At 40.0% G+C, this 72089-nt stretch overlaps 3 protein-coding genes across 3 annotated transcripts; all 3 read left to right on the forward strand.

Moving 5' to 3' along the window:
- Positions 1-17785: 17785 nt before the first annotated feature.
- LOC138858003 (uncharacterized) lies at positions 17786-19981 on the forward strand. Its single transcript, XM_070112392.1, has 2 exons — positions 17786-19675; positions 19740-19981. The coding sequence occupies exon 1, from the start codon at positions 18084-18086 to the stop codon at positions 19518-19520; it is 1437 nt and encodes a 478-aa protein (XP_069968493.1). The 5' UTR covers positions 17786-18083; the 3' UTR covers positions 19521-19675; positions 19740-19981.
- A 5912-nt stretch (positions 19982-25893) lies between these two features.
- Positions 25894-26682, forward strand: LOC138858071 (uncharacterized). The gene has a single exon (XM_070112538.1). It carries the CDS (start codon positions 25894-25896, stop codon positions 26680-26682), a length of 789 nt encoding a protein of 262 aa, XP_069968639.1.
- A 36-nt stretch (positions 26683-26718) lies between these two features.
- Positions 26719-29292, forward strand: LOC138858072 (uncharacterized). The gene is made up of 4 exons (XM_070112539.1): positions 26719-26802; positions 26876-27206; positions 27267-27958; positions 29263-29292. Exons 1-4 carry the CDS (start codon positions 26719-26721, stop codon positions 29290-29292), a joined length of 1137 nt encoding a protein of 378 aa, XP_069968640.1.
- The last annotated feature ends 42797 nt before the right edge of the window (positions 29293-72089 follow it).

Consider the following 72089-nt stretch of genomic DNA (forward strand, 5'->3'; position numbering starts at 1 on the left):
GTTTGCCACCTCTAATTGTATGGTTGGCATTTTCGCCTTCTTTTGTTGATCCAGCAGCAAAACAACGTGTGCCGGGTCAGCTAGTGTTATAATATGATAGGAAAACAAACTGGCAGGTGCCCATGACGAAGCTAAAAATTAATTCCTATGATTCCCCCATTACAACTTCAGAACAAGAAGGACCTAGGCATCCTCATTAAATGATTCATGAAATCTTACTGACAAGCATTAAAGGTTGTTTGTCCAATAACACGAAGTAAACGAAGAATTCGACACACATGGTGGTCTCCGGAAATTAAAAATTTACAGAAGGATTGTAGGAAGCAATTTGATGTAGCTAAACTATCTCAAGATGAAGATAATTGGAAAAGTAATTCAGACATTCTAAAGTCACACAAAAAAGAGATAAGAAAGCAAAAATAAACTCTTGGAAATCTTTCTGTAAGGATATCGAGACTACAGCAGAAAAGTCTCGGCTTAGAAAAATTATAGCATAGTTGGTGCATCACGTTTGGTACCTTCAGAAGCCAGACCACTGCTGGATGGTAACCAGTGAAGATTCCTAACTACTATTACCTACTAATGTAGCAGGCACCTCTGAAAACCATACGGTTGAGTTAACACCAGACAGTTAAGTAGTGACAGTTTCCATTCCTATAGTTATGGTGCCAGAAAGCAATGTATATTGGGCGATAAGCAGATTCAAGCCCTTCAAACCGCCGGGACCTAATGGTTTATTTCCGGCTCAATTACAGCAGTTTCAGAACTACATGAAAGTCTGGTTGTTAACCATTCCTAACCGGCGCTATAATTAAACTAATGGAGGAAAGTCGAAGTAATATACTAACTACATATATATATTGTATATTAAAAGCGGGCTAAAACTCATATATATATAATATATGAAAGTTTATAGTAAATTATGATAGTATGTTATGTACGGTATATAGTATATATTTATATATATACAATATTTAAAAAGTAGGTCTTATTTTAACACTTACTACAAATATTTCTTTGAAATAGTATATTTTAATTAAAATGTAATCAATTATTTTATTTTATTATCAATTATTTTTATTTATTATTTATTTAATTCTTTCTTAGTTTTGTATATTAACTACTTCCAGTACAGTATCATTCAATATGAAAGAGAATTATGAAATTTCAGGTTAGGATAGTTATGTAGGTCAGGAAAATTTCATTAAGAATCATGTAAAATATGTACTTCAAACCAGTAACAAATTTCAAAATAAATATTTTTAAGTAATATCCGTAAGAAGAAAGTAATGTATGTACCAAATAGGAACAAATGTGTTCAGCCGAACTATCCTTTATGAATCTTCATTCAATATAGAGTAGCATAGCAGTATAAATGTGTAGACCCTATACACCGTACACATGTCTATATGTAGTCTTCATAGTTTAAACTATACTTATGTTATCGCAGAATCTGATCTCAACGCCATCTACCAGTCTCAAATATACTTTTGAATATCTGACACGCAGTCTGCCGGAATTCTATCTAAAACGTTCTAATATCAACAACTATTTACAAATAAATAAAATAAATGTTAAAACATTATCTTGTTGATCGAATTGTGAATCTAAAACATTCCCAAGGCCCCTTGAATACACAGACAAACTTTTAACAGAATTGGTCCAGCCGTTTAGAAGGAGTTCAATTACAAACACACACAGAAGATTTTTATATATATTTGTAAAGATACACGGATTGTTCTCGAGTTTACAAGTTACTGTCTTTGCGTTTTTTGTTTGTTTATTGAATCGGTTATTAATTACGTTTTCGGGAATTGTATCGGTTTATCGTTAATCACTTGCATTGTCGTTATTATCTGCGGTAGAAAGCACAGCTTCACGAGCGGTCTGGTCAGCGTTCCGCTTTGCGTACGGAGATCAACGACTCGTATATGACCGTCGAAACTGTAATGTAGCTTTTCTATGCGACCAAGCCGCCATTCGGTAGGGGGTAGACAATCATCATGTATGATGACACAATCTCCAAGTTTTGGCGCTTGTTCAGGAGTCTTCCAACGGTATCTTTGATGAAGATCCTTTATGTACTCTTCTTTCCATCAGCGGCTGAAATCATGATTAAGAATTTGAATTCTTTCCCATCTATTTTGTAGCAATGCCTGGCTCAGATATGGCCGGAATGGGTCCTCCTTTGAGAAAGGGCCCTGAAATTAGGGCTGTGAGATCTGAGGGATCTTTCGAGAATGTCGTTAGTGGCCGTGAATTGAGAACGGCTTCAATGTGAATTAATAATCTTGTAAGTTCTTTATAATTAAATTTAAAATAAGTTTCCAACTACTTTTTTAAAGTAAGATTTGAAGCTTTTTACAGCTGATTCCCATAAACCACCCATATGAGGAGCGCTTGGAGGGATAAACTGCCAGTTAATACCTTGGGGAGCGTACTTTTGTATAATGTCTGGTGAGACTTATTTGATAAAATTCAGAAACTGTTTTTCTGTGGCTCTTTGTGAGCTTTTATAAATATTTTGCCATTGTCGCTCATGAATTTTGACGGAAAACCGCGTCATCCGACGAAGCGAGCAAATACCGCGAGAAAAGCCTCCTTTGTCAGACTCGAACATAGCTCGAAGTGCACCGCTTTTATCGTAAAACAGACAAAGGCAGCCACATAGCCTTCCATAGGGGGGGGGGGAGACCTTGAAATGGACGCCTTTATCTGAAAAGGCCCAGCAAAGTCGACACCTGTAATAGTGAACGGCAGAGCGAAGTTACAGCGTTCCGCTGAAAGTGCTGCCATAATCTGCGTTCGCATCTTCTACTTATGCATAGTGCAGATCTTGCACATGAAAATGCATTTCTTTATTTTGGGCTTGAGTCTTGGAATATAAAACTCTTGACGGAGGAGCTAATTTTGCTTTTGCTACCAGTAAGTGGCTTGTGGTCTTAATGTCGGTTTGTGACAACGTATATAGTGGCGCAATATGCGTTTTCTGAGGCGTCACAGAAGCCGTGTAATTCGACTTTGTGCTCTGGGGCATAATTTACCCACCGTGTGATTTGTATCTGTAAGATATCATTTAGATTGCTGGCAAACTGGGACCACTTTTCTAAACGAAGTGGTTTTAGTCCATCTAGCCATAATTCTTGCATTCGTCGGCTTGGATCATAATTGGCGAAAGCCATCCTGCGGGGTCGAAAAGTTTTGCCACAGAGGATAGAAAATGTCGATTTTTATGGCAGATAATGCAGATATTGACTCTGTAGTGTATAAAACTGGTCAGCTATCGCATTCCATTTGATCTCCAGAGTTTTTGTTGTACTTTCTTTTTCGAACTTAAGGAAATTAGTGTCTAAAAAATTTTTATTTGGTATATATTTTAAAATATTAGGGTAGTTCGCCGTTATCTTTTTCAACGGAACCCTGCGTTTTGCGAGCTTGTACCACTTCTGATATTGACTCGTATGTATATTTTAATGGTAGTCGTACGACGTACCAACCATTATCTGATCTAGTAGTTGTGGCTTTGTAAAAGTCTTCACAATACTGATTTTCTGGGGTTGTAATTCTAATGGGGGGAGTTCTTCTAACTCCCAAAATTTTCTGTGTTGTGATTTGAGCTATTCGTTTGAGATTTCCTCAACTTGAGTTGTCATGGTGGTAACTGGTTCCGTAACTAGTCTACTTAGTATCCAACCGAAAATAGTATTTTGTGCCAATAGTGTCTTTGAAATTTTCTGAACACCCTCGAGCATTATCTAAGGTAAGAGATTGTTGCCTAGTAGAATGTCTATTTGAGTGTTGCAGTGGCGATCTGCTAACTTGAGGTGTGAAGCCTTTTCCCAATGCTTGCTATTTATATGATAGCTTGGAAGCATATTTGTTAGTTGCGGTTAGACTATAGTTTCTGCTAGAATTCTCCTAGCCGATTGGGGGGAAATTAGGATAATGGGGCAGATTTTATTTGAGTTTTGAACTACTCTTCCGCCCATTTCCGTGATTTCAAAATTGGCTAGTTTTGTTTTCAGTTGTAACCTGTTTTGTGCCCTAGACGCTATAAATGATCGCGGTGATCATTGTTCTATTAATTAAGTCTTGAATGATATCGTTTATGACAATAATCGCAATTAATTTTGGTTTAGCACTCTTTAAGTGTATGCGCATTTGACAGGCAGGTTGTACAAAGTCTTTTTGTTTTTACAAAATTGGTTTGGTCGATAATAGTTAATTTTTTAAATCTCTTGCAAGATTTGAGCTTATGCCCCCTGTACATACTTCGCATGACGTTGCCACGTGTGGCATTTTATTCGTGATTAGAGCGATTTCTCCTATATATGTAATGGTTTTTCTTTTTCACTAATATCGATATTTGGTTATCGACCAATAATCTTTCGTTTTTGTATCTGGATTTAAGAGCTTTATAAGCCAAATTGAAATTATCATCATTTAGTGCGAACTGTTTTACATTAACGCCTGCTTGAACTTTTGTTTTGCATCGAAGGTGATACAATTTTTGTGTAATTGATATTTTTGGGTGGTTGATGTAAACATGTCCCGGAAGGACGGCCATTGTTCATAACCACCATGAAATATTTCTTTGAAATATATTTGAACTTTTCCGGTAGATCTGAGGCAGATCTTTCCGGCAGATTCTACGATTGCGTCATATGCAGCTTGTAGACGTGTCCAAAATTGTCAAGATTGTCTTTTTTGATTTCTAGATTACCGATTAAAAATTGTCTTTAATCGGCGAAGATGAAAATCGAGTGCAGTATCGTATTAGACTGTTAATCCCAGCAATGAATTTGGTGTATGAAATGTCTTTACCCCCTTTTTGTTTTGTAGCACCTTGCTTTGAGCGTGTTGCTTCTGCAGTCGTACATGGACTTTTATCATCTGAAATCCTCTTTGGTACTTTTAACAACTGAGATGTTTTTGATTATATTGAGTTTGTGCTCATTTAAAAAAGTATGTCGAAATAAATTAAAATATTTTCAGTGTAAGAAATATATATATTTGAAAATTCTTTTCAGAAAATAAGTATATATATATATTTTTTTTTTTTGAATAAAATGAATACGTTTTTAATCTTCGCATAAACTTGTATGTGTACTGAACTCTTTTAAGATAATAAGAGTTTTTAATTTGATTAAGTTGCAAATATTCGCGTATTTATTGTGATATGAGTACCGTTTAGTATTTGCTTGCGATATTTATTTTTTAATATAAATTTTTTTTAATATGTTGCGATTGCGTGTAATTTAATTACTAACCCGCACTTTTTATTTATTAATATTTTTTATGTCCTTATGTAGGGGTATATACTTGTGTTTTTCTTTTTGTTTTTTTTTAAGTAGGGGGAAGCCTCGAAAGCCGAAGTGCGGAGCTTTAATCCGCTAATCTGTTCCATACAAGTACGTCTTAGTTTTGTCATGGTTGAGGCTGCCATTTCGCTGACAGCTTTCTCCGGGAGGAAGATTTCGAAGTCTTTGATTGAGACGCTGGGAGAAGCATAACAGCTAACAAAATATATGCCACGTATATCCCATGTGAAATAATCATATTATATAAAGATATGTCTGTGGCCCATGTGCTTTCCGAACGCTGGGAGTATTGCTCGCTAAGTAAGGCGACATCAGTGTTTTGTTTTTCAAATATTGTTTGGTTAAGCAGATCATGTGCTGCAGCTCTATGGTTTAAATTCAGCTATCATATCCATATTTTCCTAACGCCTTCACTATTTCCAGGTACTTGGGGCAAGTCGTACTCAAAACTGTGTGTGCTCCTTTGCAAAGCATGCAGCTTGGATCGTTGGTGCATGACTTCGCTACATGTCCACCGGCACCACAACGTGTGCATAGGGACGACCTGTCTATTGAATTGTAGCATTTGCGCGCCATGTGCCCCAGGTGGAAGAACCTATAACAACGAGGAGTAGGGAAGTATTCCCGGAGGCAAATGGACCATCCTACCTTAATTTTGCCTACCTTAAGCGCAGCCTTGTATCCTTGCGCGCACAGGCATATTATAGCTATGGGTGCCGCTTCGGATCTTTCGCATACTTTTAATATTTATTTTCCGCTAATTTTGTATTCCGTACTCCTTTTGTAGTGCCTCGCATAACTTGTCGGGTGTAGTTACCTCATCTAAATCCTTGCACATAATCGAGACATTGTGGGTATCACAGCCATTTCACCGACACTCCCTCTAAGGCGCTTTGGAATGATTCTGCTCTCTTTTCTGCTTTACTCTTTAATTCTAACAGCAGATTTCTTTTTTTTAACATTTTCCTTATGTATGTGACACTTGAACCCAATTCTTATAATCCGCTGTCACTTTTTATTTTTCGGAGAATTTCAGCGTACGATACACAATCCATTTTAGTAAGTATGATGGCGTCTAGCCTCGATCTGATTTTCTTTTCGATCGGTCTTCTCTTCTCAACGCCGTGCACCCATGTTACGCCTCTGCCTGGTTTAATCGTGGTATCTCTAGCAATTAATTTCGCTGACTCGTTGTTGGTGGGCTGCGACGCTGTAATTGTATTTTTCGGCTTTTTTGTGGGTGGTAAAAAGCCTCAGGGTATTTACATCTTTACCCATAGGGGATACCTGAGATGCTTTTTCTAACATAGTTCTTTTGGGTAGGTTCGTACCTTTCTCAGCCTTGGCATGTAGTGTCACTATGCTGCTAACTAGGTCGCGCATTGCTTGGTTTATATGCCTTTGGCCAGACATCATGCTCTCCAGTTCCTTTATTTTTGGTAGTTCCTCAGAGAGTTTGCCACCTCTAATTGTATGGTTGGCATTTTCGCCTTCTTTTGTTGATCCAGCAGCGGTGGATAACTCATTTTTCCTATTAGTAGGAGTCCACATGATTTTTGAGTTCCTTCTATTTGGATTCTCTGGAGTGTACCCACTACTGTTCTCAGAGGCCATACCTCACTGCGAAAAATAGTTGGAAACTCCTGGCAGTATGTATGTTCAGTTAGTGCGCCTAAAACTTTGCGTATATTTTTGGTGGCAATGCCAAAACCAAAGGGGATCCGAAAGAGGAGAAACAAACAGGAGAACAGCTGAGTGATCAAAACAAAACGGTAGATTAAATTAAGAACTCGTTTTGTTTGAATTGCTGTTCAGGGGACAAATAATAAATGGTCAGCAAAAATTGCCACTGAGTATATGCAGGTAAGCGCAAATGGATTTTTATTTAAAAATACGAATTGTACTTATCTTTACGTATATATTTAGTGACCGTTTAGATAGTTGAGGCTTCCGAAAATCACCGGGAAGAAATGGAATTTATTTGGTGTGGAAAATTAGGAGTTTTAAGAAATACTCCAGGACCGCACTACTTCATTTGAATTTCGCACCGTAATACGCGGACTTGTTGGTATGTATTTCTGTACATGTGCAATTGAGAGCTCGCCGAAGATATCATTGCACTTCGTACCAATGTATGCACGAATAGTGTTTTTTTTTTGTTTTGTCGGAGGGGAATCTTACATAGATACTGATATTTATTAGTATGCAGTATGCACGATTCGTACTGGCCGCTAAGGGGCACACCACTTTCGGGACCACGCCTAGTCAGGATTATCGCCCCAAGTTTTACTTGCGGCGCAGTACGCCTACGTACTAAACCCTGAACTCCGTCACCTGCAACTTTGGTGAAAGACCCTGCGGTACCGCCGTTAGGTATTTCATCGCAGGGTCAGCTTAGCCTTTTGGCTCACGTCATTTGTTCGCTATTCGCGGTTCAAGCTTCACGGCTTCTCTGTCTTTCGGCTCTTCTCAGCTCTTGGATTATCAGAGCTGTCGTCTTTTCCATAATGCTGAATACATGTCTCGATTCCAACATATAAGGCACTATATTATCTGGAGTTATTTGGTCTGCCACTTCTTTTTCCAGATTCTGTCTTTCTTTTGAAAATTTTGGGCAGTGAAAAAAGATATGCATTGCATTTTCGTTGCTTATACCACAAAAGGAGCAAGCGACTCCATTGTCATGTCCGTACTTATGCAAGTACTCTCGAAAACACCCATGCTCTGTTAGGAACTGCGTCATATAGAAGTCAGTTTTTCCATGTTTTCTTTCCACCCATGCTTGTACATTACCAATTAATCGGTGCTTCCATCTCCTCTTGACTGATGCGTCTCAGCGATTCTGCCATTCTTGTGTGCTGGCTTGTCTTTCCTCTTTGCGTTCTGCCAATGTTAGCTTCCTGCCCAAACTCTTACTTTTATCGTAAATTCGTTTCAGTTCACAAGCCATTATATCTGGTGGCATTATTCCTGATATAATGCTAACAGCTTCATGTGACACCGTACGAAATGCACTGACGGTTCTGATGGCACTCAACCGGCATACCGTTTTTGCCATTCTGGCGTATGTTTTTTGTATTAACGCTGGTCCCCATACATGTACGGCATACATTATGATTGACTGGCTAACCTTAGCCAGGAGCGCTCTGCTGCTCTGTTTTGATCCTCCAATGTTGGCCATTATTCTGTTTAGGCGCGCATTCACACGGGCGGCTTTTTCGCAGACTTTCTCGATATGGACTGTATAACTTAGTCGTGCGTCTATCATTACCCCCAGATACTTCAAAGATGTTTGTGTCGAGATGTTATGCCCATCTATACTAAGAGAAATAGTCTCCAGTTTTTTTCTGCTTGTAATAAGCACTGCCTCAGTTTTTTGTTCCGCAAGTTGAAGTTTTGCGCTTGCTTGCCACTGCTTTATCTGTTGTACTGTATCACTAAATATATTTTGGATTTGGTGTAGTTCTTTAGCTACTATTGTCACTGCAATGTCGTCGGCATATCCGATTATCTTTACTTCTTTAGGCAACGGGAGACGAAGTATACCATCATACAGTACGTTCCACAGGATCGGACCCAATACGGAGCCTTGTGGTACCCCACCCGTGACTTTATATTTTTTTGGTCCTTCTTCTGTTTCATAGAGCAGCAGCCTGTCAGATAAATAGCTCTTTATGATTTTCAGCAGATAAGATGGTGTTCTCTTGTTTTCTAGTGCTTGCAGTATATGGGGCCAGCTGGCCGAATTAAACGCGTTTTTTACATCGAAAGTAATGACAGCGCAGTATTGCTTTTTGCCGTACATCCACCTATCTCCTTCAATAGCTTTTTCTGCTACCTCTGTCAGCTTCTTGATCAGCATCAACGGTTGAGCGTTTTCTGCGAAAACCATATTGGTTGTCGGATAGGCTGCAAGTTTCCTTTTCCAGGTGATCTTCTAAGCGGGCGCAGATTAGTCGCTTCAGGATTTTTCCCATTGTATCGATCATGCAGAGTGGTCGATAAGAGCTCGGTTCCCCTGGCGGTTTATTCGTCTTCTGCAGAAGTACGAGCCGTTGCGTTTTCCATATCTTTGGGAAGACACCTTCTCGAAGACATCGTGTATATAACGCCGTGAATGGATTTGTGTTAAGTTTTACTGCGAGTTTCAGAGCCCTGTTCGGAATACCATCCAGTCCTGGCGCTTTAGAATTTCCGAACCGCTCCACCGCTTGTAGTACTTCCATATCATTGACCTCTGGCGCATCTGTGGCTTCTGGCTCTTCAAGGCTTAGAGCTCTACTTTCTTGGTTTTGTGTAGGAAACAGTGTTTCAACTACCTTTTGGAGTAATGAGGGACAGGTAGGTGCTTGTCCTTTGCCCCCTCCAAACCTTGACATTACGATTTTATACGCTTCGCCCCAGGGGTTCTCGTCTACTTTGTCACATAGAGCTTTGAAGCAGGCATTTTTATCGCCTTTTTGAGCTTGCTTCGTTTTTTCTTGAAAATGTCACGGAGTACCGTATATTCGCCTCTTCCTTGCTTCCGCTGACATAGGCGCCGTGCTTTGTGACAATCGCTTCTCAGTATTTCGATTTCACTGTTCCACCAATATGCCGGCTTTCTCCGAGCAGTATGTTTCTTTTTGATCATGGCGGCATCGCAAGCTTTAGTAATATGATGAACCAGAAGTTTGGCCTGCTGGTCTACGTCATTAGTTTCATTGAGGTTTTCGTCAAGAATAAATTGGAAAACATCCTCGTCCAGTGTTTCGATCCTCCATCCTTTGGCCTGTACTTTTTGTTGGCAGAGGTTCCTTATTGGCCGTTCCATGTCCTTGTTGATATTTATTATTATTGCCAGATGATCACTCTGGGTATATGTGTCAGACACCCGCCAGTCTGTTGATCGCAATAACGATCTGCTGGCAAAAGATATATCAATAATTGAGCCACATCCATTCTTCTCAAAAGTGTTTTGTGTCCCTGTGTTCAACAGTACAACGTCTAGCAGATCGAAGGCTTTGAGCAATGTACTGCCTCTGCGGTTAGTGGCTCTGCTTCTAGAGCCCAGGCATTAAAGTCCCCTGCAATTATGTTAGGTGTGGTTGTCATTGCTTCTTTCACAACTTCGTCCAGTATTTTTTCGTAGTCAGTATGCGATATACTTGGCGGTATGTAGCAACTGTAAAAATAAATCCCACATATTTTACCTCGTGTAAAGTACGCATTTTGCGTGAGTGGTTTGTCTTGTATCACTTTATCTCCACATGCCCATATTGCAACCTTATTGGTGGTATCTGAGATCCACGTGTTAGTGCCTTTATTTTTATATTGTTCACAAATTATTGCTACGTCAATATTGTTTTCATAGGCCGTTTGCGTTAAGAGATCCTGAGCTGCCTCGCAGTGGTTCAAGTTTATTTGCAGGATCTTCACTTCTTAGTTTTACTACATGCTGCTGTGTGGATGGGGCATCTTCGGCTTCCTATTTGGTGGTCAGTGGTCGTTCTCCCACTGTTTTTGCACGCAGTACAAAAAGGTTTGTTAGTACAAGTTTTGGCCCGGTGGCCCGCTTCTCCGCATTTAATACAGCACTGACTCCTGTCATCCGTATTGTTGCATGTTTTCGCCATGTGTCCATATTCCAAGCATCTAAAACATTTCCTCAGTTGTGGCTTTTCTCTTATTCTGCATACTGTCCAGCCGATCTTTATCTTTTGCGCCTGCAATAGATATTTTGCTTCTTGCACCGGAAGATTTATCACTGCTTTTTGGGCCTGCGTAGGCCGCTCTGATGCTTTTTATTGAAGTGTCGTTGAAAAGACTAAGCTCTTTAATTTGAAGACGGATCGCTTCTGCAATATCAATATGTCCTCCTTGTATCCTTCAGTGCTTCCTGTATGTGTCTTCTTTAGTTCAAGCAAAATCTCTATTTTGGCTGTCTTCTTTACTCGGGCGACGTTTTTGCCAAGTTCTTGCAATGTTCCGTTATTTTTTACTGCTCGGAGTATGTCAGCGTACGTCTTATCACCATTTTTTGCAATGACAATTGCATTAGGCCGTATGCGTGGTGCGGGGTTTGCATTCTTTTTATTTTTCTTCTTTTGCTCTTTCCGTTGGACCATGGTCCAGTCCTCTTCTGTTGACGACTCCGTTCTTGAGTATTTACTATTGCTCTTTTCTTCCTCGCAACTCTTGTTAACCACCGTTTTCCCCGTCCGCTCTTAGTGGAAGGTTTTGGTCCTTTTTGGTGGCGTCTTTCTGTTTATTTGGTTGTTCTCTCGTGGCCTTTTTGGCGTTACTTCAACAACCGTGTGCTGGCTTGCTACAATTCGATTAGATTCCCTTTGTCTTATGTGATCCTCTTGCGCACCTGCTTGGAGCTTTGAGATTGTACTCAGCAATTCTCTCATGGCATTGTTGATGGAACGCTGTGGCGGCCGCATCATATCCGCTAATTTTTGGATCATTTCTCCCAATTCGTGTATATGTTCCCGTTTGGTTTGCCCCTTCTTTACCGCGATCGTGGATCCCTCCTGTAGCGTCGGTGGTGACGATTTTGCGCGCGAGTTAATTATAATTGAATCATGTTGTTGTGTTTTCTGCACCGTCAGGGCAAGTTCTTTTATTCACACAAAAACTAAGACTGATTACATATATATATTTTAGTGTTATTTATACTACTTTATGGTACTAGTTTCTATTTTCTGTCTACTATGCTATTTGAAGATACACACACTATCTACGGTCGATTGTTTGTCGTTACAAACGGTCCCGAAAGGATAGCGTGTAGGAGATAACACTCGTTATGTGTGATACCATTTCTATTTCACACCATGTGTGCAGCAGATGTTGGGATTTCTTATCACTATTTGGTAATGTGTGGTTCAGCATAAATGAAACGTTCCTTAACGCTCCCCTGTGTTAAGATGAAATGTCCTCATTTCAAGTCATCTGGGCTTGGAGTTGACGAAGTTCGATCTCGTATATTTGGCGGAATAATTCTTTTTTATCTTCTAGGTGTGCTCGATAGCATTCACATAATTTTACAGCAGCATAGATTAATAAAGCTAAAGATATTACAATAAGTATTAGGTACAATATGAACTTTTCTGGTTGTTCTTCAATAGGAATCATGTATTTATACATTTTTTGAATATTTGAAAATGTATAATCTGAATTGGAGGTTAATATTTTCAGAACTTCTAATTGTTCACCTTGGTGGGCATGAATTACATCTTTAATTTCCTGATCGTGATTGAAATATACCTTATTATCTAAATTAGTACTATGATTAAATTGTAACAGGTTTGGACCATTAACACGTTGTCCGTTCCACAAATGTTCTCCATAAATAATTATATTTCCGTGATCTAATACAATAAGTGGTCTATTAATTTCTTGAATAATATTACATTTTGCCTTTTTATTTTCAAGCAATGGGATGGTACAGTTGTCCGGAGACTCCTGTTTACAAATACTTAATCCCAGATAATTTTTACTTTTGGAAGTTCTTTTGAAATTCGCTTCACATTTTGCAACTTGAGAGTCCAATCGGACTTTGCCGTGGTTGTATGCTAAAGGTATTAAGTTATATAATTTACAGTGGTTATTTATTACGGGATATTTGTATATTGTAATTATAGCATCTTTGTACATGCATACATGTATATCAGAATATTTTAAATATTAATTATGGGTATGTTAAAATCTTCTATGGACACAAGTTCTTGAATGTCTTTGAGGTTTAGAGTACCAGAATAAAAGTTTCCTGTTTTTGCAAAATTAATGGTATTCGTGATTGTTTCTAATTCCTTGTAAACTTCTGTAATAATTAATTCTTCAGTAATTGACTTTGGGTCTAGAGTTTCTAGTATTTTTTCAAATTGACTGTTAATTTTCCGTTGTTGATTATTATTTTCTATCAACTGATTGAGTCCTGCCTTGATCTCTATAAGGTCGTCATGGTCAGAAGTACCGGTGACAAACTTGAGAATAGAACCTAAAAAGTTTAATGAGTGTTGGAGTCTACGATTAGAAGGTATAAGCTGTGCCTTAAGTGTCTCTATTTTATTAATAAGAATTATTCTTCTTTGTTCTCTTCTGCAACGTATTTGGATTTCATGATATTCTCGTATGGACCTAGGATAATTGAAAAGTTTGCTACGTGGTACAGATAAGTCGTATTTTCAAATAGGTAGACCGGATCGGTCTCTGTTAAGACATTTTTATTTATTTATTTATTTCATCTGGTACAAGTCTATAGAGATGTTTAACATCTGTGCATAGAACCAGGGCATTACAAATACAATATATTTAACAGCTTATTTCCTAATATTATAAATATTCTAGCAATATGCATTTTTAATGCTAATTGACTTTTTAATTTTTGGTAAAGTTAGAGTGTTAGCTCTAGTTTGTACTTGTTTAGTAAGATATTTTGATTTACACTTTTCATAGTATTGTATTATAGCCTTAACAATAAAAGTTTTCTTGATGTCAAGTGGCAAATTAGTTTCATAATTGTTTTCAAAGAACTTTAATAAACGGTTTTGCATATTTGTTATAGGCTGCAGAGCATTTTTGTAGGCTCCACCCCAGGCAATTATTCCGTAATTGATTACACTTTCTAAAAGTCCATAGTATATAGTTTTTAAGATTTTTATGTCAACCCATTTACTCAATTTGAAAAAGAGGAAAGCAAAGTATCTGACTTTTTTGGCCAGCTCGTTCACATGAAAATTCCATTTCATATGTGTATCAAAGTACAGACCCAGATATTTGCTGTGATCTACTCTTGTGAGTTCTCTGTTGTTTATATTTAGTATATAATTGACAGGTACACTATCACAATAACTGCCAAAAGTGATGTATGTTGACTTGCCTATGTTAAGAGATAATTGATTACTTCGTAGCCATTTATTTAGTATCCCCAACCATCTATTCAGTCGTGTTTTAACTTCATTCCAATTTTTACCAGAGCAAAGCACTGCAGTATCATCAGCATAGGCTACGAGAGCCATTTCCGGTAGAGTATTGAAGATGTCATTTATATACATGATAAACAGCAAAGGACCCAATATTGTGCCTTGTGGCACAACAACTTTTACATTAGTTGTTGTACTAATACCATTATTAATTTTTACACATTGTTCCCTTTCGTAAAGGTAGTTTTTAAGTAATTGGTGAGGTATTCCTCTAATCCCAAGCCTCCAGATCTTATCTAGTAGTATTTCGTGATTTACAGTATCGAACGCTTTTGCTAGGTCTAGAAAGACTAGGACAGATGGTAAATTTTTATCAATATTTTTATAAATAAAATCTGATATAAGAGTTAAAGCATCACTGGTACCTCTACTTTTCATAAATCCAAATTGGTTCGTAGAAATTAAATTATTTTTCCTACAGAAATCATAAAATCGGATATATATTATTTTCTCGAATATTTTAGCAAGGTTTGAGATTAGAGAAATAGGCCGATAGTTATTTGCTAAGTGTTTGTCCCCGGATTTATGTGTAGGTATAATATCAGCTTTTTTAAGTACAGAGGGCCAAATAGCTTTATTTATACATACATACTTCTTGAATTTAAGATCAGTGATTAGATCGGAATGGGATACAACAAATGATAAAAATAGATTAATTAATACCGTGCCGGATTTCATTGTGTGGCTTGTTTGCGGATGCTATCTTTATGAATAATTTTCCCTCTCGCTGTAAGGATCGTGTCCCCGCGATCTTCTTTAACTTTGTGCTGATTATATCGTTTAGCAATTTTATTTCTGCGATCTGTTCTGGAATATATGATATCTCCTGGTTTATACGTGATGCTTTTCCGTCCTTTGTTGTGGTATAGCAATAGCTTCTCCTGATTGTTCTGAAGGATTTCTTTAATCTCTGGATACTTTTCGCGATTAAAGAAAACTACTTCAGGTTTGAATCCTGTAGACGAGTGGATTGTAGAATTATACTGTCGGATGGCGTTAAAAAGTTCTTCACCTGGAGTCGTATTATTTTCACTAGCTAAACTCGTACTGATTTCAATCAACGTACTGTGCAACCGTTCTACTTGAGCGTTAGTTGTCGAGTGATTTAATGGTGTGGCAGTATGTTGTATATGTAGTCGAGTATAAACGGCCTTTACCATGTTGCTGATAAATACATTTTCGTTATCAGTCATTAAATGTTTTGCATTTGGATACACTTGTGTAAGTATTTCTTCTATATGTTCGTGTCAGTTTGCTTTGGTATGAATTTTTCGGAGATAGCAGTACTTCGAATATTTGTCGGTAGAGCTTATATACATACAATTATTCATGTGAAATATGTCCATCTGTATATATTCTCCAGTTTTTGTTGTTATTGGTGTTTTTCCAATAGGTTGTTTGTCAAACAAATTTGACAGTCTATCGCTTCTTTCTTGCACATTTCTTTGATGTTAGGCCAAAAGTAGTTAAGCAATATTTCTTGCACATTGTTTTTATAATTTCGGTGTGCACGTCTGTGAGTTTTTCCTGCTAATTTTAATTGTTCGTGTTGGTCGGTAATGTCAATTAGCAAGTTTGGTGCTATCACAAAGGTACAATTGGGGAAGTGGGAAAGAATGTCATCCTTAAAGTGGAATATAAACTCTTCATCTATTCTTAGCGCGTTAGTTACATTGGGTTTAGCTACTTGTTGTAGCTTTGTTAAAAAATCTTGCTTATTTTTGTAATAAAATGTGTGACGCGTCCTACCTGGAAATGTGGTTTTGGAGTCAATTGTCTCTTTTGTGGGGTCTAGAATAGGTATTATTTGATTTTTGAATGAGTTCAAAGGTTGTTTCACCCTTTTTATTTGGTCAGTTGGAGAGCTCTGTGCTGAATGTTGAGAACAATCTGTTGTATTGTTTATTTGTTGACGGGAGAGTGCGTCAGCTACAACATTTTGGTGACCAGGTTTGTAGACAAGTTTGGGACTAAATTCCTCAATAAAGTTCTTCCATCTTTTAAGTTTAGTATTCGAATTTTTTTCCGAAATAGAATGAATGAGTGATTGGTGGTCAGTATAAATGGTTAAATCAGTGATGCCGTGTAAAAAATTGCGGAGCTTCTGTAGCGCCCACACGATTGCAAGAAGTTCTTTTTCGTTTGTGCTGTAATTTTTTTCAGTGTCGGTTAACGTTCGAGAAATAAAAGCAATAGGTTGACGAAATTGGGAGAAAACTGCTCCAATTGCTTGGTTACTGCCATCGGTAGTTAGTTCAAATGGTTTGGTGAAGTCAGGCTGATAAAGTTCTACCTGTTCCTGCAGAGCATCTTTTATTTTTTCTATGGCGGTAATTGCCGCTTCATCGAGCTTTACTTCTACTCGCGCACTTTGATTTTTTGAAATCATTCCTGAGTCACCTCGTAGGTGTATAGTTAGTGGTTTAGTGATTTGTGCGAAGTTTTTTACAAATTTCCTATAGTAACTAGCCAATCCTAAAAATGATCTGAGTTCTTTTAAGGTTTTTGGCATTGGGTACTCTTTTATAGCTTGAATCTTTCTTGGATCAACCGTTACTCGGTTATGTTTAATTATGTGGCCAAGGTACTCAACGGAGTCTTGGAAAAAACATCGTCTATATAAACGTAAGCAAATTTACCGATATATTGTCGCAAAATGTCGTCTACGCATCGTTGAAAGATTGAGGGTGCGTTCTTAAGTTCAAACGGCATCCTAACAGACTCATAATTTGCGCCATTCATTGCAAATGCGGTTTTTTCGCGATCGGATTCCTTTATTAAAATTTGATGGAATCCTGATTATAAATCAATGGTCGAGAAAACTTTAGCTTTACCTAAATTTTGAACTGTCATATTAATATCAGGTATAGGGTAGCGGTCGTTTGTAGTATGTGCGTTAAGTTTTTGGTAGTCGACCACCATTCTCCGTTTAGGTCTACCATTGTCGTCTAATCCTTTCTTTGGAACAGTCCAAATAGGGGAATTGTACGGACTTTTACTCGGCTGAATTATTCCATTTTCTAAAAGCCTATCTATTTCTTTATTGACAAAATCATGGTCTGCCACGGGGTAAGGGTATTGCTTTGTCCAAATGGGATCTTCTGTTTGCGTCCTAATCGTAGCTTGGATAGTGGTTGTGAAGGGTAGGGTGTCACTAATATTTTCATTTGCTTTCATTACTTCCTTAATTTCCTCCTCATACTTGGCATTATCTACAGTATAATTAATGAAAGGTTCCTTTTTTCCTGCTACTTTCTTCTGGTACTTTAAACTATAATCAAAGAGGTTAATCTCTGCCTTAATTTATCTGAGGCCTTATTCACCTAAGATCATGTCGAATTCATTTAATTCGCCTATTTCAAAGAATACTAACTGATGCCCGTACATTGTGATCACTTTTTTTTGAATCTATAACCGAATAGCCATGTAGAGTTTTTGTTCTAAATGGTTTTATTGATACTGACTTACCTATGTTGCAGGTTGGCAAAAATCCTCCGCTGAACCCTCCACGAGGGTGCCGACTGGAAATAGATACCACAGGTTCACGTCGTTAGTAGTGAGGTGTCTAGCTAAGGTCAGGCTTCCTATCTGGGTGTTCGGTACTCTTCGATAGTGCAGCATCCAGATAGGAGGTCTTACCATGGTAGGAGGTAAGGGGCTGGATCAAGGTGTCATGCGACCCGTGCCGAAGATCAACCTGGCTGGGGGCCCTTAAATAGCCCAGTCTCGCACGGAGCTTACGGATACCTGGCGCCCTCCGTAATAAGATAGCCTTACTTGCGTAGCGGGGGCTATGCGCAAGCGGACATACTTTCCCCTACACTCGTGGGTCCAAAATATGAGCCAAAACATTAACATAATAAATAAAAACAAAAAGGAGTCCGGACCTCCTTCAAAAAGACCGGAGGGAGCGGGTTGCTCCCAGAGAAGAGCAGCGTTTGGCACGAGCTCGACAACAGCCAAAGCGAGGACAGGAGCGAAGCTTGGTCCTGGAGCAAAGGCGAATACTAAGGGGGCAGTAGCCAAGGCTGGCGCCACAAAAACAGCAACGCTGGAGGCAGCCCATACCAACCCCTGTAGCCAAAGCTTGGCAGCCAAGCAGGAGAAGGTGGGAGATGCTAAAAGCGAAGCTGCCAGTAGTGGGTCAGCCAGAGAGTGGCCTTCCTTCAGGATTGATGACCCGGCAAAAGCAAAGTATGCAGAGAGGCGACGCGCTGCATACCTGTTGAAGAAGGTGGAGCTGCAACCGCCAAGCAATGAGGAGCTCACAAAGGAGCTCCAAGAATCCATTGATTGCGCGAGAGCTGTCCTACCTAACTTCAAACTAGAAGCGCCAGTAGTGGCAACAAAAAGACAAAGGTCCGCTGAAGAGGCTAAGCCGTCAGCAAAGAGACCGAAAACTAAGGGCGTGACGCCCGTAAGATCTTTTGCTGATGTGGCCCGAAACCGCATTGTCATTGGTGTGCTGGATGAGGGTGATCCCGAAGGAAAAATCCCCAGAGCCCAATGGAAATGGGTGCAAGCCGCACTGACGAATGTGGCTTTGGAAGTGCTACTTAGCAATCCAGGTCCACCCCCGTCATGTGCGGATGCCGGATGGTATCAAGGGCAAATAAAGATGATAGCGTGTGACGACGAGAGATCGGTCCAGCTATATAAAGCAGCAATATCTAAAGTGGGAGAGGTCTACCCCGGAGCCAAATTGGTGGCGGTAGACAGGAAAGATATCCCATCCCGACCGAGAGCAAGGGTATGGATCCCGGCTACACCATCGCAGCCGGACCAAATAATGCAGCGCATAAGAGCCTGCAACCCAAATCTGCCAACGGAGGGATGGAGATTCGTCAAGGCCTTTGACGACCCCGCAGCAGAATCTGGAGTGGAGACGAAGCGAGCCACAATGCAGATTCTGCTGCTTCTAACAAAAGAATCCGTAGAACCGCTAGCGAAAAGTGGCGGAGAGATCAACTACGGATTCACAAAAGTAAGGGTCATGACCTACAAATCAGACGCCGATGCAGGAGAAAACTTGGCATCGGAATCGGAGTGCGAAGTCGAGGAAGATCCAGTGGAGTCCTCGAGCGACGCAGAGATCACGGATCAAGGTGAGTGTACTTCGGGGTCTGAACTTGCGGACAGACTCTCTAAACTCTACACTGAGAGTGAGCTTTTAAGCGACTCTCATGATGTTGCAGAGAAGACCATAACTAATGCGTCTTCTCCAAATTAATTTACACCACAGCAAACTAGCGTCTCTAGCCCTAGTTAACCGCATGGCAGAAGAACGGCCTGACTTTGTCCTCACTCAGGAGCCATGGGTTAACGGAGGGCGTATTTGCGGTCTGAGGACACCAGGTTACAATCTATACGCGAATGGTTGTGTAGGTAAGCCAAGGACATGTATATTGGCTAACAAAAAGCTTAATGTCTTTTTATTACACAATTACAGTAGTAACGACACTACGGTAGTAAGCTGGGAGACGAGCAAGAGGAAATACCGGCTCGCATCATGCTACATGCCGTACGACGAGGTAGCAGTACCATCGCAGCTGTTCAAGGAGCTGGTACGAGACGCCGAAGCATCCAAGTGTTCGATCATACTTGGATGCGACTCCAATGCGCACCATAATCTATGGGGAAGCACGGACATTAATGAAAGGGGTGAGTTGCTCTTTAATTATCTAATAGGAAGTAAGCTTCTGTTATGTAACAAAGGTAGTATGCCAACATTTATAACCAGAAACCGACAGGAAGTATTAGATATAACACTGGTATCGGAAGAACTGGTGGATAAAATAACACATTGGAGGGTATTGGAAGAACACTCCTTCTCAGACCACCGCTACATTGAGTGTATAATTGAAGAAAATGTAGTTAGGGAAGAGAAATTCAGGAATCATAGGAAAACGAACTGGCAGATGCACATGCAGGAGCTAAAAAAGCGTATTCCTATGATTCCACCATTCCAACCGGAAAAGAAAGAGGACCTAGACATCCTTGTTAAACGATTCACAGAGTCTTGTCGTCAAGCACTAGAGGTAGCTTGTCCATTAACACACAGTAGGGGAAGAATTAGACCTCCTTGGTGGACCCCAATACTTAAAAACATGCAGAAGAATTGCAGAAGGCAATTCAATTCTGCCAAACTATCCCAAGAAGATATAGAGTGGGATAACTATCACAACCACCTTCGGGCATACAAAAAGGAGGTAAGAAAAGCAAAAAGGAATTCGTGGAAATCCTTTTGCAACGATATCGAAGATACAGCAGAAGTGTCCCGACTGAGAAAGATAATGACACAGTCGAAACACAGCATCGGATACCTTCAGAAGCCAGATCACAGCTGGACGGAATCCAGTAAAGAGACTCTGGGCCTACTAATGGACACTCAATTCCCAGACAGTTCCGAGAACCTCACAGGGGGGCATATAATGGGGAGTGAAGTAAGCTCAGAGACCCCTCCGCTAGACATAGTGTCAGATGACAATGTTTATTGGGCAATAGGCAGCTTCAAGCCTTATAAAACGCCGGGACCAGACGGTCTATTCCCGGCCCAGTTACAGCAATCCCTGAGCTACACAATAAACTGGATAACAACCATGTTTAGAGGGGCGCTGAAATTGAGCTATATTCCCTCGACATGGAGGGAAGTTAAGGTGATATATATCCCAAAGGCGGGCAAAAGCTCACATATTAATCCAAAGGATTTTAGACCAATTAGTCTTTCATCATTTCTCTTAAAAACGCTGGAAAGACTAATAGAAATACATATAAAGGACATACTAAACCCAAGAAAAATGGCAGTTTCGCAGCATGCGTACTCGAAGGGTAGATCCACAGAAACGGCATTAAGCTCAGTGGTAGCAGAGATTGAAAAATCTCTGGAAATAAAAGAATACACCCTCGTAGCCTTCCTAGACATAGAAGGTGCCTTTAACAACATCCAGCCAAAGGCCATATTGAGCGCGCTTAAAGATCTGGGCATATCTGAGCCTCTCCGGAAATTAATTGAACAGATGCTCTTGGGCAGGTCAATTATTTCAACGCTGGGAGCTTCAACGATGTACAGATCTGTCCGAAGGGGTACACCCCAAGGAGGCGTGTTATCCCCACTTCTCTGGGTCCTGACAATGAATAAAATGCTTGTGGACCTAGAAAAGAAGGGGATACATGTTGTGGCCTACGCTGATGATGTGGCAGTCTCGGTTAGGGGCAAGTTCCCGAACACCCTCGCTAGTCTCATGCAGACAATACTAAACGAGATTAATCGATGGGCCGTATCATGCGGACTGAATTTAAATGCTAGCAAGACAGAACTAGTATTGTTTACTAAGAAACACAGAACTCCCGAAATCACGCCGCCATTTTTAAATGGCACCAGGCTAACGATAGGGGATAAAGCAAGCTACTTGGGACTAATTTTGGACAGGAAGCTTTCTTGGAAACAAAACCTGGAAGCGAGGGTAAAGAAAGCTGCTACAGCGCTTTACACATGTAAAAGAATGGTGGGGCCCAGGTGGGGACTGACACCTCGGGTGGCTCACTGGCTGTACACAGCAATTGTAAGGCCGATCATGACCTACGGGATAGTAGTATAGTGGCCAATTACAGAAAAGAAATATGCGATTAGAAGCATGGAAAGTATACAAAGAGCAGCTAGTATTTGCATCAGTGGAGCTCTCAGAACTACGCCAAGCCAGGCACTCAACATAATTTTACACTTGCTGCCAACAGACTTATATTGTAAGCAAATGGCAGCGAAGTCAGCTCTAAGACTGCGGGAAGCCTCCCTATTAGTCGCCTGTAACAAGGGACATTCTAGGATACTTAGGAAGTTCCCGGTTCTTCCCATAACTACGGATTTTCGCAATCCGGTGGAGCTGAACCTAAATCCGGTCCTCAATATTACCTTTCCCTCCAGAGAGGAGTGGGAACGGGATGTAGTGGACAAGGAAGAAGGGATTAGCTTCTATACGGATGGTTCCAAACTGGATAACCGAGTAGGCGGCGGTGTCTTCTCGGCTAAATTAGATACCAAAATCGCCTTCCGGTTACCAGACCACTGTAGTGTCTTCCAAGCAGAGGTCACTGCAATTAAAGAAAGCCTTCTTGTACTAACAAAAAGCGTAATAACAACAAGAAGTGTATTTATATATACAGACAGCCAAGCGGCTTTGAAATCTCTGATGTCTCATAGGATTTCGTCGAAGACAGTGAAGGATTGCCATGATCTTCTGGCGGATCTGTCATCCTATTTCACTATAAATCTGCAATGGGTTCCAGGACACAGTGACATCCCTGGTAACTGCGTAGCAGATGAACTAGCCAGAGCAGGCACCACCCTACAACTAGATCCTGGTAAGGTGGACATAAATATGCCTCTGGCTACGTGTAGATACCTAATCGACAAACATGTCATTAATATAGCCGAGTGTCAGTGGAATCAATCCCTGACCTGCTCAACCAGCAGGCAAACGTGGCAAGAATGGAATATGAGCCGCACATGCCGATTATTAAAATTCAAGAGGAATGATATAAGAACTCTCGTAGGAGTACTAACAGGCCACTGTCTAATAGGCAGACATGCAAGTAGACTTGGCGCGCCATATAACGACTATTGCAGAAGCTGTCAGGAAGTAGAAGAGGAGGAGACCATTAGACATCTTCTATGCGATTGCGCAGCACTATATAGGAAAAGAATCGCAACCATGGGTCGTGGGTTTCTTGACGACGTCTCGGAGGTTGCACAGATAAAACTTGTCACACTGATGAAGTTCATCAGAAGTACGGGGTGGTTCAGAGAGGAACCAGTAGAGTGAGGGGATCACAGTCCCAGTGGTATCACAATGGGCCTCCTAAAGGCCTAAGTATGTCGAATGACAGCCACTTTACCTACCTACCTACCTACCTATGTTGCAGTTCTTATTAATGTAGTTATTTGTGGATCCAGTGTCCACTAGTAAAGTTACGGGTGTGCCTGTTAGTCCGCATTTCGTCTGGATGCATGGCAACCCGTTTATTCGCCTAAAAAAGTACTCCCAGATTCAAAGTTTTCCTCGTAGTTGGAGATGTTCACAGATTCAATGTCAGCTTGTTTGGTTTGTTTGATACGCTGTAGTTTATTGTGGTTAAAGTTTTGGGATGATACGTTTCTCTCCCTTTTAAATGGATTCTGTTGGTGAGACGGATTTCTTGTTGAGTGTTGATGCGTTTGCTTCACGTATTGGTGTGAAAAGTCCACTTCCATAGGTATAGGTTTTGGTTGCTGTTGGCCATTTCCTCTGGTGTAGTTGCCCCGGAGTCCCATAATAAATGTGCGGATGGCGTCATCACTCACGTCTGATAATCTTCCAGCTCGCATATTTTCTTCCATTGTTTCTATTTTTTGTTGAATCAATGTTAAGGCCGGATGTATTTCGTCGTGGAATTCGGTGAGAGTTTTACTTCCTTGCTTTTTCTTCATCATTATTTCTTTCAGAACATGTAGTGGTCGTTTATCCGAGTAGGTATAATCTAAGCGGTTGATTATAGCATAGAAATTAAGTTGAGTTCCGTTAACTGATAGAACTTTAGAAGCGGCTCCTGTTAATTTTGCTCTCATTATGCATACACAATTGTAATACTCAGGGCTGTATAAAATTCTTTTATATTTTTCATCTGTGTCCACACCTGGGTGCGCCAAGGGTTATATTCGCCCTCTTCTCCGTCAAATGTTGGTAGGCATCTAAAAATTTCTGTATTTATTTGGCTAGCCTGTGTGATTTGTGGTTTTAGAACAGGCATGGTTGGTACCGTGTTCATCGAAACCTGTGATTGTGTCCTTAATGCATCGAAGTCGGTTTTTAACGAATTGAGTTGAGCCGTAAGGACATCAATGTGTGCTTTGAGTGTTGCTGCTTCAGTCATCTTAATAGCTTTTGCTTTCAATCGGAATGTATTTAATTTTTTGTTGTCGTCAAAGGCTGCTTTCTTTCTGTTTGATCGAGGTTTAAACATGTAATCTTCTTCCTTAGATTACTGTTGTTTCGTTCTTGTTGGATTCAGCGCTGTCCGCTTTTTCAGGATCTGCTTTGAATCGTATGCTACTTTTTCAAGCACTCTGTACTGGAAGTCCTACCTTCCATGGTATTTTACTTTTATCATTCTTTAGGATCGCGGAGTTCCTGTCCTTTCAAGGATGTCTCCTGGCCTTTTTTGATAGCAAGTAAAATTTTCTATCCCGGTTGAGCCCCCAGTTAATTATAATTGAATCATTTGTTGTGATTTCTATTTCACACCATGTGTGCAGCAGATGTTGGGATATCTTATCACTATTTGTTTATGTGTGGTTCAGCATAAACAAGAGATGTTTTGGTCATTTCTGTTTAATGAAACGTTCCTTAACTCGCGTGAGTCTATCCTTCGAAAGCACCTTTACGGGAGATCTGGCCAGACGCGAAGCCTTCTTAAAAGATCCCTTCTGAGACGTCGCTCGTACTAGCTATCTGCGCCATTTACCAGCTGCTCCACTCCATGCATGGTGAGAGGGACACCTATTTTAGAGAGGCGGTATTGGCTCGCCTCTGTCGCAGGAGTTTCATCGGCTTAGCTGGCTTTTATACCGCATCCTCCACTCCTGCCGCTCTTCGTACGCAGTGCTGCTTGTTTTTGCAAGGGGTATTGCGGAATATATGCCAATGTGGACCTTGAATATATAACATACGCAATCCTACTTGTTCTTATTTTCCAAAGAACAAGGGGTTTTGCGGGATGTATGCCAATATGGACTTTGACTATAAAATGTACAAACGTATCGTGTATATGAAACAATATATATGTATGTATGTATATGATTCCCAAAATTACTTAAATTTTTTATTTTAAACTTTTGATATTAATTTAAAATAAAAAAACTTAAAACACCATTTATGTAAAAGCGTATTTGAGGATCAATCTTTAGATATTTTTTGTAACCCTATGTAGGGTATGCAGATTTTCTGCTTTAAGTATTTCCAAATGTCCGTATATATGTATGTTCGCAGTGCGGAGAGAGTGAGAAATTGAAATTGGTAATGTGCCGGTGAAATTGGTAATGTACATCAATTTATAATAGTGTACAAGTATATTGAAACAGATAAAATTGTATTTATGTATGTATATGTATTATATTAAATATAAATCTATATATATAAAAGAAAGTCGTGTTAGTTACTCCACTTATAACTCAAGAACGGCTAAACCGATTTAGCTGTAAATTGGCAGGGAGGTAGTTTAGAGCCAGGAGAAGGACATAGGATACCTTTTATTTTTTATGTTAAAAGTCAATACAATTCATAAATAAAAAAAATTATATTTCAAATCATAATCATGTGTTCAAAATTCATATTAGAATCATTTGAATATTTTATGACTTCAAAAAAGAAAAAATAATAATAATATTAATATTGAAGTGAAGTTTAATTAATAATGCCGCGACCAAGACGATCGGTCGGCCCGATCTCTTTTTTACTTTTACCTGTAATCCAAAATGGATAGAAATTATACAATTGCTGTTTCCCGGACAAACAACAAGTAATAGACACGACATCACAGCACGTATATTCAGGCAAAAAATTCGGTCCCTGATGAACTTTATTGTTAAAAAACGCGTCTTTGGAGATACTCGATGCTGGATGTATTCAATCGAATGGCAAAAGCGAGGCCTGCCGCACGCACACATTCCTATTTGCTTAGTGGAAAGAATTCAGCCTGACCAAATAGATGATATCATATGTGCCGAGATTCCTGATTATGAAGTCGATCCAGACCTACATGATGTTGTTACTACTAATATGATTCATGGACCGTGTGGTGCCATCAATCCCCAATCACCTTGCATGGTCGATGGAAAGTGCTCTAAACAATATCCACGGAAATTAACGGCGGAGACTGTCACTGGCAATGATGGTTATCCGCTGTATCGGCGTCGATCACCAGACGACAACGGTCGAACTGTCACAACGAAAGTGAAAAGAATGGATTTCGTTGTCGACAACAGTTGGATTGTTCCATATTCGCCACTTATTTCTAAATCGTTCAAGACACATTGCAACGTTGAATACTGCAATTCAGTTAAGTCCATAAAATATATTTGCAAATATGTCACGAAAGGCAGTGATATTGCGGTTTTTGGATTGCAATCCTCGAATACCAACGATGAAATTTCACGCTATAAAGTTGGTCGTTATGTGAACTGTAATGAAGCGATTTGGCGTATATTCGCATTTCCTATTCACGAACGTCATCCTACTGTTACGCATTTGGCGGTGCATCTGGAGAATGGTCAACGAGTATATTTCACGGCATCGAATGCTACGCAACGCGCTGAAACACCTCCAGCAACTACATTGACAAGTTTTTTTGCGATCTGCTAAAGCGATCAGTTTGCACGAACTTTGCTTTACTCGGAGATGCCACGTTATTATACTTGGAATTTTTCATCGAAGAATTTTCAAAGACGGAAGCAAGGCGATGAGGTTCCTGGGTATCCAGATGTGCGTTCTACTGATGCTCTTGGTCGTATGTATGAACTGTAATCCAAAGAATAATGAATGTTTCTATTTGCAGTTGTTGCTGGTAAATGTGCGTGAGCCAACGTCATTTGAGTCACTACGGACTGTTAATGGTGTAATATTCCCAACATATCGTGCTGCATGTGAAGAATTGAAGTTATTAGAAAACGATAGTCATTGGGATACGACAATCGCTGAAGCCATTATCTATGCATCTCCAAGTCAAATACGCACATTATTCGCTATCATAATTTCGACATGTTCACCATCAAACCCATGTAACCTGTGGCACAAATACAAGGATAATATGTCAGAAGATATTATACATCAAATTCGTGTCAGTTCCAGAAATCACGATATTGAGATGAATGAGGAGATACATAATCGTGCTTTACTCTTGATAGAAGATATGTGTTACCTCATGGTAATTTATTAACGTGCATTAGAAGCACTTAACCAAACATTAAAAGATTTACGCAATGACTCGAGATGTTTTGGAGGAGCAATGATTTTACTGTCTGGTGATTTCCGCCAAATACTGCCAGTAATTCCAAGATCTACGGCTGCCGACAAAATAAACGCTTGCCTCAAATCGTCAAATCTATGGCCCTATGTGAAGAAACTGCAACTGACAACAAACATGAGAGTTACATTGCTTAATGATACATCTGCTGAAGATTTCTCGGAGCAATTGCTGACTATCGGTAATGGTCAAGTACCTGTCGATGAATCGAGCGGATTTATATCATTTCATAATAATTTCTGTAATTTTGTCTCATCAAAAGGCGAACTTATCAACAATGTATTTCTAGAAATTATTTCTAACTACAAAAATAATGAATGGTTGAGTGAGCGAGCAATTTTAGCGGCTAAGAATAAGGATGTAGATGACCTAAACTACATAATTCAAAATAAGATCATTGGAACAATGCATACATTCAAATCTATTGACTGCGTCACAAATGAAGATGAAGCCACCAACTATACAATTGAATTTTTAAACTCTTTGGACGTGCCTGGCTTACCACAGCACAATTTACGCCTAAAGGTTGGCTCCGTAGTAATCATGCTTCGAAACATAAACCAACCAAAACTGTGCAATGGTACGCGTTTGGTGGTTAGAAAATTGATGAACAATGTAATTTACGCTACGATAATGATAGGAAAATTCAAAGGTGAGGAAGTTCTCATTCCGAGGATACCGATGATCCCAACCGTTATGCCGTTTGAATTTAAAAGACTTCAATTTCCGATACGTCTTGCATTTGCCATGACCATCAACAAATCACAAGGCCAATCCTTAAAAGTTTGTGGTTTAAATCTAGAACATTCATGTTTTTCCCATGGTCAATTATACGTGGCATGTTCACGGGTCGGAAGACCATCTGCGTTGTTTGTTTTTGCGCCTGATAATAAAACAAAAAATGTCGTTTATCTCAAGGTACTTAAATGAAGAGCAACCTATGTACTAAAATACAGAAATAATTATCAATGATTAATGTAGGTATTTAATTTATTTGTATATTTTTCAATTAAAAAAAAAACTGCTTATTTATTTCCATTATTAAGGCGGAACAAAGTTCGCCGGGTCAGCTACTAGTATAATCAATAAGAGGAAGCGATACAACTCTCTCTGATTTCCTGCTGGAGTTGTGGGAGATATATAAGTATTTGGATGTGATTTAAAGTTTTGTTGTCCCTTGTTATCTAGCTGTTGGATTATATGTATTTTGCTTGGTATGTATTTTGTATCGCGCCCACTTAATAGATTTATGTTTTGTATTAAGATTCGCGCCCGTTTTGTGATTTTTATTGTTTTCTGTTTGGTTAATATTTTGTTTACTTTTTTATATATTGAACAGATTTCTCGATAATTCGTTTGCCTTGTAACTCACTCTTGAGTTTGATCACTGGATTGTCAAATTAAAGTCCCAATTTAATGTTATTCACTTATTTTTATTTTTAATACCAACAAATTAAAACTTATTGCTCGCTATTCGAGTTTACAAATTATTGCTTATAGCTTAACACGGCAACATTCTAAATAGAACTGTTTGCGGCAGCCCTTATATAGTAAATCTTTAACAAAAGTTCGCTACTAGAACATCCTGGCAACTACGAATTCGCTGTCTAGTTGCTTCTGGCAGTTTATCGTCGATTCTGATTTGTGCCACAATATTTTAGCATACTTCGTGGGCTTTTGGTTCTATGCGCTACACTGCACTGCAGCATCACTTTGTTGGTTTTTGTTTTATAGAACATTTACAATACAATACACTGTTACGTTACTGTAATTTTGTTGTCTTGTAGGTAACTGCACTGTATTTTTTATTTTTTTTTTTTTGGTTGTTGGTTTTTAACTGATTTTTTATTTCGCAAAATGTTTAACAGTAATTCACTTTAGTTTTATTTATTTTTTTGTTTTTTTTTTACAACCCGTAGTGCCGTCCACTAGGGCTCGAAGAACCATAGTTATTTTGTTGCTAATTTGCACAAAGACACTTACCACTTTCAGTTTAACACACTTGCTCCCGAATAAAAAAATAAAATATTTGTCATCATTCCACATTCGCAATTTTAATGTCTTAATTAAATATAAAATAAAATTATTTTAAGAACGATGTAGCTTTCCAGGGCCGTACAGAAAAATGCTCGAAAGGTAAAGTATAATTCGCAGGTTCACGTTGACGGCGATCAATCAAAAGAGGCCCGCATCCAGTCGTCGATTCTTTTTGTTGATTGGGCAGAGAGAGTGATGAGATCGTGTGTAGTGTATGTTGGCATCCCTCGGTGGTTGTGTGGAGTTGTATGTATTGGTATGTGGTGTTTTCGGGAGTGGATTGTATTGTTGTGGTGTGTTGGAGTGTGTTAGTGTTGCTTGTAGAGGGGTGTTCGATTTGAAGGCTTATAGCTCATTTAGCCAAATGTTATTGTCAAATACCCAGATATCGGTACCGTCTACCAATCCATTGGATGCATAAAGGGTTGAAACATTTACATCAAAGCTACTGTCTTAAATTAAACTCTGTGATCTAATATGTGATCAAGTAAGGAGTGGTAAAACAATTTGTCAAAGCCTTGAACGTGGAAGAATATTGTGTAAGTGACATTTGTAGACAATTTTCGAGCTTAGTACCGAAAAGTTGACAGGAATATATGATACAGCAATTACTGAAAGATATAGATTTTATCAACGTCATGACTGTTCTGGAAAGTGAATCGTAAAAAAGTTTTGTGTTGTAAGTTGAAATTTTCCTTCCATGAAGTACCAAATTATAAAGAAATTGTGTGAAATATGCTGAGAAATTGTCAGATTCTAGGAGCAAATTTAAGTATCAAGTAAGACTATCTCCATTGATGTGGATAAATTTTCGGACAATATAGAAAGCGGTTAAACCAGCATCTAAAAATGATTGAAGAAAGGTATCAATGTTGATGAGAGCGTCACATAATAGCTGATTTCCGCTAGATCTTTTGAAAATATATTCGATTGGAAAGTTATAAAAAAAAGCCCATACAAGCGTTTTATTGAAATATAACATAAGTTTTCGTCATTTGTCTCTCTATGTACTTCGACATCATAATATATGTATTGCTATTTAGAAAAAAAAAAGATTTTTTCAAAAAATTTATAGAGTTTTGCGCACTTTTTATTATCGAGATCATGTTTCAAGGATTAGGTTTTCCAATGTGGTGAAAAAGTTTTTGTGTTCTTCAACTCGTCATCGTCACGTCGAAATGATAGTGCAAATAATGTGCGTATCTTACTAGGAGATGTAGAAATAATTTCTTCAACGGTTGCCGTATCCCAATAGGTATCGCTTTCTAGTAAATTGAGTTCTTCACACGCAGCAGGATCTGTTAAGAATATTATCCTATTAAATTTTGTACCTGGTCAATTTTGTGACTGGAGGAGTTTCAGCACGTTGAAAACTTTTGAAGCCATGAAATATACTCCGTCAAATGTACAACAGCAAGATGACCTCCATTGCAATTCCCATAACAACAAACTTGATAGCGCGCAATTTTATCGTTGGTATTGAAGTTTGAATGCCAAAAACCGCCACATCGCTGCCTTTCTTGACATATATGCAAATGTATGTAATGGACTTTACTGAGTTGCAATATAACGTTGTAATATGATATGTTGTTATATCATTCCATGTCAATTGCGTTTGAGATATTCCATTTTTAGCAAATAAACGGCTATGCTGATCTTTTGACAGATAAATATGTACGGTTGTTTAAATTTACTGAAAAGTTACAATATGACAGAAATACTTTTATAAAATTTAACATTTTATTTTCAATGCTCCATTTCTCTAATAAAAGAAGAAAATACGATCTATCTAAGGCTTCTAGAAATCTAGATGCATGACGGATTATCACTACCAAATATTGCGTGTTATTGAGGCTCAGTACTCAAAATAAACTAGTGGGTCCAAAATCACTTCAAAATGCGAATTAGACGTACCACGTAACCTTTGTGGATACGATTTCTTTCACAGCTTTTGCTATACAGGATACCAACGATATTGGTATAAAGTGTGCGATTAAGGTATTGGATTGGTTGGGCTTTGCGTTAGAGATAACTACTGATTTTTCCAGTCCTAAAGAAGAATACCTTGGATTAGTTGGGATGAATAATAATATTATTATATTCATAATTTTAATGAACTGCAGACATTTTTTATGTGGTAAAGCGCATGTATTGAAAATAAGAAGTTCATTGTAGCATATTGCGGCTTTTTCACCGCATGGCGCTTGGGTAGCAAGGTCTTACCATAGTTGTTTGAATATTTACGTATATGATAATTTTCTTAACCCATACAATACTTGGTTCTTTAAAGTCTTTCACTTTTTCATTGTATGGTTCTTTATTTAAGTACGGAACCTAAATAGATTCCTTGGAATAGTTTAGATTTTTACGAAGTGAAATTTGTACTTATTTATTTAACGAACAAAGAAATTTGAAAATTTATTCATAGGCTGATTTCTTTCAGTTGAATTGAGGTAACTTTTTGTTCTTGGTAGATAAGGAAATACTTTTTCTTCTTCTTCTATGTAATCTGCCTTGGAGTAGAGCGAGATTCTATCTGTTCCTGTCGCCTTTAACTATATAAAAAATTGAAAGATCCGAAAAACACAGTGCAAACATCTGACGGGTTTGTATTGTCTAATCTTTTGATAGAGCGCTTAAAAAAGCGTCTTTTTCAAAAAAGAAGGTTTTTGTTCCTCTTCAGTCGGTTTTGTTGCCACAATAGCGGTAGAAGATGAAATAACTGGTATGGATTAAACCCAAATACTACTCCAGTGTATAGAACAGCTTTCAACGTCGTCTAACACGCAATCGCAACCACTCATTCAACCTCTATTGAGTTTCTTCAATGAATGGTTCAAAAAAGAAGGTTTTCCTTCTTCGTCAATTGCTGACGTTGCAGCAAAAGCAGTAGGAGATGAAATAGCTGGTATGAATAAAACCCAACCAGTACCTCTGTATATAGAACAGCCTTCAACGTCGTCCAGCACGCAATAGCAACCACTCATTCAACCTCGTTTGTGTTTCCTCAATGAAAAAATTGAGGAGAAAATTAAATCAAACAGAGTGGGTGCAATAGTTTCAGTTCGACACTATCTCGACCGGCCAAATATTAATGTATAGTTTTAGCACCGAATGTCTCTTATAAATGTATTTTTATTTCCATTACATATATACACAGGCGGACAGACAAACAGGCATGGCTAAATCAACTCAGCTCATCGTGCTGATAATTTATGTATATAATTTATAGGGTCTCCGACGTTTCCTTCTGTGTGTTACAAACTTCGTGGCAAATTTTATTCACCCTGTTCAGGTATAATAAGTGGATTATTGATGAATAAAGTACTCTATGAAAACGATTTAAGTATAAATTTATTGATCTCATTTCACATTAACCTTGTCAGCTCTCAGAGCAATTTGTATAACATGAATACATTTTTGATGTAACTTTCTTAACTTTTTTGTGTTTTCTGCTATTGTTTTATAAACAAATATAATTATTATTTCATAAAAACGAAGTGTACAAAGCCATTTAAACGTAAAATAGGTTAATAAGGGGAAAACTATCGGTAGTAATTTTTAAACTATTTTAACGGATTTTTTTATATACTGTAAGGAATTTCTCGATAATTCGTCTACCTTGTAACTCACTCGTGAGCTCGATTACTGGATAGTTAAATAAAAGTCCCAATTAAACTTCTATACACGACAACACTCTAACTAGAACTGTGTTTGCTGCAGAAACCGGCAGCCTTTATATAGAAAATCTTTAACAAAAAATTGCTTCTAAAACATTCTGGCAACTACGAATTCGCTAAATAATTGCTTCTGGCTATTTATTTCAATTCGATTTTGTTCTATCATCCGTGCACACTGCCTCCACCTAAGTCTGATCGTCCCTATTAGACATATTTGCGGTACCAAACACAAATCTTTTATGTCCTTCTCTTCTTGGAGTTAGTTTCTTCCATTTTTCGGATACCCAGCGTCTGATACATTCCTTGACTTAAAGCTGACTCGAGATTCCATTCTTGATCAGAACTTAACTCCATTGAAACACCGAATCTCGTTACCCACTTGTTGATGAATGCGTCCGCCACTGGTTTAGCCTCTTAATTATGTATACTTCTGGGCATCCGTTGAATTGGCCTTGACTACCAAAACATAACTATTTCCTAATTTATTGGTGGGAAATTAACTATCTTCATCCACTCCTATTTGCTCAACTGGCGCACCCGAATTGTACTGTTTCATCTGACCATGACTCCTGGACCTTAATCTTTTAGCTACAATGCACTAAGCATATTTGGCAATCCTCTCCATAGCTGATTGATGACAACCGGTCGAATAAAATCTTTGCTTCAATTTCTCCAAAGTTTTCGTGATACCCATGTGTCACTTGATTGTGAGAACCCTTTTACTGGTTCACACGCTTCCTCCTCTTCCGACTGCAAGGACAATTGTGCTGATACACTTACATCTTTCACTGCGAACCAATGTTTTGATAACATCTGTGATATACGTTCATTTTCCACTGCGAACTGTTGAGGACACTTGTGCTGATACATGTGCATCTTGCGTTACGAACTGCTCTTCCAACTGCGTTGACAACCGCGTTTCTAACTGCGACATTTGTGTCGATATTTGCGTTGACACCTCTGTTGACGAGCGTTGAGCCTCTTCCTTTCTTCTATCTTTGTTGCCTCTTCCTCTAATTCCATGTGAAAGATATATTCCTCAACAATAATGTTTTCTGCCTCCATGGCCTCTCTCCACCGTGAATGTAGTTCAGTTTTTAATCCATTTGTCGCCAAACCACGTTGCTCCAGCTCCTTTTGTGCTGGTGAGTTTAAACGTGGTCGCACTGGGCTTGAAGACGATCCACGCGAAGGACAACCAAAAATTGCAACCACAGCAGAAATCATTAAGAAAGTTCATAATATTGTTAACCAAGATTGACTAAGCGTAAAACCGCTAATGCCATAGGCATCTCAGACTCACGAGTACTTGATATTTTACATGGAGAACTACATGTGAAAAAGCTGTTTCGAAAGTTAACAATTTAACAAAAACTTGATCGAAAACAATATACTCAGCATAATTTGGAGAGTTTTAAGCAGAATAAAACCGATTTCTTGCGTCGTTTTTTAACTATGGATAAGACCATAGACCGAAGCTGGTTGTTCAGCTCCAAAGTATGTGAAATCATTACGATCAGCAAAGAAAGTTATGTTATCAGTTTTTTTGGATGCAAAAGAAATTTTGTTGATTAATTATCTGAGCAAGGGTAAAACAATTATTTCATAATATTATTGCAGCCTTTTGGTTCAGCTGGATGAAACAGTTCGTGAAAAAATATCTAGTTTTCAGCAGAAAAAACTATTTTTCATCAAGGCAATGCACTTGCTTATTAAGGTGTTTTAACAATGACAAAATTCAACGAATTAAAGTACGAATTGCTTGAGCATCTACCGTGTTCACCAGATTTGGCTCCTAACGACTACTAACTCTTCAGAACCCTGAAACAATTCTTTCATGGAAAGCGTTTTTCGTCGAATGAAAAAGCTATTACAGACTAGACGGTTATTTTGCATTTCCGGAAATTCACTAGTAAACATTACATAGTAGGAATGAAAATAAGTCGGCTTCTTTCATTATTGATTGTATTATAAATGCACCAAAAACTACGCTAAATGAAGTATTTGAATTGTATAATCGTGCGAATGTTTCTGGTACCTTTGCACAAATACTCTTAATTTCAAAATTAGCACGCTATTTTACATTGCATCCATCGAGAAAATGGATGCCCCGAAAAAACAAGGCACACCAGTTGATGCTTGCCCCGTTTTATTTAAATCAAATAATATGGGTAGTGTATATACAGTTAATCCAGGGCAGACTAAGTGCTTTTATCTGCTATTGACCATTAACATTTCAAGATATCTATATATATAAAAATGAAACCAGTTTCCCGTTGTCACACCATAACTTGAGAACGGCTAGACCGATTTGGCTGTTTTTTTTGTAGTTTTCTAATACTCTGTAGAAGGTTCTATATATTAAGAAAATGTCTCAGAAAGAATGGAAAAATACATTTAATTTTTCATATTTTAAAAAACGCGCGTAACGAATGTCATCGTGATTTACAGCCATAGACTATATTGAAATAACATCGTTGTGGAAATGTGGTTACTTAATTAAATTCTATCGCACTAATTTACTAATTTTTGAAAACTACTCGCCACAATTAAATATACAGACTTTGACGGTAATATTAATAATACCAGTGATGATTTGATTTTAATGTAAGTATTTAATAATAATAAAATATGAGTTAGATTTCAGAACGCAGTATACAAACTTTGCATAAAATAGTTTAGTAATCTGTGGTAATCTGGCACACAAAGCGTCAACAATAATTTTATTAAGTTTTTGTTAAAGTTTTTATTGTTTTAAAGACTAAGAAGTTTGTTGTTTGCTAATAAGTGTTTGTTAATCACGGTAATTTCACAGCTTAATATCGATTTTTGGTAACTTTTGATGACTACACAATTTTTTATTTTCAGTTGTATTTTCGTTTTTAAAAATGCCACCAAGCAGACGTACAAACTTAGGCCGCAGAACTCGAAATACTGCAAGTCAAAGATATATAAGAGCAAATCAAACTGATGGGCAACGCGAAGCGCGAAATTAAGTTCAACGGAATCGAAATCAACGACATAGAAATGTTGTGTTTAATCCCCACAGAGCTGCATTCAGTTATAATGTGGCAATTAATTACAGTTCAGAGCAAATTGTTGCTGTTGGACTAATTAATGTTGTGTGTCCACATTGCAAGGCATTAAAATTCAAAAATGAAACTCCTGGATTGTGTTGCGCCACAGCCAAGTCAAATTGACGCCATTGGTACCGCCACCAGAGCCACTACAATCATTGCTTTCCCGAAATGGGCCAGATTCTAATCATTTTTTAACTAATATCCAGCAACACAATAATTGTTTTCAAATGACATCATTTGGGGCCACATAAGTTATTCGAGATAATTTTATGCCTACCTTCAAGGTAAGTATAATGGCAAACAATTTTATTTAGTTTTACTACCATGTGGCTGGTGCAAAATATGTTGAGCCACTGTTGTGTAGATGTGTTTATTTTGTAAATAATAAGTCAAATACATAGTAATAGTGCACAACGTCCGGTGTGTTTAACGTGACCTGCCGTCGACTGCCTTATCTCACGGTGCTCAAAAGCACAGCGTATCAATACAGTGCGTTGATCAGCGCCCCGAAAATGCCAGGCATTTTTTAGTACCGATTGGTAGTGCGGAATGGACACACTACACACCTTGGTGGGGTTCGAGGCCTATCTAAAACCTCTGCCGTACTTTGGGTCCGGCACCCGGTTGCAGTGCAACTCCACATTGAGTGATCAAAACACTCTTCCCGCATTTGGGCATCAACCACAACCACCACGATACTCCCCGAAGGGCCAGTCCGCATGAGCAGGTTGGAGCGAACTCCAAGGGCCTCTGCTCCCCGTGGTACCAGAATTAAGTCTGCGGTCAGACCTCGTAACCGAAGCTACTACCAGTTGAGCCAATGATAACCAAATGGGTTGAACCCCATACGCACATTACACGCACACACTTTTCACACAAGAATCTAACCCTAATTCTCAGTTAAACGCCTCCGCCGCCTAAACAATTCACGCGCAAAAGACCTTAACTGTTCGGCACTCCGACTAGTGGAGATCACACCGCTAACATCTAAACGTCCATGAGTCCAGCTATCATCGGGCACTCAGCGATCAAGTGAACCCAGTCTTGACATTGCGCCCCACACAAACACCCCGACCTCTCAGAACCGTGATGAAAAAATGCATTCAGAGGCCCATGTCCTGTTAACAAAAAATCCAGACTCAGACAAAATCTGAAATCTGGGTTACCCTCAACAAACCTAACGTCACGGATGTACTCATAAGGCACCCGACCACTAGGAATATTGTCCCAACGGTCTTGCCAAATACTACTAACCCCATCATCTAGAAGCCTCTTGCTCCCTAGATATCTCTCCCTCTCCACATCATCATCGGAAATTCAGTCATTCAAAAAGCATTAAGCTCCTAGGGGAAAGCAGCACAGGTAGAAACAGAGCCTATTTGATGGTCAAAACGAACTTAACGTTTTTCTTTTACCTAAGTTCAGCAACCAGGACGTCGTCACTGCTAGGCTGAAAGATATTGCTGGAGAACTCTGGCTTGTCTCAGCCTATATGCCGCACGACGACGAGGTGAAGCCACCTCCGGACCTGCTGAGGAGGGCTCTAGCAGAGGCCAGGCGTAAAGGAGCCGCGGTTCTAAATGGTTCGGATGCCAATTCAAGGCACACTGTCTGGGGGAGCTGGACACAAACGCAAAAGGTGAGTAACTTTTTTATTTTTTTTGTGGTGTAAACCTTTTTATTTGCAATAGTAGAAACTGCCCTACTTTTGTGACAGCTAGCAGGGCGGAAGTCCTTGACGTCACGCTAGCCTCTAGGAAAATTGCTCCCTTGATCTCGGAATGGAGAGTTCTAGACGACCATTCCTTGTCCGATCATAAATATGTTGGGTTCAACTTGGACGCCTCGCGCCCGAAGCACAAAACCTATATACATTTCAGGAATACCATAAGGGTCCTGTATTGCAGGAAGCTTCGATCAGCTCTTCCAACCGCGGCTCTTCGATCCTATCTGCGGACGCGATTGATGAGCTCGTCGAGGTTTTCAGCTCTGTTAGTGGAAATACTCTTGAAAGCTCCTGTCCTCTGAGAACTCAGAAAAGCAAAGGGAAACCCCATTGGAGTATCTGAGAAATTCAGATAATGATTGGACAATGAAAAGCGAGCAGTCGTTGAAACTACTGTTAGATGCCCATTTTCCGCTGAATCGCTCTACTGCTGAAGTGCCACTGGGAGAGCTTCAGGAAGGCTGTACAGCCTCCTTGAACCTTCTAAATGAGCGTCACCTTACCTGGGCGCTGAAATAGTTCAAGTCCCCGAGTCCTGATGGTATCATACCGGCGCAATTACAGCGTACGGTCAAGGTGTCATGCAGCTGGCTGGCCCCCATCTACGCGAACTGTGTTAGATTGAGCCATGTCCGGAAGGCCTGCTTTGCATAATATAGTGTCATGGCTGGAGATAGTACTTTGGCAAAAGGAATTTGCTGTAGGCATCTTTCTCGACATTGAGGGAGCCTTCAATAACGTGCGGCCAGAGGCGGTGGTTAAAGCTTCTAACAGTTTAAGGTGGAGTCGAACCCCAAGCACCTAATTTTTAGTCTTCTTTGTGACAGAACTGTCCTATCGAAGTGGAGGAGTGCCAAGGCAAACAGAAAGGATAATAGGGAACTCCGCAGGAAGGGGTACTCTCCCCACTGCTCTGGATCTTGGTGGTAAACAACCTACTTATAGAACTCGAGGACGTGGTTCTTATGGTTAAAGGAAAATTCCTAAATACCGTCTATGAGCTCACCGAAGGGTACCTAAACGTGGTATCCAACTGGGAGAAGAGAAGCGGCCTAGCCGTCAACCCAAGTAAAACCGAAATGGTTTTATTTACTAGGAGGTATAAGATCCCAAATGTGCCTCTCCCCTCTTTCGGGGGTTCACGCCTTCAACCTGTTGATTAGGTTTAATATCTAGCGCTTATCCTTGCGAGAAAGCTTCCTTGGAGGTCAAACATCGAGGAGAGAGTTAAGATGGCATCGGTTGCCTTGTATTGCTGCAGGTGAGCTATAGGGAAATGGTGGGGCCTCTCACCAAAAGTGGTGTTCTGGCTCTACGAAACCATAGTCAAGCCAATATTTTTCTATTGTGTTTTCTTCTGGTGGAGGGCGCTCGAAAGGACTACTCTGGCTAAAAAGCTTGAGCGGCTCCAAAGAGTGGCTTATGAAGAATTCCGACGAAGGACACTCCGCAATTCTCTCCTCCTTCAGCTGCATTCCTGAAAATATTGATCACTGCGGCACAGCGGCCACTCGAGGCGGCTTTTTCTCTGCTCATACCCCGACGAGGGAGATGTGGATGGAAAAAAGCCGCTGAAGAAGTGGCGCTTTGGGCTTTTACACGATTTTCTGTAAAGAGCTTTCCGTCAATCTGAGCATCAGGCTACCGGACCACTGTAGCGTTTTTCAGCCGGAAATAATTGCGAACAAGGTGGCGATAGAAGTACTGCTGCGAAGTGCAGCTTCGTTTAGAGAGGTGAGCATTCACTCCGACAGTAGAGCTACTTCAATATCAGGACGTTTGTGTGCCTGGTCACAACGGAATCGCAGGCAACTGCAAAGCCGACAAGCTAGCCAGGGGGGGCACCCTTGCCCCGCTCACATCGGAATGGGATCGAGTTGGACCTCCACAAACGTCTTGCGTTCTGGCTCTGGACCAATAGACCTCGCATGCATTCAGCAGATGCTGGTCGACGACCAACTCCTGCGCGACTGCGAGATCCTTGTGACCGAGAGTGGATCGCAGGAGGTCGTGTGATCTTCTCGCCTTGAACAAAGTTCATCTCGCCGCTATCGTAGGAGTTCTCACTGGGCACTCTCTAATGGGAACTCATGCGGTGCGGCTCAGAATACTACCCGGTGTTAGTTGTCAAAGTTGTATGGAGGAGGGTGAGGCGGAAAATCCCGGCACTTTCTCCTCCACTGTCTTGTTTTTGGCTAGGCTGAGACTGAAAAATCTCGCCAATCACACTTTCGGCGGACCAGAAGATTTGGCCGAAACAGATATTGGCCAACTCAACAAGTTTGTCATAGGCACAAAGCGCTTTGTCGACATGTAAGAGTCTATTGATCCAGTTTATAGGTGTTTTGGGTACCACAACAGACCGGCGTGTAAGCTGTCCAAATGTGATCCTTCTTAGGATCGACCTTTAAACCTAACCTAACCTAATCTTGTACCATTGATTGGATGGAGGTGGATTAAAATTTAGGAGCCATATAACCGAAGATTCAACGTTCAGTAGTAAATGCTGCGTGGGATGCCCAGCATATCCAACAACTGTTACAACAAACTATTTAATTTTTGAATTCAATCGATTGACGTCCACATTTTTGCTGTCCAAATCAATCTTTCTGCCAGCCAATCTTATGTTCTGTATGTACATCGGGAAATATATTAGAGATGAAAGTATTTTGTGAGTTGTTGATTCTGTAGAAATCCGTCGCTAATTGTCACCAGTATCATGTACAGCTAGTTTTCCTTGTCAATATCTATCAATCGTTTTTAGAAAGTTTCGGCAGATTGATCTAGAAGTATATAAATATAATGTTCACTGTCAGTTGTATTTTTCCAATATTCACTGATTGCCATTTTCTAGAAAGCTTAGTGCAAGGCATGCATCTTTATACATTGGATATATATATATATATATATATTGCCCATTTACTTTATATATCTTAAGTACTAGCTGACCCGACGAACTTCGTACCGCCATAGCGTAGCTTTGATGCACTACTTTATTTTATATAGGTGACAGTCCTATTGTCTTAGGCATGAGTACCTATTCAATTTAAACTGGAATCCATAATATTCTCCATATAAAAATGAATCCCCACTTCCCTGGTCTCCCTTTAACTGAGAAGGACTTTACTAATTTCATAATTTTATTAAATAAAAAAAAATTTTGTTTTTCATAATAGTGTTTCATAGGGTTTCATAACTTACGCTTACATTTTTACAAATCGCTACCGAACAACTTGGCATTTTGAAGTAAACACTGAGCTCAACACCACGCGCGCTCTAGAAAGAACTAATAGCTTTATTTGAATTGATGTTAGTTTTGCACATATGTACATATATGGAGTTCTCACGGTTACGCCCACATGGCGCCTCTATACCCTTCTCTGCTCTGTGGTTTATTCTAATGCTTTTTGATAAGCAATATTTTTAGTTTTATGTTCTGGCGCGTAAATAAATAATGTCGATGGTTTTCCGACACGGGAACAGGCCATGTGAAAAACATGGATTTTCTAGGTTGATTCCACAAACACTTAGCGACTGCTCTTGCGATTTATTTATCGACATTACAAATGCAAGCCGCACTGGAAACTGTAAACGTTTAAAGTTGAATGGCATATCGTTCGGTATCATAGGGATGCGTGGGATTAAAACATCTTCGCCTTTGTACTTCCCTTTCAAAATTGTGGCTTCGATCACATTGTTTAATAATTTCTTCAACGCAAGTCGGGTGCCATTACACAGACGTGGCTGGTTTTTGTTCCGTAACATGATAATTACTGATCCGATTTTTAATTGCAGATTATGAGGTGGTAAGACGGGCAATTTCAACGAATTTAAAAGTTCAGTTGGATAACAACTTCATCTTGATTATTAACGGAATCAACTGATTTGTAATTCTTAAATTCGCCAGCTATTTTATTTAGAATCTAAAAATTCATTGCGTTCACATCAACATTTTTTGCGGCCACTATAACACGTTCGCTTAACCAAACATGATTTTCGTAATTTTAAGCAATGTTTGGGAAAACCATCTCCATGAATTCGGTCTTTGATTCACAAAAGTTACAAAAATTGGTAGGGTATGTACCATTACCAATATCGAGCAGTTGTTTGGAAAACACTTCTCCAGACTGGTCATCCTGCAATTGGACTCTCATATTTATACTCAATTTAGCTGTTTTATGTATTTCCATAAAATGGACGACTTCAAACATGCATTCAGTTCATCAGCGCACTACCAAACTAGTCTTTGTTGTTTCGTAAATCTTGCATCACATTGAAGATGATAAATCCAGTTTTAGGTAAATTAACAATATATGTTTACTACATTAAAATATATGCTTAATAACTTAAAATTTATATTATTAACACAAAAATTTGTTTACAGGTGCTGAAACGAACAAAGAAACTTAGTTCAATGAATTATTATTCATACAGACTGATGGTTCGGAAAAAATGAGGACAATCACATCTTAAAATGTCGGCGTCTATTTCACCAATATGCTGTGGATATGTATGTGAACGTTGAAACTGAACGATTGCTATTTATCAGGTTGAACCAGGCAAAACTCCGTTCCGAGGAATACATTCATCTTCAACCCAAGTAAACCCGAAATGGTTTTATTTACTAGGAGGTATAAGATCCCAAATGTGCCTCTCCTTCTTTCGGAGGTTCACGCCTTCAACCTGTTGATAAGGTTAAATATCTAGGGCTTATCCTTGATAGAAAGCTTCCTTGAAGGTCAAACATCAAGGAGAGAGTTAAGATGACATCGGTCGCCTTGTATTGCTGCAGAGGAGCTATAGGGAAATGGTGGGGACTCTCACCAAAAATGGTGTTCTGGCTCTACAAAACCGTTGTCAAGCCAATATTTTTCTATTGTGTGTTCTTCTGGTGGGGGGTGCTAGAAAGGACTACTCTGGCTAAAAAGCTTGAGCGGGTCCAAAGAGTGGCGCTTATCGGAATCTCCGGTACACTGGGCTTATGAAGAGGTCCGAAGAAGGACACTCCGCAATTGTCTCCTCCTTGCCATCAATGCTGATGGAAATGCACAGAATGTTGGCAGAACAACTATTCTCCCAGCAACATACGTCGGAAATCCGCGACATATGCATGAATATCACTCATGGATTTTATTGTTAAGCATCCCGTGTTCGGCGAGACGCCCTGTTGGATGTATTCTGTTGAGTGGCAAAAACGCGCATTGCTACATGCACATATACTCATTTGGTTGGTTGAGAGGATAAGACCAAATGAAATTGGTTATGTGATATCAGCAGAAATTCCCGATATTAATGAAGACTCTCTGTTACATGAGGTTATTACAAAAAATATGATTCATGGTTAATGTGGAATATTAAATCCCATTTCCCCCTGTATAGTTGAAGGAAAATGTTCAAACGCTACCCAAAACAATTAGTAGCAGAAACTATTACTGTAAATGACCACTTTATCGCCGTCGATCCATTGATGACAATGGAAAGTCAACAATAGTCAAAGTAAATCGACAGGACATTGAAGTTGATATTCGTTGGGTTGTTCCGTTTTCGCCGTTACTCTGCAAGGCATATAAAGCACACATAAACGTCGAATTTTGCCATTCCGTAAAATCTATCTAATACATTTGGAAGTACGTGAACAAAGATAGTGACATGGCTGTCTTTGGAGTTGCTGCCGAAAATTCAAATGATGAAGGCACTAAATTTCAAATGGGCTGCTATGTTAGCAGTAACGAAGGAATGTGGCGTATTTTGTCGTTTCCTATACATGAACAACACCCTACTGTTGTTCACTTCGCCGTACATTTGGAAAATGGTGAACGGGTGTATTTAACAGATGCGAACGTATTACAACAAGTTGAAAGGCCACCATCGACAACATTAACCAGCTTCTTTGAAATGTGCCGGAAGGATGATTTTGCCAGAACGCTACTTTACTCCGAAATGCCGAGGTATTATACCTGGAATCAATCATCAAAAAAGTTTCAACGACGAAAAAGAGGACGGCCAGTTCCAGGTCACCCACAAGTATTTTCCGCCGATACACTAGGCCGTCTTTAGGCAGTGCATCCCAGTCAAGACGAGTGTTGTTATTTGCGTTTACTGTTAGTCAATGTTCATGGTCCAACATCATTCCAACATCTGCGAACCTAATGGTGTATTGTGTGGTACATACAGAGAAGCCTGTCAACGTTTGGGATTGCTAGAGAATGACAATCATTGGGACCACACTCTCGAAGATGCTGTGATTTCGTCAAATGCTAAACAAATACGAACATTGTTTTCAATAATTTTGTCTACATGCTTCCCATCAACACCGACTGATTTATGGCATAAATATAAAGATCATATGGCGAAGATATATTGCATCAGATGCGTTTTAGACATGTGTTTAGTGCTTACCAACAAAGTATTAATACAAATAGGCATGAAGCACCCAATCGCCCAATGTACGATTCATTTGATCAAGAATTGAGACGCGAAACCCAATACGATTCCGAAACATTAGGAGAAGCCGTTCATAAAACAGTTCCCCTTTTAAATCAACAACAAAAATATGCCTACGATACGCTCATGAAAGTAGTGAACGATCAACTGGCGGATTTTTTTTTGATGCTCCCGGTGGAACTGGGAAAACCTTTTTGTTATCATTGATTTTGGCAACGTTTCGATCGCAAAATGGAATCGCACTTGCCCTATCTTCTTCAGATATTGTAGCTACGTTGTTGGAAGTCGGTCGAACAGCTCATTCAGCTTTCAAGTGCCGTTTAACCATCAAATTAATGGCAAATAAATAATCAAATTAAGGATAATGGCCAAAGTGCTGCAGCAAACCAGATTGATCATTTTCAGATCGCACGATGCAAGATTTACGAAACAACTAAAACCAGTTTGGTGGTGCGCTGATGAACTGAATGCATGTTTGAAGTCGTCCATTTTATGGAAATACATTAAAACACTTAAATTGAGTATAAACATGAGAGTCCAATTGCAGGATGACCAGTCTGGAGAAGTGTTTTCCAAACAACTGCTCGATATTGGTAATGGTACATACCCTACCAATTTTTGTAACTTTTGTGAATCAAAGACCGAATTCATGGAGATGGTTTTCCCAAACATTGCTTAAAATTATGAAAATCATGTTTGGTTAAGCGAACGTGTTATAGTGGCCGCAAAAAATGTTGATGTGAACGAAATGAATTTTTAGATTCTAAATAAAATAGCTGGCGAATTTAAGAATTACAAATCAGTTGATTCCGTTAATAATCAAGATGAAGTTGTCAATAATCCAACTGAACTTTTATATTCGTTGAAATTGCCCGTCTTACCACCTCATAATCTGCAATTAAAAATCGGATCAGTAATTATCATGTTACGGAACAAAAACCAGCCACGTCTGTGTAATGGCACCCGACTTGCGGTGAAGAAATTATTGAACAATGTCATCGTCACAATTTTAAAAGGGAAGTACAAAGGCGAAGATGTTTGTATCCCACGCATCCCTATGATACCGAACGATATGCTATTCAACTTTAAACGTTTACAGTTTCCAGTGCGGCTTGCATTTGTAATCTCGATAAATAAATCGCAAGGGCAGTCGCTAAGTGTTTGTGGAATCAACCTAGAAAATCCATGTTTTTCACATGGCCAATTATATGTCGCCTGTTCCCGTGTCGGAAAACCATCGACATTATTTATTTACGCGCCAGAACATAAAACTAAAAATATTGTTTATCAAAAAGCATTAGAATAAACCACAGAGCAGAGAAGGGTATAGAGGCGCCATGTGGGCGTAACCGTGAGAGCTCCATATATGTACATATGTGCAAAACTAACATCAATTCAAATAAAGCTATTAGTTCTTTCTAGAGCGCGCGTGGTGTTGAGCTCAGTGTTTACTTCAAAATGCCAAGTTGTTCGGTAGAGATTTGTAAAAATGTAAGTGTAAGTTATGAAACCCTATGAAACACTATTATGAAAAAAAATATTTTTTTTTATTTAATAAAATTATTAAATTAGTAAAGTCCTTCTCAGTTAAAGGGAGACCAGGGAAGTGGGGATTCATTTTTATATGGAGAATATTATGGATTCCAGTTTAAATTGAATAGGTACTCATGCCTAAGACAATAGGACTGTCACCTATATAAAATAAAGTAGTGCATCAAAGCTACGCTATGGCGGTACGAAGTTCGTCGGGTCAGCTAGTACTTAAGATATATAAAGTAAATGGGCAATATATATATATATATATATATCCAATGTATAAAGATGCATGCCTTGCACTAAGCTTTCTAGAAAATGGCAATCAGTGAATATTGGAAAAATACAACTGACAGTGAACATTATATTTATATACTTCTAGATCAATCTGCCGAAACTTTCTAAAAACGATTGATAGATATTGACAAGGAAAACTAGCTGTACATGATACTGGTGACAATTAGCGACGGATTTCTACAGAATCAACAACTCACAAAATACTTTCATCTCTAATATATTTCCCGATGTACATACAGAACATAAGATTGGCTGGCAGAAAGATTGATTTGGACAGCAAAAATGTGGACGTCAATCGATTGAATTCAAAAATTAAATAGTTTGTTGTAACAGTTGTTGGATATGCTGGGCATCCCACGCAGCATTTACTACTGAACGTTGAATCTTCGGTTATATGGCTCCTAAATTTTAATCCACCTCCATCCAATCAATGGTACAAGATTAGGTTAGGTTAGGTTTAAAGGTCGATCCTAAGAAGGATCACATTTGGACAGCTTACACGCCGGTCTGTTGTGGTACCCAAAACACCTATAAACTGGATCAATAGACTCTTACATGTCGACAAAGCGCTTTGTGCCTATGACAAACTTGTTGAGTTGGCCAATATCTGTTTCGGCCAAATCTTCTGGTCCGCCGAAAGTGTGATTGGCGAGATTTTTCAGTCTCAGCCTAGCCAAAAACAAGACAGTGGAGAAGAAAGTGCCGGGATTTTCCAACTCACCCTCCTCCATACAACTTTGACAACTAACATCGGGTAGTATTCTGAGCCGCACCGCATGAGTTCCCATTAGAGAGTGCCCAGTGAGAACTCCTATGATAGGGGCGAGATGAACTTTGTTCAAGGCGAGAAGATCACCCGACCTCCTGCGATCCACTCTCGGTCACAGGGATCTTGCAGTCGCGCAGGAGTTGGTCGTCGACCAGCGTCTGCTGAATGCATGCGAGGTCCATTGGTCCACAGCCAGAACGCAAGACGTTAGTGGAGGTTCAACTCGATCCCATTCGGTTCTGAGCGGGGCAAGGGTGCCCCCCCTGGCTAGCTTATCGGCTTTGCAGTTGCCTGCGAATCCGTTGTTACCAGGCACACAAACGTCCTGATATTGAAGTAGCTCTACTGTCGGAGTGAATGCTCACCTCTCTAAACAAAGCTGCACTTCGCAGCAGTACTTCTATCGCCACCTTGATCGCAATTATTTCCGCCTGAAAAACGCTACAGTGGTCCGGTAGCCTGATGCTAAGACTGACGGAGAGCTCTTTACAAAAAATCGTGTAAAAGCTCAAAGCGCAACTTATTCAGCGGCTTTTTCCCATCCACATCTCCCTCGTCGGGGTACGAGCAGAGAAAAAGCCGCCTCGAGTGGCCGCTGTGGCGCAGTGATAAATATAATATTTTCAGGAATGCAGCTGAAGGAGGAGAGAATTGCGTAGTGTCCTTCTTCGGACCTCTTCATAAGCCCAGTGCACCGGAGATTCCGATGAGCGCCACTCTTTGGACCCGCTCAAGCTTTTTAGCCAGAGTAGTCCTTCGAGCTCCTTCCACCAGAAGAACACACAATAGAAAAATATTGGCTTGACAACGGTTTCGTAGAGCCAGAACACCACTTTTGGTGAGAGTTCCCACCATTTCCCTATAGCTCCCCTGCAGCAATACAAGGCGACCGATGCCATCTTAACTCTCTCCTCGATATTTGACCTCCAAGGAAGCTTTCTATCAAGGATAAGCCCTAGATATTTAACCTTATCTACAGGTTGAAGACGTGATCCCCCGAAATAGGGGAGAGGCACATTTTGGACCTTATACCTCCTAGTAAATAAAACCATTTCGGTTTTACTTGGGTTGACGGCTAGGCCGCTTCTATTCTCCCAGTTGGATATCACGTTTAGGTACCCTTCGGTGAGCTCATAGACGGTATTTAGGAATTTTCCTTTAACTATAAGAACCACGTCCTCGAGTTCTATAAGTAGATTGTTTACCACCAAGATCCAGAGCAGTGGGGAGAGTATCCCTTCCTGCGGAGTTCCCTATTAACCAGTTCTGTCGCAAAGAAGACTACAAATGAGGTGCTTTAGGTTCGATTCCACCTCAAACTTTTAGAGGGCTTTAACCACTGCCTCTGGCCGCACGTTATTGAAGGCTCCCTCGATGTCGAAAAAGATGCCTACAGCAAATTCCTTTTGCCAAAATACTATCTCCAGCCATGACACTACATCATGCAAAGCAGGCCTTCCGGACATGGCCCAATCTAACACAGTTCGCGTAGATGGGGGCCAGCCAGCTGCATGACACCATGACTGTACTCTGTAATTGCGCCGGTATGATACCATCAGGACCCGGGGACTTGAAGAGCTTGAACTATTTCAGCGCCCAGGTAAGGTGACGCTCGTCCAGAAGGTCCAAGAAGGCTGTACAGCCGTCCTGAAACTCCCCCAGTGGCACTTCAGCAGTAGAGCGATTCAGCGGAAAATGAGCATCCAACAGTAGTTTCAACGATTGCTCGCTTCTCATTGTCCAATCACTATCTGCATTTCTCAGATACTCCAATGGAGTAGGATGTTTTGTTAAAATGCACATAAACATTGAGGACTCGGGCCAACCCTCTACACTGCCGAAGCTCTCTCGGCTTTATTCAACTCGGACTTGTAAATGTCCGGCCTTGTACAACGCCCAGTCGTCACTAGAGCCACTTTCACGGACTTTATTGAAGAGTCTTCTACTTGAAGATCTGATCTCCGTTAGCTCCGAAATCTACAAAGTTTTTTTTCCTTCACTTTCCTGAGTTCTCAGAGGACAGGAGCTTTCAAGAGTAGTTCCACTAACAGAGCTAAAAACCTGGACGAGCTCATCAATCGCGTCCACAGATAGGATCGCAGAGCCACGGTTGGAAGAGCTGATCGAAGCTTCCTGTAATACAGGACCCTCTTGATATTCCTGAAATGTATATAGGTTTTTTGCTTCGGGCGCGAGGCGTCCAAGCTGAACCCAATATATTTATGATCGGACAAGGAATGGTCGTCTAGAACTCTTCATTCCGAGATCAAGGGAGCAATTTTCCTAGAGGCTAGCGTGACGTCAAGGACTTCCGCCCTGCTAGCTGTCACAAAAGTAGGGCAGTTTCTCCTATTGCAAATAAAAAGGTTTATACCACAAATAAAATCAAAAAGTTACTCACCTCTTGCGTTTGTGTCCAGCTCCCCCAGACAGTTTGCCTTGAATTGGCATCCGAACCATTTAGAACCGCGGCTCCTTTACGCCTGGCCTCTGCTAGAGCCCTCTTCAGCAGATCCGGAGGTGGCTTCACCTCGTCGTCGTACGGCATATAGGCTGAGACAAGCCAGAGTTCTCTAGCACTATCCTTCAGCCTAGCAGTGACGACGTCCTCCTTGCTGAAATTAGGTAAAAGAAAAACGTTAAGTTCGTTTCTGACCATCAGACAGGCTCTGGTTCTACCTGTGCTGCTTGCCGCTAGGAGCTTATGGCTTTTTGTCCTTAGTCCAGATATTCTATAGCTGCTCTTCCAGCTTACTGCTGTTGTGTCATGGATGCTTTAATGATGTAACATAAAAACGTTACGGTTTTTCTGTGCCATTAATATCATGCCCTAACCTTACCTTCGCAATTAGCAATGTATAAATTGTTCATTCAGCATTTGGGGCAATTTTTGCGCGTCTTATGTTCAGAAATTGCAAAGAAGGCAGTCTAGGCTTTCATGACAAATTGTTTGTGCTGCATGGTATATTCGTAACGAAAATATCTATAGATATCTCACCATTCCTACAATTCATGAAGAAGTAAAAAAAAAAAAAGCCATCCAATACGTCGGTAAGCTAACGACTCAGCCCAACACCCTAGAAAGGAACCTGCTCCTATTCGAAGGCCATCAGAGGTTAAAACGAAGTGACACATTGAGCCTCTAACCGTGATTATAGAAAATTAAGATATTATGAAAGATTTGAATACATAAAAGCTGGCACGATGGTGTTAAAACTAGTCTTAAGATTTGATTATATTATTGTAAATTTCTTAAGGAAATATTTAACAAAAAAAATAGGGAAATTCTAAGTTGGGGTGAAACCGAACATTTTATACTCTCGCAACTTGCAAGGATCAAAGACCGGGAAATAAATTCACGTGTTGCCTAAATTTTATATTGCAGGAAGTATTGATCCAACTCGACCAATTTTTGACACAAAGATATACTTTTATTCAGAGTTTCATTTATTTATTTTATTATATGAATTTCAATTATATATCCTACGCATCAATTTTAACTCAAGTTACAGCTTGCACAGGCGGACGGACGGTCACCCGGATTTCAATTCGTTATTTCTATATCTAACTCGAATAGTTTTACCGTTTTTAGTTAACGACCGTTAGGTAAACAAAACTATTATACCTTGTAGCAACATGTTGTAAGAGTATAAAAAGAGAGAGAAAAATATGTATAACTTGTAGCTCGGCGTCCTCAGTCCGCAAATACGGCCTCCATTAACCCATGGCCCCTGAGTGCATACAAAATCAGTCTGTTCTATTGCCAAGCGCCTAATTACGGCTACTGGGGCTAGTTTACTGTGATGGAGATTAATTTGTAGAAGACGCATTAACAATTGTTTTATCAGCATATCCTTCCCGTCCCTTCTTTGTAGTCATACTTTGGCCTCCGGGTTAAGTTTAGCTCCAGGGTTAGTGCCAGCCCTTAGCTCCTGTCTTTGTGCCGGTTACTTTTGATCTCGTTATGAACAGTGCTCTCTTCCGGGAACAACTACCTCTCTCCGGGTTTTTTTAGGACATCCGGACTCCTTTTGTTCTTTACTATTGTAAGGGATAGTAAATACGCTTATGCACAGCCCCCGCTGCGGAGGTAAGGCTATTATATTAAGGAGGTTGTCAGGTGTCCATAAGCTCCGTTCGGGACTGGGCTACTTGATGGCCCACAGCCCTCGCTTCCGTTTCAAAAGTAAATCGTGTGAACTACTCAGAAACAATGATATTATCAAGTACCCAGATATCGGTATAATCTACCAATCTATTGGGTGAATAAAGGGTTGAAACATTTACACCAAAGCTATTGTCTCAAAATAAAAAAATTCGTGAAAGTCTTGTCCGTGGAAGAATATTGCGTAAGAAACATTCGTAGACAATTTTCGAGCTTATTACGAAAAAGTTGACAAGTTGAACATATAATATAACAATTACTGAAAGATATAGATTTTATCAACGTCATGACTGTTCTGGAAAGTGAATCGTGAAAAAGTTGTGTGTTGATAGTTGAAATTTTCCTTCCATAAAGTACCAAATTATAAAGAAATTGTGCGAAATTTAAGTATCAAGTAAGACTATCTCCATTGCTGTGGATAAGTTTTGGACAACATAGAAAGTGGTTTAACCAGCATCTAAAAATGGTGGAAAAAATGTATCATTGTTGATGAGAGCGTCACATAATGGCTGATTTCCGCTAATTGTTAAAACAAGATATTCGATTTGAAAGTTATAAATAAAAAGCCCATACATGCGTTATATTGAAAAATAACATACGTTTATAGAAAATTTTTTCAAAAAATTTATATAGTTTTGTGCCATTTTTATTATCGAAATCATGTTTCAAGAATTAGTGTCCAAAGTTTTGAAAAAAATGTTGTGTTCTTTAAATTGATGTAAGCACGTCGAAATGATGGTAGCAAATAGGGTGCGTATCTGACTAGGAGATGTAGAAATAATTGCTTCAACGATTGCCGTATCCCAATGGGTTTCGCTTTCTAGTAAATTGAGTTCTTCACATGCAATATTGGTACTATTAAACGTCCGTAGTGACTTAAATGACCTTGGCGCACGCACATTTATCAGCAACAACCGCAAATAGACGTATTACTTTTTTTGGATAAACTGTATTCATACGGCTAAGAGGATGATAGAAATGCATATCTGGATAACCAGGTACCGCTTCGCCCTGCTTGAAAATTGTTCCCGAGTGAAGTTCGCGCAAACGGATCCTTTTGGCAGTTCGCAATGAAACTGGTCAATTTGGTCACAGGAGGAGTTTCAACACGTTGCAAAACATTTGAAGCTGTGAAATATACTCGCTAACCATTCTCCAGACGCTATGTCAAATGTTATCGTTGGTATTGAAGTTTGGATGCCAAAAACCGCCATATCGCTGCCTTTCTTGACATTTATGCAAATGTATGTAATGGACTTTACTGAGTTGCAATATAACGTTGTAAAATTATATGTTGTTATATCATTCCATGTCAATTGCGTTTGAGATATTCCATTTTTAGCAAATGAACGGCTATGCTGATCTTTTGACAGATAAATATTTCCTTTTGCTGTCCGTTATATTTCGTCACGACTTTCTTTTATATACATATGTATATAGGTATGATTGATAAGATCCTTGTGCTACGTAATTGTGCAAGCGGTAAGTATTGGAATACGGTTGTTTAAATTTACTCAAAAGTTACAATATGACAGAAATACTTTTATAAAATTTAACATTTTATTTTCAATGCTCCATTTCTCTAATAACAGAAGATAAAACGGTCTATCTAAGGCTTCTAAAAATCTAAATGCATGACGGATTATCACTACCAAATATTGCCTGTTATTGAGGCTCAGTCCTCAAAGTAAACTAGTGGGTCCAAAATCAATACCACGTGACCTTTGTGGATACGATTTCTTTCAGAGCTTTTGCTATACAGGATACCAACGATATTGGTATAAAGTGTGTGTTTACTGATTTTTCCAGTCCTAAAGAAGAATACCTTCGATTAGATGCTACAATGCTGGTAGGAAATTCTTCTATTAATAGGATAGTCAATTAATGTCAATGAGGATGGGATGAGATAATAATAATATTATCTCCATAACCTAAATGAACTTTGGACATTTTTTTATGTGGTAAAGCGCATGTATTGAAAATAAGAAGTTCATTGTAGTATATTGGGGCTTTTTCACTGCATGGCGCTTGGGTAGCAAGGTCTTACCATAGTTGTTTGACTATTTACGTATATGATGATTTTCTTAACCCATACAATACTTGGTTCTTTAAAGTCTTTTACTTTTTCATTGTATAGTTCTTTATTTAAGTACGGCACCTAAATAGATTCCTTTGAATAGTTTAGATTTTTACGAAGTGACATTTGCACTTATTTATTGAACGAACAAAGAAACTTGAAAATTTATTCACAGGCTTATTTTCTTCAGTTGAATTTAAGTAACTTTTAGTTCTTGGTAGATAAGGAAATACTTTTTATTCTTCTTCTATGTAATCTGCTTTGGAGTAGAGCTAGATTCTGTCTGTTCCTGTCGCCTTTAACTATATAAAAAATTGAAAGGTCCGAAAAACCAAGTGAAAACATCTGCCGGGTTTGTATTGTCTAATCTTTTGATAGAGCGCTTAAAAAAAGCGTCTTTTTCAAAATAGAAGGGCTTTGTTCTTCTTCAGTCGCTTTTGTTGCCACAAAAGCGGTAGAAGATGAAATAGCTGGTATGGATTAAACCCAGATAGTACTCCAGTGTATAGAACAGCCTTCAACGTCGTCCATCACATAATCGCAACCACTCATTTAACCGTTTTTGTGTTTCTTAAATTAAAAAATTGAGGAAAAAATTTAATCAAACAGAGTGGGTGCAATAATGTCAGTTTGACACTATCTCGACCGGCCAAATACTACACTAGATTATTCACCTTTGGACTTTTGTAATTGTATAGTTTTAGCACCGAAAGCCTCTTACAAATGTATTTTTATTTCCATTACAGAGCAACGCAAATGAGTCGCTGTCTCTCAGCATCGGTAACAGTCGACGCGTTTGTCTTCCAGATCTATACAATTTCTTCGGAGATTGCATTATTGCTTTAGACAATAATTCATGCCTGATTCCGTCAAATAAAAAAGTTTTCAATTCACGAACTTGATTCCGATTGTTCAGCTTGTATGGCAGCTATATGCTATTCTGAGCCGCACCGCATGAGTTCCCATTAGACAGTGCCCAGTGAGAACTCCTACGATAGCGGCGAGATGAACTTTGTTCAAGGCGAGAAGATCACCCGACTTCCTGCGATCCACTCTCGGCCACAAGGATCTCGCTGTCGCGCACGAGTTGGTCGTCGACCAGCGTCTGCTGAATGCGTGCGAGGTCCATTGGTCCAGAGCGAGGACGCAAGACGTTAGTGGAGGTCCAACTCGATTCTATTCCGATGTGAGCGGGGCAAGGGTGCCCCCCTGGCTAGCTTATCGGCTTTGCAGTTGCCTGCGAATCCGTTGTTACCAGGCACACAAACGTCCTGATATTGAAGTAGCTCTACTGTCGGAGTGAATGCTCACCTCTCTAAACAAAGCTGCACTTCGCAGCAGTACTTCTATCGCCACCTTGATCGCAATTATTTCCGCCTGAAAAACGCTACAGTGGTCCGGTAGCCTGATGCTAAGACTGACGGAGAGCTCTTTACAAAAAATCGTGTAAAAGCTCAAAGCGCAACTTATTCAGCGGCTTTTTCCCATCCACATCTCCCTCGTCGGGGTACGAGCAGAGAAAAAGCCGCCTCGAGTGGCCGCTGTGGCGCAGTGATAAATATAATATTTTCAGGAATGCAGCTGAAGGAGGAGAGAATTGCGTAGTGTCCTTCTTCGGACCTCTTCATAAGCCCAGTGCACCGGAGATTCCGATGAGCGCCACTCTTTGGACCCGCTCAAGCTTTTTAGCCAGAGTAGTCCTTCGAGCTCCTTCCACCAGAAGAACACACAATAGAAAAATATTGGCTTGACAACGGTTTCGTAGAGCCAGAACACCACTTTTGGTGAGAGTTCCCACCATTTCCCTATAGCTCCCCTGCAGCAATACAAGGCGACCGATGCCATCTTAACTCTCTCCTCGATATTTGACCTCCAAGGAAGCTTTCTATCAAGGATAAGCCCTAGATATTTAACCTTATCTACAGGTTGAAGACGTGATCCCCCGAAATAGGGGAGAGGCACATTTTGGACCTTATACCTCCTAGTAAATAAAACCATTTCGGTTTTACTTGGGTTGACGGCTAGGCCGCTTCTATTCTCCCAGTTGGATATCACGTTTAGGTACCCTTCGGTGAGCTCATAGACGGTATTTAGGAATTTTCCTTTAACTATAAGAACCACGTCCTCGAGTTCTATAAGTAGATTGTTTACCACCAAGATCCAGAGCAGTGGGGAGAGTATCCCTTCCTGCGGAGTTCCCTATTAACCAGTTCTGTCGCAAAGAAGACTACAAATGAGGTGCTTTAGGTTCGATTCCACCTCAAACTTTTAGAGGGCTTTAACCACTGCCTCTGGCCGCACGTTATTGAAGGCTCCCTCGATGTCGAAAAAGATGCCTACAGCAAATTCCTTTTGCCAAAATACTATCTCCAGCCATGACACTACATCATGCAAAGCAGGCCTTCCGGACATGGCCCAATCTAACACAGTTCGCGTAGATGGGGGCCAGCCAGCTGCATGACACCATGACTGTACTCTGTAATTGCGCCGGTATGATACCATCAGGACCCGGGGACTTGAAGGGCTTGAACTATTTCAGCGCCCAGGTAAGGTGACGCTCGTCCAGAAGGTCCAAGAAGGCTGTACAGCCGTCCTGAAACTCCCCCAGTGGCACTTCAGCAGTAGAGCGATTCAGCGGAAAATGAGCATCCAACAGTAGTTTTAACGATTGCTCGCTTCTCATTGTCCAATCACTATCTGCATTTCTCAGATACTCCAATGGAGTAGGATGTTTTGTTAAAATGCACATAAACATTGAGGACTTGGGCCAACCCTCTACACTGTCGAAGCTCTCTCGGCTTTATTCAACTCGGACTTGTAAATGTCCGGCCTCCCAGTCGTCACTAGAGCCACTTTCACGAACTTTATTGAAGAGTCTTCTACTCGAAGATCTGATCTCTGTTAGCTCTGAAATTGGTATTCCTGAAATTTATATAGGTTTTGTGCTTCGGGCGCGAGGCGTCCAAGCTGAACCCAATATATTTATGATCGGACAAGAAATGGTCGTCTAGAACTCTCCATTCCGGGATCAAGGGAGCAATTTTCCTAGAGGCTAGCGTGACGTCAAGGACTTCCGCCCTGCTAGCTGTCACAAAAGTAGGGCAGTTTTCCCTATTGCAAATAAAAAGGTTTACACCACAAATAAAATCAAAAAGTTACTCACCTCTTGCGTTTGTGTCCAGCTCCCCCAGACAGTTTGCCTTGAATTGGCATCCGAACCATTTAGAACCGCGGCTCCTTTACGCCTGGCCTCTGCTAGAGCCCTCTTCAGCAGGTCCGGAGGTGGCTTCACCTCGTCGTCGTACGGCATATAGGCTGAGACAAGCCAGAGTTCTCTAGCACTATCCTTCAGCCTAGCAGTGACGACGTCCTCCTTGCTGAAAAAGAAAAACGTTAAGTTCGTTTCTGACCATCAGACAGGCTCTGGTTCTACCTGTGCTCCTTGCCGCTAGGAGCTTATGGCTTTATGTCCTTAGTCCAGATATTCTATAGCTGCTCTCCCAGCTTACAGCTAACATAAAAACGTTACGGTTTTTCTGTGCCATTAATATCATGCCCTAACCTTAAGTTCGCAATTAGCAATGTATAAATTGTTCATTCAGCATTTGGGGCAATTTTTGCTCGTCTTATGTCCAGAAATTGCAAAGAAGGCAGTCTAGGCTTTCATGACAAATTGTTTGTGCTACATGGTATATTCGTAACGAAAATATCTATAGATATCTCACCATTCCTACAATTCATGAAGAAATAAAAAAAAACGCCATCCAATACGTCGGTAAGCTAACGACTCATCCCAACACCCTAGCAAGGAACCTGCTCCTATTCGAAGGCCATCAGAGGTTAAAACGAAGTGACACATTGAGCCTCTAACCGGGATTATAGAAAATTAAGATATTATGAAAGATTTGAATACATAAAAGCTGGCACGATGGTGTTAAAACTAGTCTTAAGATTTGATTATATTATTGTAAATTTCTTAAGGAAATATTTAACAAAAAAAATAGGGAAATTCTAAGTTGGGGTGAAACCGAACATTTTATACTCTCGCAACTTGCAAGGATCAAAGACCGGGAAATAAATTCACGTGTTGCCTAATTTTTATATTGCAGGAAGTATTCATCCAACTCAACCAATTTTTGACACAAAGATATACTTTTATTCAGAGTTTCATTTATTTATTTTATTATATGAATTTCAATTATATATCCTACGCATTAATTTTAACTCAAGTTACAGCTTGCACAGGCGGACGGACGGTCACCCGGATTTCAATTCGTTATTCCTATATCTAACTCGAGTAGTTTTACCATTTTTAGTTAACGACCGTTAGGTAAACAAAACTATTATACCTTGTAGCAACATGTTGCAAGAGTATAAAAAGAGAGAGAAAAATATGTATAACTTGTAGCTCGGCGTGCTCAGTCCGCAAATACGGCCTCCATTAACCCGTGGCTCCTAAGTGCATACAAAATCAAGCTGTTCTATTGCCAAGCGCCTAATTACGGCTATTGAAGCTAGTTTGCTGTGATGGAGATTAATTTGTAAAAGACGCATTAACAATTGTTTTATCAGCATATTCTTCCCGGCCCTTCTTTGTAGTCATACTTTGGCCTCCGGGTTAAGTTCAGCTCCAGGGTTAGTGCCAGCCCTTGCGCCTAGACTAAGCTTAGCTCCTGTCTTTGTGCCGGTTACTTTTGACCTCGTTATGAACAGTGCTCTCTTCTGGGAACAACTAGCTCTCTCCGGGTTTTTTCAGGACATCCGGACTCCTTTTGTTCTTTACTATTTTTGTTTGTTTGGTTCATGTTTTTGACCCACGAGTGTAAGGGAAAGCAAATACGCTTATGCACAGCCCCCGCGACGCAAGTAAGGCTATCATATTACGGAGGTTATCAGGTGTCCGTAAGCTCCGTTCAGGACTGGGCTACTTGATGGCCCACAGCCCTCGCTTCCGTTTCAAAAGTAAATCGTGCGGACTACTCAGAAACAATGATATTGTCAAGTACCCAGATATCGGTACAATCTACCAATCTATTGGGTGAATAAAGGGTTGAAACATTTACACCAAAGCTATTGTCTCAAAATAAAACAATCTGTCAAAGCCTTGACCGTGGAAGAATATTGTGTAAGAAACATTCGTAGACAATTTTCGAGCTTAGTACGAAAAAGTTGACAAGTTGAGTATATGATACAACAATTACTGAAAGATATAGACTTTATCAACGTCATGATTGTTCTGGAAAGTGAAAGTTATAAATAAAAAGCCCATACATGCGTTATATTGAAAACTAACATACGTTTATAGAAAATTTTTTCAAAAAATTTATATAGTTTTGTGCCATTTTTATTATCGAAATCATGTTTCAAGAATTAGTGTCCAAAGTTTTGAAAAAAATGTTGTGTTCTTTAAATTGATGTAAGCACGTCGAAATGATGGTAGCAAATAGGGTGCGTATCTGACTAGGAGATGTAGAAATAATTGCTTCAACGATTGCCGTATCCCAATGGGTTTCGCTTTCTAGTAAATTGAGTTCTTCACATGTAATATTGGTACTATTAAACGTCCGTAGTGACTTAAATGACCTTGGCGCACGCACATTTATCAGCAACAACCGCAAATAGACGTATTACTTTTTTTTGGATAAACTGTATTCATACGGCTAAGAGGATGATAGAAATGCATATCTGGATAACCAGGTACCGCTTCGCCCTGCTTGAAAATTGTTCCCGAGTGAAGTTCGCGCAAACGGATCCTTTTGGCAGTTCGCAATGAAACTGGTCAATTTGGTCACAGGAGGAGTTTCAACACGTTGCAAAACATTTGAAGCTGTGAAATATACTCGCTAACCATTCTCCAGACGCTATGTCAAATGTTATCGTTGGTATTGAAGTTTGGATGCCAAAAACCGCCATATCGCTGCCTTTCTTGACATTTATGCAAATGTATGTAATGGACTTTACTGAGTTGCAATATAACGTTGTAAAATTATATGTTGTTATATCATTCCATGTCAATTGCGTTTGAGATATTCCATTTTTAGCAAATGAACGGCTATGCTGATCTTTTGACAGATAAATATTTCCTTTTGCTGTCCGTTATATTTCGTCACGACTTTCTTTTATATACATATGTATATAGGTATGATTGATAAGATCCTTGTGCTACGTAATTGTGCAAGCGGTAAGTATTGGAATACGGTTGTTTAAATTTACTCAAAAGTTACAATATGACAGAAATACTTTTATAAAATTTAACATTTTATTTTCAATGCTCCATTTCTCTAATAACAGAAGATAAAACGGTCTATCTAAGGCTTCTAAAAATCTAAATGCATGACGGATTATCACTACCAAATATTGCCTGTTATTGAGGCTCAGTCCTCAAAGTAAACTAGTGGGTCCAAAATCAATACCACGTGACCTTTGTGGATACGATTTCTTTCAGAGCTTTTGCTATACAGGATACCAACGATATTGGTATAAAGTGTGTGTTTACTGATTTTTCCAGTCCTAAAGAAGAATACCTTCGATTAGATGCTACAATGCTGGTAGGAAATTCTTCTATTAATAGGATAGTCAATTAATGTCAATGAGGATGGGATGAGATAATAATAATATTATCTCCATAACCTAAATGAACTTTGGACATTTTTTTATGTGGTAAAGCGCATGTATTGAAAATAAGAAGTTCATTGTAGTATATTGGGGCTTTTTCACTGCATGGCGCTTGGGTAGCAAGGTCTTACCATAGTTGTTTGACTATTTACGTATATGATGATTTTCTTAACCCATACAATACTTGGTTCTTTAAAGTCTTTTACTTTTTCATTGTATAGTTCTTTATTTAAGTACGGCACCTAAATAGATTCCTTTGAATAGTTTAGATTTTTACGAAGTGACATTTGCACTTATTTATTGAACGAACAAAGAAACTTGAAAATTTATTCACAGGCTTATTTTCTTCAGTTGAATTTAAGTAACTTTTAGTTCTTGGTAGATAAGGAAATACTTTTTATTCTTCTTCTATGTAATCTGCTTTGGAGTAGAGCTAGATTCTGTCTGTTCCTGTCGCCTTTAACTATATAAAAAATTGAAAGGTCCGAAAAACCAAGTGAAAACATCTGCCGGGTTTGTATTGTCTAATCTTTTGATAGAGCGCTTAAAAAAAGCGTCTTTTTCAAAATAGAAGGGCTTTGTTCTTCTTCAGTCGCTTTTGTTGCCACAAAAGCGGTAGAAGATGAAATAGCTGGTATGGATTAAACCCAGATAGTACTCCAGTGTATAGAACAGCCTTCAACGTCGTCCATCACATAATCGCAACCACTCATTTAACCGTTTTTGTGTTTCTTAAATTAAAAAATTGAGGAAAAAATTTAATCAAACAGAGTGGGTGCAATAATGTCAGTTTGACACTATCTCGACCGGCCAAATACTACACTAGATTATTCACCTTTGGACTTTTGTAATTGTATAGTTTTAGCACCGAAAGCCTCTTACAAATGTATTTTTATTTCCATTACAGAGCAACGCAAATGAGTCGCTGTCTCTCAGCATCGGTAACAGTCGACGCGTTTGTCTTCCAGATCTATACAATTTCTTCGGAGATTGCATTATTGCTTTAGACAATAATTCATGCCTGATTCCGTCAAATAAAAAAGTTTTCAATTCACGAACTTGATTCCGATTGTTCAGCTTGTATGGCAGCTATATGCTATTCTGAGCCGCACCGCATGAGTTCCCATTAGACAGTGCCCAGTGAGAACTCCTACGATAGCGGCGAGATGAACTTTGTTCAAGGCGAGAAGATCACCCGACTTCCTGCGATCCACTCTCGGCCACAAGGATCTCGCTGTCGCGCACGAGTTGGTCGTCGACCAGCGTCTGCTGAATGCGTGCGAGGTCCATTGGTCCAGAGCGAGAACGCAAGACGTTAGTGGAGGTCCAACTCGATTCTATTCCGATGTGAGCGGGGCAAGGGTGCCCCCCTGGCTAGCTTATCGGCTTTGCAGTTGCCTGCGTTTTCGTTGTGACCAGGCACACAAACGAGCCTGATATTGAAGTAGCTCAGATGTCGGAGTGAATGCTCACCTCTCTAAACGAAGCTGTACTTCGCAGCAGTCCTTCTATCGCCACCTTGACCGCAATTATTTCCGCCTGAAAAGCGCTACAGTGGTCCGGTAGCCTGATGCTAAGATTGACGGAGAGCTCTTTACAGTGAAAAAGCTCAAAGCGCCACTTCTTCAGCAGCTTTTTCCCATCCACATCTCCCTCGTCGGGGTATGAGCAGAGAAAAAGCCGCCTCGAGTGGCCGCTGTGGCGCAGTGATCAAAATTTTCAGGAATGCAGCTGAGAAGGAGAGAATTGCGGAGTGTCCTTCTTCGGACCTCTTCATAAGCCCAGTGCACCGGAGATTCCGATGAGTGCCGCTCTTTGGACCCGCTCAAGCTTTTTAGCCAGAGTAGTCCTTCGAGCTCCCTCCACCAGAAGAACACACAATAGAAAAATATTGGCTTGACAACGGTTTCGTAGAGCCAGAACACCACTTTTGGTGAGAGTCCCCACCATTTCTCTATAGCTTTCCTGCAGCAATACAAGGCGACCGATGCCATCTTAACTCTCTTCTCGATGTTTGACCTCCAAGGAATCTTTCTATCAACGATAAGCCCTAGATATTTAACCTTATCAACAGGTTGAAGCCGTGAACCCTCGAAAGAGGGGAGAGGCACATTTGGGATCCTATACCTGCTAGTAAATAAAACCATTTTGGTTTTACTTGGGTTGACGGCTAGGCCGCTTCTATTCTCCCAGTTGGATATCACGTTTAGGTACCCTTTGGTCAGCTCATAGAGAGTATTTAGGAAGTTTCCTTTAACCATAAGAAACACGTCCTCGAGTTCTATAAGTAGGTTGTTTACCACCAAGATCCAGAGCAGTGGGGAGAGTACCCCTTTTTGTTGGCCTTGGTACTACTCCGCTTCGATAGGACAGTTCTGTCACAAAGAAGACTAAAACTGAGGTGCTTGGGGTTCGACTCCACCTCAAACTGTTAGAAGCTTTAACCACCGCCTCTGACCGCACGTTATTGAAGGCTCCCTCGATGTCGAGAAAGATGCCTACAGCAAATTCCTTTTGCCAAAGTACTATTTCCAGCCATGACACTACATCATGCAAAGCAGGCCTTCCGGACATGGCCCAATCTAACACAGTTCGCGTAGACGGGGACCAGCTAGCTGCATGACACCATGACCGTACTCTGTAATTGCGCCGGTATGATACCATCAGGACCCGGGGACTTGAAGAGCTTGAACTATTTCAGCGCCCAGGTAAGGTGACGCTCGTCCAGAAGGTCCAAGAAGGCTGTACAGCCGTCCTGAAACTCCCCCAGTGGCACTTCAGCAGTAGAGCGATTCAGCGGAAAATGAGCATCCAACAGTAGTTTCAACGATTGCTCGCTTCTCATTGTCCAATCACTATCTGCATTTCTCAGATACTCCAATGGAGTAGGATGTTTTGTTAAAATGCACATAAACATTGAGGACTCGGGCCAACCCTCTACACTGCCGAAGCTCTCTCGGCTTTATTCAACTCGGACTTGTAAATGTCCGGCCTTGTACAACGCCCAGTCGTCACTAGAGCCACTTTCACGGACTTTATTGAAGAGTCTTCTACTTGAAGATCTGATCTCCGTTAGCTCCGAAATCTACAAAGTTTTTTTTCCTTCACTTTCCTGAGTTCTCAGAGGACAGGAGCTTTCAAGAGTAGTTCCACTAACAGAGCTAAAAACCTGGACGAGCTCATCAATCGCGTCCACAGATAGGATCGCAGAGCCACGGTTGGAAGAGCTGATCGAAGCTTCCTGTAATACAGGACCCTCTTGATATTCCTGAAATGTATATAGGTTTTTTGCTTCGGGCGCGAGGCGTCCAAGCTGAACCCAATATATTTATGATCGGACAAGGAATGGTCGTCTAGAACTCTTCATTCCGAGATCAAGGGAGCAATTTTCCTAGAGGCTAGCGTGACGTCAAGGACTTCCGCCCTGCTAGCTGTCACAAAAGTAGGGCAGTTTCTCCTATTGCAAATAAAAAGGTTTATACCACAAATAAAATCAAAAAGTTACTCACCTCTTGCGTTTGTGTCCAGCTCCCCCAGACAGTTTGCCTTGAATTGGCATCCGAACCATTTAGAACCGCGGCTCCTTTACGCCTGGCCTCTGCTAGAGCCCTCTTCAGCAGATCCGGAGGTGGCTTCACCTCGTCGTCGTACGGCATATAGGCTGAGACAAGCCAGAGTTCTCTAGCACTATCCTTCAGCCTAGCAGTGACGACGTCCTCCTTGCTGAAATTAGGTAAAAGAAAAACGTTAAGTTCGTTTCTGACCATCAGACAGGCTCTGGTTCTACCTGTGCTGCTTGCCGCTAGGAGCTTATGGCTTTTTGTCCTTAGTCCAGATATTCTATAGCTGCTCTTCCAGCTTACTGCTGTTGTGTCATGGATGCTTTAATGATGTAACATAAAAACGTTACGGTTTTTCTGTGCCATTAATATCATGCCCTAACCTTACCTTCGCAATTAGCAATGTATAAATTGTTCATTCAGCATTTGGGGCAATTTTTGCGCGTCTTATGTTCAGAAATTGCAAAGAAGGCAGTCTAGGCTTTCATGACAAATTGTTTGTGCTGCATGGTATATTCGTAACGAAAATATCTATAGATATCTCACCATTCCTACAATTCATGAAGAAGTAAAAAAAAAAAAAGCCATCCAATACGTCGGTAAGCTAACGACTCAGCCCAACACCCTAGAAAGGAACCTGCTCCTATTCGAAGGCCATCAGAGGTTAAAACGAAGTGACACATTGAGCCTCTAACCGTGATTATAGAAAATTAAGATATTATGAAAGATTTGAATACATAAAAGCTGGCACGATGGTGTTAAAACTAGTCTTAAGATTTGATTATATTATTGTAAATTTCTTAAGGAAATATTTAACAAAAAAAATAGGGAAATTCTAAGTTGGGGTGAAACCGAACATTTTATACTCTCGCAACTTGCAAGGATCAAAGACCGGGAAATAAATTCACGTGTTGCCTAAATTTTATATTGCAGGAAGTATTGATCCAACTCGACCAATTTTTGACACAAAGATATACTTTTATTCAGAGTTTCATTTATTTATTTTATTATATGAATTTCAATTATATATCCTACGCATCAATTTTAACTCAAGTTACAGCTTGCACAGGCGGACGGACGGTCACCCGGATTTCAATTCGTTATTTCTATATCTAACTCGAATAGTTTTACCGTTTTTAGTTAACGACCGTTAGGTAAACAAAACTATTATACCTTGTAGCAACATGTTGCAAGAGTATAAAAAGAGAAAGAAAAAAATATATAACTTGTAGCTCAGCGTCCTCAGTCCGCAAATACGGCCTCCATTAACCCGTGGCCCCTGAGTGCATACAAAATCAGTCTGTTCTATTGCCAAGCGCCTAATTACGGCTACTGGGGCTAGTTTACTGTGATGGAGATTAATTTGTAGAAGACGCATTAACAATTGTTTTATCAGCATATCCTTCCCGTCCCTTCTTTGTAGTCATACTTTGGCCTCCGGGTTAAGGTCAGCTCCAGGGTTAGTGCCAGCCCTTGCGCCTAGACTAAGCTTGGCTCCTGTCTTTGTGCCGGTTACTTTTGATCTCGTTATGAACAGTGCTCTCTTCTGGGAACAACTAGCTCTCTCCGGGTTTTTTCAGGACATCCGGACTCCTTTTGTTCTTTACTATTTTTGTTTGTTTGGTTCTTGTTTTTGACCCAAGAGTGTAAGGGAAAGTAAATACACTTATGCACATCCCCCGCTGCGCAAGTAAGGCTATCATATTACGGAGGTTGTCAGGTGTCCGTAAGTTCCGTTCAGGACTGGGCTACTTGATGGCCTACAGCCCTCGCTTCCGTTTCAAAAGTAAATCGTGCGGACTACTCAGATATTGCCAAGAACCCAGATATCGGTATAATCCACCCATCTCTTAGGTGAATAAAGGGTTGAAACATTTACACCAAAGCTATTGTCTCAAAGTAAAACAATTTCTCAAAGCCTTGACCGTCGAAAAATATTGTGTAAGAAACAATCGTAGACAATTTTCGAGCTTAGTACGAAAAAGTTGACAAGTTGAATATATGATACAACAATTACTGAAAGATATAGATTTTATCAACGTCATGACTGTTCTGGAAAGTGAATCGTGAAAAAGTTGTGAGTTGATAGTTGAAATTTTCCTTCCATGAAGTACCAAATTATAAAGAAATTGTGCGAAATTTAAGTATCAAGTAAGACTATCTCCATTGCTGTGGATAAATTTTCGGACAACATAGAAAGTGGTTTAACCAGCATCTAAAAATGATGGAAAAAAGGTATCAATGTTGATGAGAGCGTCACAAAATAGCTGATTTCCGCTAGTTGTTAAAACAAGATATTCGATTTGAAAGTTATAAATAAAAAGCCCATACATGCGTTATATTGAAAAATAACATACGTTTATAGAAAATTTTTTCAAAAAATTTATAGAGTTTTGCGCACTTTTTATTATCGAAATCATGTATCAAGAATAAGTGTCCAAAGTTTTGAAAAAAATGTTGTGTTCTTTAAATCGATGTAAGCACGTCGAAATGAAGGTAGCAAATAGGGTGCGCATCTGACTAGGAGATGTAGAAATAATTGCTTCAATGATTGCCGTATCCCAATGGGTTTCGCTTTCTAGTAAATTGAGTTCTTCACATGCAACCGGATATGTTGAGAATATTGGTACTATTAAACGTCCATAGTGACTTAAATGACCTTGGTGCACGCACATTTATCAGCAACAACCGCAAATAGACGTATTACTTTTTTTTGGATGAACTGTATTCATATGGTTAAGAGGATGATAGAAATGCATATCTGGATAACCAGGAACCGCTTCGCCTTGCTTGAAAATTGTTCCCCGAGTAAAATTCGCGTAAACGGATCCTTTTGGCAGTTCGCAATGAAATTGGTCATTTTGGTCACAGGAGGAGTTTCAACACGTTGCAAAACATTTGAAGCTGTGAAATATACTCGCTAACCATTCTCCAGACGCTATGTCAAATGTTATCGTTGGTATTGAAGTTTGGATGCCAAAAACCGCCATATCGCTGCCTTTCTTGACATTTATGCAAATGTATGTAATGGACTTTACTGAGTTGCAATAGAACGTTGTAAAATTATATGTTGTTATATCATTCCATGTCAATTGCGTTTGGGATATTCCATTTTTAGCAAATGAACGGCTATGCTGATCTTTTGACAGATAAATATTTCCTTTTGCTGTCCGTTATATTTCGTCACGACTTTCTTTTATATTCCTTGTGCTACGTAATTGTGCAAGCGGTAAGTATTGGAATACGGTTGTTTAAATTTACTCAAAAGTTACAATATGACTGATATGTAATACTTTTATAAAATTTAACATTTTATTTTCAATGCTCCATTTCTCTAATAATAGAAGATAATACGGTCTATCTAAGGATTCTAGAAATCTAGATGCATGACGGATTATCACTACCAAATATTGCGTGTTATTGAGGCTCAGTTCTCAAAGTAAACTAGTGGGTCCAAAATCAGTGGCTTTTTCACTGCATGGCGCTAGGGTAGCAAGGTCTTACCATAGTTGTTTGACTATTCACGTATATGATGATTTTCTTAACCCATACAACACTTGGTTCTTTAAAGTCTTTTACTTTTTCATTGTATGGTTCTTTATTTAAGTACGGCACCTAAATAGATTCCTTTGAATAGTTTAGATTTTCTCGAAGTGAAATTTGTACTTATTTATTCAACGAACAAAGAAACTTGAAAATTTATTCATAGGCTTATTTCTTTCAGTTGAATTTAAGTAACTTTTTGTTCTTGGTAGATAAGGAAATACTTTTTATTCTTCTTTATGTAATCTGCTTTGGAGTAGAGCTAGATTCTGTCTGTTCCTGTCGCCTTTAACGATATAAAAAATTGAAAGATCCGAAAAACCAAGTGAAAACATCTGGCGGGTTTGTATTGTCTAAAAAAAAGCGTCTTTTTCAAAATAGAAGGTTTTTGTTCTTTTTCAGTCGCTTTTGTTGCCACAAAAGCGGTAGAAGATGAAATAGCTGGTATGGATTAAACCCAGATAGTACTCCAGTGTATAGAACAGCTTTGAACGTCGTCTAACACGCAATCGCAACCACTCATTCAACGTCTATTGAGTTTCCTCAATGAATGGTTCAAAAAAGAAGGTTTTCGTTCTTCTTCAATCGCTGACGTTGCAAAACCCAACTAGTACCTCTGTGTAGAGAACAGCCTTCAACGTCGTCCATCACACAATCGCAACCACTCATTCAACCTTTTTTGTGTTTCCTCAATGAAAAAATTGAGGAAAAAATTAAATCAAACAGAGTGGGTGCAATAATGTCAGTTTGACACTATCTCGACCGGCCAAATACTACACTAGATTATTCACCTTTGGACTTTGGGAAGGTAATTACTTTTAAAGGTATTTTTAAATCGTAGACACCTTTAGATATAGAAACATATGTTTACGTAATGTATAGTTTTAGAACCGAATGTCTCTTATAAATGTATTTTTATTTCCATTATAGCGCAATGAAAATGAATCGCTGTCTTCCAGATCTATACAATTTTTTCGGAGATTGCATTATTGCCTTAGACAATAATTCATGCCTTATTCCGTCAAATAAAAAAGCTTTCAATTCACGAACTTGATTCCGATTGTTCAGTTTGTATGGCAGCTATATGCTATTCTGAGTCGCATCGCATGAGTTCCCATTAGACAGTGCCCAGTGAGAACTCCTACGATAGCGGCGAGATGAACTTTGTTCAAGGCGAGAAGATCACCCGACCTCCTGCGATCCACTCTCGGCCACAAGGATCTCGCAGTCGCGCACGAGTTGGTCGTCGACCAGCATCTGCTGAATGCATGCGAGGTCCATTGGTCCAGAGCGAGAACGCAAGACGTTAGTGGAGGTCCAACTCGATCCCATTCCGATGTGAGCTTATCGGCTTTGTAGTTGCTTGCGATTCCGTTGTGACCAGGCACACAAACGAGCCTGATATTGAAGTAGCTCTGCTGTCGGAGTGAATGCTCACCTCTCTAAACGAAGCTGCACTTCGCAGCATCACTTCTATCGCCACCTTGACCGCAATTATTTCCGCCTGAAAAACGCTACAGTGGTCCGGTAGCCTGATGCTAAGATTGACGGAGAGCTCTTTACAGTGAAAAGGCTCAAAGCGCCACTTCTTCAGCAGCTTTCAACGTCGTCTAACACGCAATCGCAACCACTTATTCAACGTCTATTGAGTTTCCTCAATGAATGGTTCAAAAAAGAAGGTTTTCGTTCTTCTTCAATCGGTGACGTTGCAGCAAAAGTAGAAAAAGATGAAATAGTTGGTATGAATAAAACCCAACCAGTACCTCTGTGTATAGAACAGCCTTCAATGTCGTCCATCACACAATCGCAACCACTCATTCAACCTTTTTGGTGTTTCCTCAATGAAAAAATTGAGGAGAAAATTAAATCAAACAGAGTGAATGCAATAATGTCATTTTGACGCTATCTCGACCGGCCAAATATTATACTACACTAGATTATTCACCTTTGGACTTTTGGAAGGTAATTACTTTTAAAGGTATTTTAAAATCGTAGACATCTTTAGATATAGAAACATATGTTTCCGTAATGTATAGTTTTAGAACCGAATATCTCTAATAAATGTATTTTTATTTCCATTACAGAGCAATGAAAATGAATCGCTGTCTCTCAGCATCAGTGACAGTCGATACGTTTGTCTTCCAGATCTATACAATTTCTTCGGAGATTGCATTATTGCTTTAGACAATAATTCATGCCTTATTCCGTCAAATAAAAAAGTTTTCAATTCACGAACTTGATTCCGATAGTTCAGTATGTATGGCAGCTATTGCTATTTTAAGCCGCACCGCATGAGTTACCATTAGACAGTGCCCATAGAGAACTCCTACGATATCGGCGAGACGAACTTTGTTCAAGGCGAGAAGATCACCCGACCTCCTGCGATCCACTCTCGGCCACAAGGATCTCGCAGTCGCGCACGAGTTGGTCGTCGACCAGCGTCTGCTGAATGCATGCGAGGTCCATTGGTCCAGAGCCATAACGCAAGACGTCAGTGGAGGTCCAACTCGATCCCATTCCGATGTGAGCGGGGCAAGGGTGCCCCCCTGGCTAGCTTATCGGCTTTGCAGTTGCCTGCGATTCCGTTGTGACCAGGCACACAAACGAGCCTGATATTGAAGTAGCTCTGCTGTCGGAGTGAATGCTCGCCTCTCTAAACGAAGCTGCACTTCGCAGCAGTACTTCTATCGATACCTTGACCGCAATTATTTCCGCCTGAAAAACGCTACAGTTGTCCGGTAGCCTGATGCTAAGATTGACGGAGAGCTCTTTACAGAAAATCGTGAAAAAGCTCAAAGCGCCACTTCTTCCGGCTTTTTCCCATCCACATCTCCCTCGTCGGGTATGAGCAGAGAAAAAGCCGCCTCGAGTGGCCGCTGTGGCGCAGTTATCAATATTTTCAGGAATGCCGCTGAAGGAGGAGAGAATTGCGGAGTGTCCTTCTTCGGACCTCTTCATAAGCCCAGTGCACCGGAGATTCCGATGCGTGCCGCTCTTTGGACCCGCTCAAGCTTTTAAGCCAGAGTAGTCCTTTCTAGTACCCTCCACCAGATGAACACACAATAGAACAATATTGACTTGACAACGGTTTCGTAGAGCCAGAACACCAATTTTGGTGAGAGCCCCCACCATTTCTCTATAGCTTTCCTGCAGCAATACAAGGCGACCGATGCCATCTTAACTCTCTTCTCGATGTTTGACCTCCAAGGAATCTTTCTATCAACGAGCCCTAGATATTTAACCTTATCAACAGGTTGAAGGCGTGTACCTTCGAAAGAGGGGAGAGGCACATTTGGGATCCTATACCTCCTAGTAAATAAAACCATTTTGGTTTTACTTGGGTTGACGGTAACATAGCTGAAAACCTGGACGAGCTCATCAATCGCGTCCGCAGATAGGATCGAACAGCCGCGGTTGGAAGAGCTGATCGAAGATTCCTGCAATACAGGACCCTATTGGTATTCCTGAAATTTATATAGATTTTGTGCTTCGGGCGAGAGGCGTTCAAGCTGAACCCAATATATTTATGATCGGACAAGGAATGGTCGTCTAGAACTCTCCATTCCGAGATCAAGGGAGCAATTTTCCTAGAGGCTAGCGTGACATCAAGGACTTCCGCCCTGCTAGCTGTCACAAAAGTAGGGCAGTTTCCCCTATTGCAAATAAAAGGTTTACACCACAAATAAAATCAAAAAGTTACTCACCTCTTGCGTTTGTGTCCAGCTCCCCCAGACAGTGTGCCTTGAATTGGCATCCGAACCATTTAGAACCGCGGCTCCTTTACGATTGGCCTTTGCTAGAGCCCTCCTCAGCAGGTCTGGAGGTGGCTTCACCTCGTCGTCGTGCGGCATATAGGCTGAGACAAGCCAGAGTTCTCTAGCACTATCCTTCAGCCTAGCAGTGACGACATCCTTCTTGCTGAAATTAGGTAAAAGAAAAACGTTAAGTTCGTTTCTGACCATCAGCTCTGGTTCTACCTGTGCTGCTTGCCGCTAGGAGCTTATGGCTTTTTGTCCTTAGTCCAGATATTTTATAGCTGCTCTCCCAGCTTACTGCTGTTGTGTCATGGATGCTTTAATGATGTAACATAAAAACGTTACGGTTTTTCTGTGCCATTAATTTCATGCCGTAACCTTACCTTCACAATTAGCAATGTATAACGTGTTCATTCAGCATTTGGGGCAATTTTTGCGCGTGTTGCCTAAATTTTATATTGCAGGAAGTATTGATCCAACTCAACCAGTATTTGACACAAAGATATACTTTTATTCAGAGTTTCATTTATTTATTTTATTATATAAATTTCAATTATATATCTTACGCATCAATTTTTACTCAAGTTACAGCTTGCACAGGCGGACGGACGGTCACCCGGATTTCAATTCGTCTTTTAATCCTGATCATTTCTATGTATACAAACCTATATCTAACTCGAATAGTTTTAGGTAGTACAAACGACCGTTAGGTAAACAAAACTATTATAACTTGTATCAACATGTTGCAAGAGTATAAAAAGAGAGAGAAAAATATGTATAACTTGTAGCTCGGCGTCCTCAGTCCGCAAATGCGGCCTCCATTAACCCGTGGCTCCTGAATGCATACAAAATCAGGCTGTTCTATTGCCAAGCGCCTAATTACGGCTATTGAAGCTAGTTTGCTGTGATGGAGATTAATTTGTAGAAGACGCATTAACAATTGTTTTATCAGCATATTCTTCCCGTTCCTTCTTTGTAGTCATACTTTGGCCTCCGGGTTAAGTTTAGCTCCAGGGTTAGTGCCAGCCCTTAGCTCCTGTCTTTGTGCCGGTTACTTTTGATCTCGTTATGAACAGTGCTCTCTTCCGGGAACAACTACCTCTCTCCGGGTTTTTTTAGGACATCCGGACTCCTTTTGTTCTTTACTATTGTAAGGGATAGTAAATACGCTTATGCACAGCCCCCGCTGCGGAGGTAAGGCTATTATATTAAGGAGGTTGTCAGGTGTCCATAAGCTCCGTTCGGGACTGGGCTACTTGATGGCCCACAGCCCTCGCTTCCGTTTCAAAAGTAAATCGTGTGAACTACTCAGAAACAATGATATTATCAAGTACCCAGATATCGGTATAATCTACCAATCTATTGGGTGAATAAAGGGTTGAAACATTTACACCAAAGCTATTGTCTCAAAATAAAAAAATTCGTGAAAGTCTTGTCCGTGGAAGAATATTGCGTAAGAAACATT

The sequence above is a fragment of the Bactrocera oleae genome, chromosome X (genome assembly GCF_042242935.1).
Source record: "Bactrocera oleae isolate idBacOlea1 chromosome X, idBacOlea1, whole genome shotgun sequence".
Taxonomy (NCBI): domain Eukaryota; kingdom Metazoa; phylum Arthropoda; class Insecta; order Diptera; family Tephritidae; genus Bactrocera; species Bactrocera oleae.

Coding starts and splice junctions, on each gene's coding strand:
- LOC138858071 (XM_070112538.1), top strand. CDS start 25,894: ATGAACTTTATTGTTAAAAAACGCGTCTTTGGAGATACTCGATGCTGG.
- LOC138858072 (XM_070112539.1), top strand. CDS start 26,719: ATGCCACGTTATTATACTTGGAATTTTTCATCGAAGAATTTTCAAAGA. Junction 26,803..26,875: donor AGGTTCCTGGGTATCCAGAT/GTGCGTTCTACT, acceptor TTCTATTTGCAG/TTGTTGCTGGTAAATGTGCG. Junction 27,207..27,266: donor GAATGAGGAGATACATAATC/GTGCTTTACTCT, acceptor AACGTGCATTAG/AAGCACTTAACCAAACATTA.
- LOC138858003 (XM_070112392.1), top strand. CDS start 18,084: ATGCGCAAGCGGACATACTTTCCCCTACACTCGTGGGTCCAAAATATG.